Source organism: Cnephaeus nilssonii (genome assembly GCF_951640355.1).
Source record: "Cnephaeus nilssonii genome assembly, chromosome: 12".
Classification (NCBI taxonomy): domain Eukaryota; kingdom Metazoa; phylum Chordata; class Mammalia; order Chiroptera; family Vespertilionidae; genus Cnephaeus; species Cnephaeus nilssonii.
In genome coordinates, this window is record NC_137083.1 from 65566312 (window position 1) to 65638400 (window position 72089).

Below are 72089 nucleotides of genomic sequence, written 5' to 3' on the forward strand. Positions count from 1 at the left end.
ACAAACCAGCATCTTTCGGAGGAGGCCGGCGCGGGGGAGGAGGCAGAGCGCGGGGCGCTAGGGGTCGCGGGCGCGCGCAGCGGCTGGAGCCGCGGGGAGAGGCCGGGCCACCGCCCCCTTCCCGGCCCGGCACCGCCTCGCCCGCGGCGGTTCCAGGCACCACACTCTCCGCCCGGGCTGCACCGGCTGTCGCAGCAACAAGCTCCTGTGGCCGCCGGCACCGTCCACGGAGGAGCAGCGCCCGCCCTCCCCTCCCTTCCCCCTCCCCCGATTCCCTTCTCGGCGGGGACTCGCCGCCCGGCAGCCCGCGCCTCCTCCTGGTCAACTTTGAGCTGGAGGAGAAGCAACTTTGACAGTGGCTGCGGGTTTCGAGTCCCGATTCTCCCCGGCAGCTGTGGCCTCGCAAGTCGCCTGGGTTAGGGGGGGCGGGGGGGCGGGGGGGCAAGAGTTTCCTGGGCGCAGCTGTGCAGCGGCTGGCTGTTTTGCAACCTGTTTCCAGCGAGCGGGGAACGGGCTTGCAGCTACTAGTCGTCAGAAGGAGGTGAACTCTTCCCCTTAGCTCACCTCGCCGGCTCCTGCAGAAGCTGCATCGCCAGGATGTAAATAGGCAGAGCAACCGTTACCGAGAAGGCAATCGCCCCAAGGCAGGGCGGAGCGTGGGGCTTCGTCCGGGCTCCTCTCAGGCGCAACATTGAATCCACAGTCAGGTGTCGGTTGCAACTTTTCAAGGTCAGCCACCGGGAGCAGAGAGTCCCTCTCGGAGCCTTGGGGGTTCGCAGCGCTCGGGTTGGATTTGGCTGAGAAATGCACCGGACGCCAGACGAGGAAGGATCGTAGCGCCGGAGGGCGGTGACCCCCCCAATCCCATCCCCCCCAAGCTCCGGGTAATCTCCCGTTCCCCGCTCTCCGGGCGGCCGTCTGTGACATGTGTCTAACTCTCTGCAGCAACTTAGGCAGCAGGTGTCGGTCCTAAGCTGGAGCCGCGGCTGCCGGGCGCACCCTCACCGAGCCATGCCGGGCCGGAGCGCGCCTCTCGCCCGCACCTCGCGGTCGCTGCTCCTGCTCCAGCTCCTGCTCCTGCTCCTGCTCAAGGTTTCTGCCTCTACTGCTCGCGGGTCCGCCCCTGCGCCCAGGAACGAAACTTGTCTGGGGGAGAGCTGCTCACCTACATTGAGCCAGCGGCGCAGCAGGGACGCTTGGGGGCCGGGTCATCCCGCGGGAGCCCCTCCGCTAAGCCGCGCGCCCAGGGAGGGGGAGCGGGAAGCCGCGGTGCGCGTGGCGCCCCCGTGGGACCTGCCGGCGGCCCGGAGCGGTGACCCGGGTGCGGGCAGAGGGGCGGAGGCGTCGGCGGCGGAGCCCTCGGGACCTCCAGCCAGACCCCCTGGCGCCCGGAGGTGGAGAGGTGCCCGGGGTCCGGAGCCCCCTGGACCTCTGGGGAGAGGGAACCCCACCGGTCTCCAGCTCTTCCTTCAGACCTCAGAGGAAAAGGAGAAGGGTCCTGGAGGCGCTGGCATGTTCGGGCGCAGCCAGGAGCCCGGTGTGAGGACGGAACCCGGAGCCGGGGACCTTTATTACTGGCCAAGGAGAGCCGGGAGACACCAAGGGTCCCGCCACGACTCCCCCTCCAGGACGGTCAGCGGACCACCGGGGCGCGAAGGGCGGATGATCGCGCCCCCCGGGAGGGCGCTGGCTCAGAACGGGTCCTCGGGTGAAGGGCTCCGCGAACGCGAGGATCCCCGCCGGCGAAACAGCACCAACCGGCGCTTGCGCCTGAAGAACCCCTTCTACCCGCTGACCCAGGAGTCGTACGGAGCGTACGCGGTCATGTGTTTGTCGGTGGTGATCTTCGGGACCGGCATCATTGGCAACCTGGCGGTGATGTGCATCGTGTGTCACAACTACTACATGCGGAGCATCTCCAACGCCCTCTTGGCCAACCTGGCCTTCTGGGACTTCCTCATCATCTTCTTCTGCCTCCCACTCGTCATCTTTCACGAGCTGACCAAGAAGTGGCTGCTGGAAGATTTCTCCTGCAAGATTGTGCCCTACATCGAGGTAATGCCTTCCAGAGGGTCTCACACTATTGGCTTTACCCACTTCCGGGTTTTGTAGTATCAGGACGGCTGCTCCAGGTCCCTACCTGACTGTTGAACCCCTTCACTTTCCCCTTCATTTCTCTTGCCAATTATCTATCATCTATCTATCTATCTATCTATCTATCTATCTATCTATCTATCATCTATCTATCTATCATCATCATCTATCATCTGTCTATCAAGAGGGGTAGCTTTGTTCACTCACCTTCAAACGCATCTGCTCCCAGATTGTGCAGTAATTATGATCTCATAATGTGTAGAATTGTTTTGATTTTAAATTTAGTTCCCTGACTAGAGTGTCACATGTATTTCTGATTTGGCACCAAGCAGAGGTTCCAGAGTTAATAAAGGGCCAGCGCATGGTTGCCATGCTCAGAACCCAGCAAGGAAAAAACCTGTATCATTTGTCTTCTAGGTTTCCGGGCTCCAAGATGATGTTTCCCCTCAAGAGATCATTGCATTTTTTTTTTCTTAAATATCAAAATAGGAGCAATATTTTATTCAACAAAGGAAACCTGCCTTTCTTTGTTTGCCGGTTGGCCTCATGGTATATTAATAACCTCCCAAATTAGTTTAAGTGTCTTCGGCTGTCTGCCATGCTGTCCCATCTAAACTCTCGTGTCATGTCTTGTTTCTGTTTCCTCCTCAATTTCTCAACACTTTTATTTATTTTTGTATGAATGAGCTTAAGCAAAAATAACACTTTGGCCATCCTGGGACAGGATTTATTGAACATTCTCAAAGTATATATGTATGCCATTTGCCATTGGCTATTTTAAGGGGTTGACTCTAAAACTAGAAGATTTTTTAAGAAGAGGGGCACATATATAATAGGTTCTAAACTTTGGAAACGAAAATCTTTCTGCGTAAAATTTGACTGTTTCATCCTACAGCTAGTGTCCTGCACTGTTCTTGTGGCAGCTGGAACGTGCTCTTTAAATGGCCTCTCTTTAAACACCAGCTCTTGGAAGGAGCCCAAGTGCTTTGTTGCCAGTTGTGTCTTTAGCCAGCTGGCCCTTGATTTCCTCCATTCATACTGCTTGTTTCATTTATGGAAGCAGAAGAAGGGAAACTGTAAATATTCCAGAGCCCCTGATCCTGTCTGGCACCAGGGCCAGTGACACTATGTTCAACATTGTTCCAGGGCCTAAGGCTAGGGGATAAGTACACAGAAACAGTACCTACTTAGAAGGACCAAGACAAGAGTCAGTAAATAAGACCCTGTGTTATCCTGGCAGGGATCAGATGCAGGATCATGCCATGCTTGCTAAATCAGCTGTTCCTACTTTACCAGGATCCAGGATTTCTCTTGTTGCCAAGCTCCAAGGAGCTCTAAAATATCCAGTTTATTTGGTAGACCATCCGATGTTGAATTGCAGAGGAGGCAGTTGAATTTATGTTAGTGAATATGTGTCTACCAATTGCCTTTTCAAGGTCCATTTCAATTCAAAATTTCTTTTGTTTAAGAATGTAGAAGAAATAAAAATATGTAAAGAAGAGGCAATAGTAAACTGTAAAATGAACAGGGGAGTTACTCCAATAGGAAAGGCATATGTATTGGACGTGAAGAAACCTTTATCATTAGAGGAAAAAGTAATAAAGAAGACAGAAAAAAAGGAACTGGGGAAAGAAACATTTTTACCAAAGTTCTTGAAAAAAAAACTTTAAAAGAAAAGAATTCCATCGAATTCACACAAAAATTGGTTAAATTAATGAGACCTATAAATTGTGAGCAATAGTATTTATTATGTATGGCAGGGGTCCTCAAACTTTTTAAACAGGGGGCCAGTTCACTGTCCCTCAGACCGTTGGAGGGCTGGACTATAGTTTTAAAAAAAACTATGAACAAATTCCTATGCACACTGCACATATCTTATTTTGAAGTAAAAAAACAAAACAGCAAAAAACACCCACATGTGGCCCGCGGGCCATAGTTTGAGGACGCCTGATGTATGGGTTTTCATTTTCATTCTAATTCTAAGAAGTTTTAAAAAATATGTCCTATACTTTCATTTGTATTTCATCTTCCAATTTAATTCTCTGCTCCTTAAGAATACTTGTTTTTACCTCTTATTATATACACTAGTGGCCTGGTGCATGGATTCGTGCACATGGAAAGAAAATTAATTAGAAGAAATATTTTAATATCGCTATTTGCCCTTTCTCTGTAATAGAAATGTCCACAAAAACAACCAAATTCATGATCAACAATGACAGATCAAAACACACACGTGCAGTTGGCGCCACTAAGAGCTTTATATGTACTGCACATGTGCGAGTCAACGTTTATTTTTAAATTGCCAGTGCTGGTCATATGTACTGGCCAGTCGGTCGGTTGGTCAGATGGTCGGATGGATGTAGGGAAGTTCCGTCATTTCGACATATGTACATATGTGCTTTATGTTTTTTATTATTTATTTACCACAAGTAAAAGTCAGGAATTGTTATCTTTCTTTTAAATTATTTTACTGTTTCACTTCATTACTGCTGTGTATGTGCTCCATGTGAGTGACATAGGTGCTTATGTATGTGGGTTCCGACTTATGGCAAAAATCACGTTTTGTCACAGTGTAGGAACATATCTACGACGGAACCCGAGGACCTATTGTACTGGACTACTAACAGCTTCATAATTCCTGATTATGACAATAAGTACAGTCCAAAACCCAAAAATAAAGAATTTCTGCATCCAGGAGACACTGTTATTTTCACAGAAGTCACAGAGATACATTTAGTGCCTGTTCCATCTCAGGTTTCCCCCAAAACAGACCCTAATGTGGGAATTTGCTTGCAGGAAGTATGTTGGGGTACACACGCAAGTTCAGTGCCGAGTAGGGAATGGAGCATGCGGGACTGGGCAGAAGGAGAAGCTGAACTGTGATGCAGATGCCACAAAGACCACAGGGAGCCCCAGGTCTGAGGTGGCCCTGCAGAGACATCCTGAATGGAGGCACGAGGGCCCACACTCCATGTCCCCTAATGGACCAGTCATTGGATACAAGTGGCTCCCAGAAAGGGGGCACAACCTTGAGCTGGGTGGATCTCTTTGGTCAAGGGCAATTTCTAGAGAGGGATGCAGTTAAGAGCCATCAACCACCAGTAGTGCTAGTGGTTGGGTGAATCAGCACTTCATTAGGGCGGCAATCTGGGTGGGGAACCACAGCCTCCACCACAGTAGCTTTTGAATTATCATGTTAAATTACAATCAGATGGCATTTTAATCCAACTCCTTGATCTTAAAGATGAAACATGAGGCTCAGAGAAAAGAAATGACCATCCTAAGTATATACTAGTGTACCGAGTCAGTCGCAATCAGACTCTTTGTTTCAACACTTGATGTTGGTGTTTACTATTAAACTAACATCTTTGAGGCAAAAGTGTTCCTTGAGTACATTCATTTTTCTTTCTGTTCTTTGGCGTCTTTAAAAAATATTTCTATACCCAATAGATGATTATAAGATAATAGGCTGCAATTGGTATATGATGGCATTTATAGCTTCTTATATTACTAGAGGCCCGATGCACGAAATATGTGCAAGAGAAGGCCTTCCTTCCCCCAACTGCCGGCACTGGCTTCCCTCTGGCACCTGGGACCCAGGCTTCCCTCGCAGCCCCTACTTGGTCTGGAAGGTCGTCCAGAAGGACACCTGGTCTAATTAGCATATTATGCTTTTATTATTTTAGAAGTTTCATCTTGTTTCTCATAAATTGACAGTAAGATTCTATAGTTGGTAGCATTAAATTTTTTAAAATTACAATAACCCTAGACAACTGCACTTTTAAAACATAATTATTTTAGTGATCAAGTAAAGTTCTATAAGTTATATTTTATGTTCTTTAAATCACAAAGTGTTTTAGATTAGTGAAGAACATTACAACTTTAAACAAATGAGGGTTTAAAGAAATCAAACATTCGTTTAAACTTTCTCCAAAACCCGTCTCTTCCCAATCATTTTCCTCTTGACCACAAGACTTCTAAAAATTATTTGAGATTGTACCTCCTTTTATTATCTAGCATTTGCCTTTTCTTCACTTATATTTATTTGTTGGCTATTTTCCTTCCTTTCTTTTTTTTTTTTTTTTTTACCACACACCCTCTTATTGATTTACAATGTAGGATTTACCATTTTTTCTATTTTCAGTGTTATTTCTAATATTTCTCATTTTAAAATTTTATCCATAATTTATTTTTATTGAGGTATTATTGACATATAACATTATATTAGTTTCAGGTATACAACATAATGATTTGATATTTATATACATTGTAAAATAATCACTACAACAAGTCTAGTTAATACTTCTCATATTACATAGTTACCAATATTTTCTTGTGATGAGAACTTGTAATATTTACTTTCTTAGCAGCTTTCAAATATGTGATACAGTACTATTACCTATTATAACCATGCTGTGCATTACATTCATAATGCATTTATTTATTACTGGAAGTTTGAACCTTTGATCCCCTTCAATCATCTCTTCCACCCTGACCCCTACTCCTGCCTCTGGCATCCATCAATCAGTTTATGAACTTGTTTGTTTTAATTTTGTTTTTGTTTTGTTTTGTTTTGTTTTGATTCCATATATAAGTGTAGTCATGCAATATTTGTCTTTCTGTGTGAGTTATTTCACTTAGCATAATGCCCTTGAGACCCATCCATGCTGTTGCATATGGAAAGATTTTATTCTTTTTTATGCCTGAATAATATCCCATTATGTATGTGTGTGTGTGTGTATATATATATATATATATATGTATATATATATATATATATATATATATATATATCCTCCTATATAATAAAAGGCTAATATGCAAATAGACCGAATGGCGGAACAAATGAACAACCGGTCGCTATGACGTGTGCTGACCACCAGGGAGCATGTGAGGAACATGGCAGGCGTTGGCCATGGCAGGATGGTGGAGCAGGTGAAGGGGGGGGCCACCAGACCAAGGCAGGGCACTGGTCGCTGTCATTGGGGCGAGCCTCCGGTGGTTACTGAAAATTCTTTGCTCCTGCATGCTGCAGTCCCGTCCAGCGCTCGCACCTGCTGCCAGCGCCAGCTCCACTCGCACCCACAGCCACCGCTCGCACCCACTGCTGGTTCCCAGCACTAGTCCCAATCACTTGGTGCCATCAGCAGGTGTGAGGGCTTCTCCACTTCCCCCTGTTCCTGAGGGGCGATCGGGGCAGCAGCCGCTGCTCGTACCCACTGACGGTGCCAGCCCCAATCATTCCACACCATCAGCGGGTGCGAGCGGGGCCAGCGCTGTAAGTGCATGGGAGCGATAGCAGCAGGAGCGGGGCTGCCGGCAGACAGAGGACTGGGGGCTGTGGCAGGAGGGGCCAGGTGGGGGTGCACAGGATGGGCCAAGACCTGCCCCTGTGCCTACTGCAGCCTCACAGCCCACAGTTCCTTTCAACGTGCACGAATTCGTGCACTGGGCCCTATATATATGCCACGTCTTTTTTATTCATTTATCTGTCAATGGATACTTAGGTTGTTTCCATTATCTTGGTAATTGTATGCTGCAATAAACATGAGGGTGTATATCTTTTCAGTTTAGTACTTTTGTTTTCTTTAGATAATTTCCTAGAAGTGGAATTGCTAGATCATATGGTAGTTCTATTTTGAAATGTTTGAGGAACCTCCATACTGTTTTCCATAGTAACCACAATGCATTTTTATTGATCTTTATAAATCTCCTCTTTTGCATTATTTTCATTTTTTATCACAGTTCTTTTTTTTTTTTCTACAGTGTGAGGATTAGCGGAATCTTAAGGAGGTAGTGGAATTTGGGGGTGGGGGTGGGTTTGTATAGAAAAATAGGAGACATTTCTTCAGCAGAAATTATAGATTTTTGCAATTTGTATTCAACTGTTCTTTTTATTTCAATTTGTTGACATAGGCTTGAGGAGAGCACCCAATCTCCAGGATCTATCACTAGAAAGGAAATTTTATCATATTTAATATTGCTTTGAGTGGAAATATACTGGGAACACTTGTAGTTGATAACTTAGCTTCTTCCTTTTTCTTAATCCTCATTGGAGAGTATTTTTTTCCATTGATATATATATATATACTAGAGGCCCGGTGCACGAAATTCGTGCACGGGGGGGGGGTGTCCCTCAGCCCAGCCTGCACCCTCTCCAATCTGGGACCCCTCGAGGGCAGTCGGACATCCCTCTGACAATCCAGGACTGCTGGCTCCCAACTGCTCGCCTGCTGCCTGCCTGATTGCCCCTAACCGCTTCTGCCTGCCAGCCTGATCACCCCCTAACCACTCCGCTGCCAGCCTGATTGATACCTAACTGCTCCCCTGCCAGCCTGTTTGCCCCCAACTTCCCTCCTCTGCCAGCCTGGTCACCCCTAACTGCCCTCCCCTGCAGGGTTGATTGCCTCCAACTGCCCTCCCTTGCAGGCCTGGTGCCTCCCAACTGTCCTCCCCTGCTGGCCATCTTGTGGTGGCCATCTTGTGTCCACATGGGGGCAAGATCTTTACCACATGGGGGCAGCCATATTGTGTGTTGGAGTGATGGTCAATCTGCATATTACTCTTTTATTTTATATATATATATATATATTTTAAGAGAGTGGAAGGAGGTTGGAAGGGGAAGAGAGAATGAGAGAGAGAAACATGGATGTGAGAGAGACATATCGATTGGTTACCTCCAGAACACACCCAGGCTGGGGCCTTAGGGATTGAACCTACAACCCAGGTATGTGTCCTTGACCAGATATCGAACCGGAGACCCTTCAGAGCTCAGGCCAATGCTCTAACCACTGAGAATGCTGGTCAGGACTAACTGCTTCCTTTTTATTCCAGGATTATGATGCTTTGTGGCTTAGTGATAAGCCCCATAAGGACCAAGGGAAGATGGAGTGGTATGAAAGGGGGATAGGAGAGAAGGCATCCTAACATACACATTATTTTAAACTGGTTTATGGGATAGTCATCAGACAAAAACTATACTCAAATCAAGATTTGTATGTGGAGAGAGAGAAAGAGGGGAAGATAAAACTAGAGTTAGGGATAGAGATAGAGACAGATGAGATAGAGAGATAGACAGAGAGACACAGAGAGAGATGGAATAGAGGTCTGGATTACAGTAGAAGAATGGCAGAGGAGTTTCCTATCACACCATCTAACAAATGGTTAAAGCCAATATTCAGGCATTGAACGTGGCAAGTGAAATAGCTCTTTGCTCATTACTTGATTGAAGCCAACCAGAGTCAATGTATCCTCTGAAACAGATTCACTGCTAAGTATTTATTTCTTTGGACCTTAATGGGAGGTTTTGAATTATATAGAATCCTTAGTTTAAAGAAATCACACCTTCATGGTGTGTGGTAGGGCAGAAGACATCAAATAGTTCTAAGATAATTCCAGCTCTAACTGTATTTTTCACTTTTACTTGGATACAGATTCCTGCGTGAGGGTGGCAAATGAATAAAGGGAATGCATTTCACCAGGGTCTCTGGACTAGAAATGATTTGTGAAAGGTCTAGAATCTCTTGTGATGAAAAGAGCCAGTTTCTCCCAGTGGCTTTAGAAATACTGGCTTTAAAGTGAATGAAACAAATGGCCCTTTCATTGCTTTAAAGATTGTAAGCACCAACGGGTAAGAAAGGAAGGTACTGAGAGCAGAAGATGATAATACCACACAGGTAGGCAATTCTTCACAGGTTTCCCTTGAGTCCCTACATTCATGTAATAGCACATTGATCTTGGCAGATGGTAAATTTGCTTGAGTGTTGGATTAGCCATTAGGTATTCTAATGGACTTTTAAGTGGAAACATACAGTTTTATGAGCAATTTGAAAGTTACTAATATTCTCAGGGAAAATAGACTCAGTGTGTGAGAATGGTGCTTAAAAAATATTTAATGCTTCCCATTAATCCCTTTATAATTATGTTCTGCATTCCCATGAAAATGAAAATATTTAGCTGATAACTCCCACAGAAAGGAAAAAAATGCTATAGAGTATGCTCTTATTTATAATTCCATGCATGAACAGTGTATGGTGAAGTTTACTGAATTTGGGTTCCATGTAAGAAATAAAAACTTTATGATATTCAAATGTGAAATTCAAATAATTTTTTCAACTATTGATTGTAAGAAGAATGTCATACTTTTCTACAGCTTGTCAATGAGGTATAAACACGAACATGATTTTTCTTTATCTCCCTTCTAGAAATATTAGTTGGCATTCAGTTTTTAAGGATTATATATGGAACAGCAGCACCCAATAACTGACTAAAGAACAGTTTGAATAGTTCATTTTCTATCATCCCTTTCCATATATGTCATTCATTCATTTATTCAATATACATTCATTCATCAAATATTTGGCTTCTTTTTTCTATGATAGACACTATGTTAGGAGGGGACTGGAGTGTAAGGGGGAGGGGAAGAGCTGAAAAAGTGTCCAGAGATGAATAACATAGAGGAGTCACTGCTACTAATGTTATGGGAAAGTAAAATAATGTTTTCCCACGTGATGAAAACTATCACAAAGGTTTAAACAAGGTATTATGGAAGTTCAGGAATGGCCCTGGAATAGGTCAGTTCACAATTATACTTGGTTATGATCAAAGAAAAATTAAAGTGAAAACTGTGCTCCCTCTAATTCTTTTTGAATAATTTTTTTTACAGTTAGTCATCATAAATGCCATACTGTGGCGAAAAGTTACATCAATGAAAATATTTTAACTCCTGCATTCTTATTTTCTCAACCTCTCCTGGCATAGGAGACCTACAAGAATAATTGGCAAAATTATTTAATCGATATGACAGTCTTTTCTAAATTTTGTTTAGAAAACAGAATTATTCTAAATATTCTTAAATATTTAGTTATTATTTAGAATATAATTTCTGAGATAACCATCCTTATTAACCATAGGACATTAATTAAATCAAATTTTAAAATTTTATTTGACTAGCTTATGTAGCAATGTAATAATAGTACATTACACTGAGTCCCTTCCTTCTGAAAATCTTAATGGCATACCTATTATTTAGTTTGACCTTAGAGAACCTAGGAAGAAAGGCTGACTTAGGAGGCACTTTAGACCCTATCACTGAGTGGTGGGAAGGAGAACATGAAGAATGCTTTTCCAAGAACTGGATTAATCTCTCAAGCACACAGTCAGAGTGAGGACTTATCCTGAGTTTCTGAGGGCTGTCAAGTGTCTACAAAGCATCCTTCAAGAGAAAAAAGGAATCAAATATGTCTGCAGAAGCAAAATAGATCTGAGCTTAGATGTCTACCCAAGGTGGAGTAGGTATGGGTCTTCCTTGTCCTTGGCCCTTAGGCTGCCTGGTCCTTGATAGAATGTTTCCACCTTTAATAGCTCTTCCTGTGTGCTGCAACTAGACTCAACAGTGTCATATTGGACACACAGGGATCTGCGTTTGGGATGCGGACTGTGGGGAGACAGATGGACGGGCTGCTGTGCAGTGAGGTTTGTCTCTGTCGCTGCACTTCTTCTCCCATCCCCAGGGTTCCTCCTGTCCTTTTACTTCCCAAGAATTGACCTCCAACATCCCATAATTAACTCAACTTTATTGCCAAGACTAACTCTTAAGTATCCTAATTAGAATGGTATTCTTCGTGCCAGAAGAGATGATCTCATCTAAAATTTCAAGGTGGAGTGGAGGAAGGGATCTTGGCAACCTCAACTATGGGGTCTTCCCATTTGCAAAGTAGGTATAGATACTTCCCATTAAACCCAGAATATAATCGCAGTACCAGGCTTATTCTTGAGACAGAATATTTTTAGTTTGTGAATGTATAGTAGTTTTCAGTGTTACTTGTCAGCACATTTCAGTGGTTCATAGCATTAATGAGGCCAAGGTCATTGATTTGATCTCTGCCTGGAGTGATTCATTTTTATTATATCTGTGACTGTACTTAGGGCCACGCTTTTACTCCCTCCTCTTCTTTCTCTACTTTCTGCCTTTCCTCCTACTTTTACTATCTTCTCCTTGGGTCACATCACTCCCATATAGGAAGAACATCCTGTTAATCAATTCACAACAAGTTGTGAGATTTAGAGATATTTGTCTTTTGTAAGAGGTTTGAATGAGCATGAGTACTACTTCTGAATAGACTACCAAGAAAATTTACAGAGAAATTTTGTCTTCAAATATGGTTTATCGGTATCTTCAAATCTTAATTACACAAGCGCAAATGGAGGAGGCCAACTCTAATTTTGTTTTCAGTGTAGGTTTGCCATCATGCAAATCGATGTCATTAGACACAGGGAACACATTTGTTACTTATTCTTTAGAAACTCATCAGAATCCCAAGGTAAAAAAATGAAATTCTAGGTAACTTGACGATTGATGAGAAATATCACAATAATACCAAGCATTGAAAACTGGACTGTGGGTTGGGGTAAATATTATGTTTTGAAATGAATTTCTAGTTATTGAGAATGATTATGGAACATATAACTCCCGTAAGACCTGTTGTTTCCAATAGATGGCTTTTTCATCTTAGGACAAATGATATTAACCTTGCTTCATTTGCATTTTTATACTAATGAGCATTTAATTATACTTATAATTAAATTATAACATTTTAGATGAGTTATATTAAACATTTCTTTTTACTACAAAAGAAATATATTGTTACAAAACTCAGAAGTCACAATTGGTAGGAAACCTTATGTCAAGATGCGACTATAACGGTAAAGAAAGATTTACAGAATCAAGACAAGTTTGGGGGTGATATGTTGGCTTTTAAATAGTCTCAATTGCTTTTAAAATAAGTAAGAGCATTTTACCAGGCATAAGCAAGACAGAGGAAGGAGGAGAATGAGGCAGTAATGACAGTTAATGCCTTCAAAATATTTTTCCCCGTGACATTGAGATCATATATAGATGAACTAGATTGGGCACCAGTGAAATAAATGGACATTTAGGATATGTGGTGTATCAGATTGATCTGTGATGCTGGTAAAAGGAGAGTGTCTGTGAAGAGCTCTATTTCATTTCAGAGATGTGTGCTGCTGGTGGGGGTGAGGCACATCACTCCTCCGCACTCTGTGTGGTTCGGAAACACTAGTGGAAGTGTGTCACTGCCGTAGGACCCTGGTTTGCACGCACTCTGAAATGAAGACCTTTAGATAAAGGCCATCTCATTCAAAGCTGTCTGATAAACAGTGGCTCTGAAAAACACGCTGTCCCCACTGGTGCTCAAAGCAGTGTCTCTTCCTGGGGAAGTTGCCCTAAAGTGCTGAAAGGAACAGGATTATGGAAAATGCAGGAGGAAGCCAGAGGCATATAAGCTGCAGCCATTTAGAGTTTTCAAAGGAAAACGCTACCCTGTGCTCCTCCTGCTTTTTTTCCTGACTTGATTGTTAGGCCTGTAACCACGGACTCATAATAGATAATCATTCATGGCCCAAATGAATGGGTTTCCTTAACAATAATGCCCTTGTTTGGAGAGTTACTTGTAAACAAAGGATAGCACAGAAATAGATGCACTTAAACATCTTTTTGAGGTAAAATATGTTAGGCTAGAGTACAATTGTCATGACTTTGGTTAGAAATTTCCCTATTTTGTAAAAATCAGTGTATTCCGGTGGCTTTGTGTACTTAAAGCATGTAGATTTAATTTCATATGAAAGAAATTTTGCTTAGAAGTACATTGGTCTAGCCTTGCTGGTGTGATTCAGTTGTTGATCGTCGTCCTATGAACCAGGAGGTCACAATCAGGGCACATGCCTAGGGTGCAGGCTTGATCCCCAATAGGGGGCGTGCAGGAGGCAGCCTATCAATGATTCTCTCTCACCATGGATGTTTATCTCTCTCTCCCCCCCTCTTCTTCTCTGAAATCCATAAAAATATATATTTTTAAAAAAGAATTACATTGGTCTATTTTATCCCACTAGAGTTATCACTGATTTCTATGAGAAGGTTTAGTAAAAGATACTCTTGACATGATTAAGAGTTGGACCTTATGTGATCTGTGTTTCTGTTTCACAGCTTCCTCTCAATCATAATACTTTCTTCTTTTTTTTAATATTTTTAATCCTCACATGAAGACACGCTTTTATTGATTTTAGAGAGATAGGAAAGGAGAGAGAAAGAGAGAGAGAGAGAGAGAGAGAGAGAGAGAGAGAGAGAGAGAGAGAGAGAGAAACATTGATGTGAGAGAGAAACATCAATCTGTTGCCTCCAGCATGCACCCCGACTTGGGATTTCACCCACAACCTGGGTATGTGCCCTGACCAGGAATTGAACCCATGACCCTTCGGTACACTGGACAATACTCCAACCAACTGAACCACACCAGCCAGAGCCACAATGCTTTCTTATGTGTCTGCAGTAAGCTTCTGAGAAATGGAGCAATAGCTAACACAGGATCTTCACAGGTGAATGTCTTTCATAAAGTGTATGCTCTTTGTTCATATCTTTTTGAATGAGCAGGGATTTAATGTAGCACCAAGTGAATATGGTGGACCAGGTTATCTCACGAGGGGAGGTTTGTCTGGCATCAGGAACCTCACCGACTGGGGAGGCCATTTGACACAGGAGCTGCCGCTTTCCCACCAGAGAGCTGGACTTTCCCTGCCTGCACCTGTGGGTGCCTTGAAGCAATGCTGCAGCCCCCCAGCCTCCCTGTTCCGATGCTGCCCTGGCAGGGGTGGGGAGGACCGTTACTGCTGTGACTCTGGGATAGAACAACTCTGTTTGAAAGAAAGATTTTAGAGTTGTTTGTTTTGATTCTTCTTGTTTCTGTGTTTTGATGCCAATCCCCTGAAAATGCCCAGTATCTTCTTTCCCCCTGTAGTTAAACATTTCTACGTCCAGCTTTCCTCTGAGGTTGAGGCTCAAAATTAATAGCCTTGTCTATTCAAAGTGTTTACCGTTCTGCTTTTGTGGATGTTAATTATTCCTCCCATTGCAGTTTAATTAATAAGAGATTGCATCTTACTCATTTCATCTCTCAGGATGTTGCTTCAAAGAACTAACCGTCTAAGCTAGTGCTTAACAGCTTTACTCCCAAGAGCATATCTCATAGCGATATTGAATTTTAGCAATCAGATATGGTCATTAAATGCAGAAGATCCAGTATTCATGATACAGTTTTATAATTATATATAATTGCACCATTCATCTTGATAGAATTTCTAATGAGCTGTATGTAAACAAGTATATTTAAAAATTGTGATAGAAATATTTTCATGTTACCCCAACGTTTAGCAGTTTTAATTACATGGATACATTTCATATCTGAGTAAGCAGAAATTAGCCCATTATCCATTATCCAAGTGACTTTTATCAATTAATATCTGAGGTATGAAGTTTATTCTTTACAGATGTTTAAAGCTTTCTGTAAATGTTTTGGGAAAGTACTGAGCATGGACTTTGTACCTTTACGGTTCTCTCACCTCATACAATTGAGTGCATACGTGAATTTATGGGGAAAAAATATGTGAAGTAAAAACACTGCAGGCAGTGATGGCAGGAGGGAGCAGACAGACATCTAGGACTGGCATTGGGCTGAGGTTGCTGTGGCAACTGCTTTGTAAGCGCTGTCTGCATTTGGGGCAGCATTTTCCTTGGAGGCTCCTTTAATAACCTCTCTGTAGCTCTTGCGACCTTCCTGGACAGTTCACCCTCTTTCCGCTGGATCTTGATGACAGAGAATACTATCAAGAGAAGTCCGATTTGAAAACAGGGAGCGGGATGCAGGAGCTTCCTGAAATTAGTCTGGGAAAATTGGGGAAATTGGGAAAATTGAGGTTCCCTCAACCCATGAATCATCAAGAATATTACAGATCAGACATGTCTGAGGTTCCGACTCAGGGCTACAGCTTTTGGGACCATGGCTGCAGAACTGAGCATCTTCAAATGGGAACAGTGGAGAAGAGTTGCCGAACAAAACGTTGGAGCACATGTAAATCTTGCTTAAAATGTGTCCTGGCTTTTGTTATCATGGGAGATGAAATACACACAACCCGAGGAAGCCCTGTTTTGCTTTCGAAGCAGTGAACATCTTCTAAGTAAGAGTGGGTGTGTAGCACAGCTTCTGATATCTAGGAGTGGCCATCAAACACACCAGTCTTAATGTATGTCCACCCACATTCATTTGTTATTACCTCTCAAGAAATGCTTTGCAACTGACTTGTGGTTAGGTATGCAAATGCTAGCTAGCTCTTGTGATAATTGATCCAGATTTTAAATCTCTAGATTTAAAATTAGGGAGAGTAATTGGGGAGAAGATGCTATCCCGGGTGTGTTCTTTGTAAGTAATGACAGAAAACTACCAAGAAAATAGATGTTTTGAGCCTCTGAGAGATTGCCTCTCTTTAGAGTCGCTAGTATTTTTATGTCACCAAGCTATTCTTTTCATAGAAATGTTATTCCTAATTTAGAGAGTGCACAGCATCTTTGTAGCTTTGTATTTGTGGACTGACTTGCGCTATAGAGTGACAGGCAAACGTGCAGAAACATCTGCATTAGTGAAGACCGCGCAGAAAGCCATGCTGAGGATTTATGCATATTTGATAATTTGGAATTTTTGTTTTGTTTTATCTTTTTATAGGAAAGTGAACCAAAATATTTCAAAAGCTAAAATGTAAATGAAAAGTTTCAAAAGTCTCTAAAATAGAATATGTACTGCAATTTCTATATAATACTGTTTGATGTAGACTTTCAGAAAATGCCAAGTCCTTCTCAGATTTTCATTCAAATGTGACAATTACTGATGTTTAAAAAAAATAATCTGATCATAGACAGTCGCACAGTGTAGACCTCAATTTTGTTGTTGTTGTTAATCCTCACTCGAGGATATTTTTCCATTGATTTTTAGGGAGAGTGGGAGAGAGAGGGAAAGACAGAGAGGAACATCGATATGAGAGAAACACATGTGTTGGTTTGGCTGCCTCCTGCATGCACCCTGATTGGGGCCGGGGCCAGAGAGGAGCCTGAAACCAAGGTACCAGTATGGGCCCTTGACTGAAATGGAACCTGGGACCCTTTGGTCCGCAGGCCGATACTTGATCCACTGAGCCAAACCGGGTAGGGCTAGACTTCAATTTTAAAAATTATTTTGAGCTTTTGGCATCGATGCTAAAAGCTCAAAATAAATTTCCATCAAGGTAAACTTATTAATTTGAGGATTAATTTTTAAAACATGAATATAAAGATGACTTTATTAGTCACATTAGATTGATATTTCTTATATTGTTTATGGGATACTTTCTGAAGATTTTGTTAAATAGGAATTGTGGTTATAAACTCCATCAAGACCTCTTGATCTCCACTGACCTAGACCATTGTTAGTCATATTATTTCTTCATTTTTGCTTTTCACATACTTGAACCCCCTCATTATATCTCATTTTCAGACTGTCTTCACCAACAGGAGAATGGTCAGGGCATGGGTACAATGTCCTTATTTTCCATATTAGAAGTAGTAGACACTGACTAATGTGTAGAGTGTAAGAAGAGGAGAGACAACTTGATGTTGGAACTCTCAGGATCCAGAAGACTTGCTGGATGCTGGAGCTGCAGGAGGAGACCATGACTTCTGCCCAACATTGTGTATGAGATTGAAAGCCAGGGTCTCTCTCTGAGCAGGACTTCCACCACCCCGTTGTCACCAAAACTGAGGTCATCTGGAAGTCATGGATAATTTCGCTCCGTCTGGAACCAGAGAGATTGAGGAAACACCACAAAGATTTCCTGCTGAGCCCAGACTGCACGGGCAGATGCAGAACGTGTTTGGGAAAGAACTGAATTATTCTTTGAATCTGTGTCAGGGAAAATTTGATTTGTTGGTTCGCACGCCTGCCAACATAATCCTGCAGATCTTCTCTTTTCTTAATTGGAATGACATTGGGCAGCTATCAAAAACCTGCAAGTAATTCCCAAAGATGTGTAACAGTGAAGAATTCTGGGGGAAATCTAGAACTTTACAGAAGAAAAATGCTCTTGCTACAAAGATGATAGGTATAATCATTTATAAGACGCTGCTGGCTTTCACCAAAATGTAGCCCAACAGAAGATCACACAGAGAAGACAGGTGGCATTTTTCTAAACTTTACTGAAGTTACCAAAAAAAAAAAAAAAAAAAAAAGGATTTAAATGGAACTTTCATGTAACAGTTACTACCATTAAAACCTTGCCTATAGCTGAGACTACAGGCAAGCAATTATCTGGTGGCGGTTTCCGTTAGTAATTTGTTTAAGAAAAACCCTCTTGACTCTGAATATTGTTCTGAAAATAAACTTATTTTCTCTCAAAAAAAAATAAAATCCACAAGGCAAGTTACCATGTTCTGGGGCGAGTGACAGCTTGAATGCAGTACGTAAACAACTCATGGTTTGAGTGCTAAAATTGTTATAACAAATGGCTTTCCTTTTGTCAACATGATCCCTTTGAGTTCTGAAAAATTAGATATTTACATCATATATATGTAGTCCCTGCCAAGGCATGACCTATAGCTGTGCTTCTTACACATTTCCACTAGCAGAGGGCAAAGGAAATGCATATACCCAGGTGCCTGGGGTTTAACCCAAACCATGCCATCTATGTAGGGAGTTTTCTTTTAGTCTCCTGTTTTCTCTTAATCCTTATGAATATTTTACCTTGTATTTATTGTCCTTGATTAAATATATAAATAATGACCACATTTATTTATTTATTTTTAAATAATCCTTTATTGTTGAAAGTGTTGCATATGTCCCCCATTAACCCCCTCCAGCCTGCTCCCATTCCCCGTTCCAGGCCCTCACCGTCCCAGTGTCTGTGGCCATGGTTATGCATGTATGCAGACAAGGTTATTGGCTGATTACTTCCCGCCCACCCACCCTCCTTCACCTTCCCTCCAAGATTCCTCACTCTGTTCCATGCTTCTATGTCTGTGGACCCACTCTGTTCATCAGTTTATTTTGTTACTTAGATTCCACTTATGAGTGAGATCATGTGATACTTGTCTTTCTCTGACTGACTTATTTCACTTAGCATGACACTCTCCAGGATTAATGACCACATTTATTAAACATTAAATCACTTCCATTTCCCCCAAAATGGTTGAGTAAATTTGATGCTGCCAGATGGTCACTGTAAGAACCAGCTTCCCCCTTCTTGGTTGACTATGGCCTCCTTGAGTGAGAAAACTGCTTCTTATTCCTTTCTATATCCCCAATATCTGGCAGAGTACTGGGTATAGAGTCACTATTAATAAATGTGTGCTTGTGTTTAATGTATGCCTATGTCCCTTAGTAGAGTACTAGAGGCACGGTGCACAAAATTCATGCATGAGGGGGTGTCCCTCAATTCAGCCTGCACCCTCTCCAATCTGGAACCCCTCCAGGGATGTCCAACTGCCTGTCCCTGGGATCGGGCCTAAACGGGCAGTCGGACATCCCTCTCACAATCCAGGACTGCTGGCTCCCAACTGCTCGCCTGCCTGCCTGCCTGCCTGCCTGCCTGATTGTTCCTAACCACTTCTGCTTGCCAGCCTGATCACCCCCTAACCACTTCCCTGCCAGCCTGATCGATGCTTAACTTCTCCCCTGCCAGCCTGATCGATGCTTAACTTCTCCCCTGCCAGCCTGGTCACCCCTAACTGCCCTCCCCTGCAGGCCTGGTCACCCCCAATTACCCTCCCTTGCCAGCCTGGTCACCCCTAACTGCCCTCCTCTGTCGGCCTGGTCGCCCCCAACTGTCCTCTCCTGTAGGCCTGGTTGCCCCCAACTGCCCTCCCTTGTAGGCCTGGTCCCTCCCAACTGCCCTCCCCTGCAGGCCATCTGTGGTGGCCATCTTGTGTCCACATGGGGATGGCCAGCTTGTGTGTTGGAGTGATGGTCAATTTGCATATTACTTCTTTATTATATAGGATCTGTATGATGTTCAATAAATATTTTATATAGAATATTGAATGAGTATGTTTGCACTAGGAACATGTATTTTTATTCTTGTAAAAGCCTCTGTGTGAAAAAAATATGTACATGTTTTTGGTTCTTAACTTTCAACTTGACTTATTGAGATGTCTAGACCATATGGGTGTAAGAGCAGTTCTTCTTTGAATACAGTGCTCTATGTGGTCAGCATCAGTGTTTTCGGATCTGAAGTTTTCCTGTGGCTGAGTATTTAGACATTCTATCTGGTTTCTTTTTGCTTTTTTTTTCATGGTTATTTTTTATATCTCCTATTTTCTTTGATGTCCCCTCATTATCTCATATTTCTTTCAATTTGATGAGCATATTTATTTCATGATAATTGCACTTCTGTCTGATTCTGTAACTTTTTTCCTTTGGCACATGAGCTCAGAGTGGTGGATTGGTGCATATTGTGATTTTATTATTTGTTTATTTATTTTAAAATATGTATTTATTGATGGTAGAGAGAGAAGGGAGAGGGAGAGAGAGAGAGAAAAAATCCATCAGTTGCCTCCCATACGCACCCCAACCAGGGACTAAACCACAACCTGGGTGTGTGCCCTGACCGGAATTGAACCAGTGACCTTTCAGTGCAGGACTAGTTCAACCAACTGATACACACCAGCCAGAGCCATATTGGGATTTTTAATTGTGAATTCACGTTCCCTGGAACTTTAGCTGTGTGATTTCTTTGAGGCTGGTTTTAAAGTGACTTCATGTTCACTTTTCCAGTGCCTGGGACAGTTTTAAACTGCATTGTGGGTTTCTCTGAGCCACGTAGCTGGTGTGATTTCTGGCTCTAGTCCAGTGTGAATTCAGGCTTCTGGTTGGAATTTGCCCATCCCCTTCAACTCCCCAATTCACCTAGAACCAAATCCTAAAATCCAGACAGGTTCCCCCACTATCTGGCTTGATTGTTGTTGTTTTTTCTCTTTATAACCATGAAATGTCACTATTCGGGGCTTTCTAAATTCACAAGGAATCTTTGACCTAATCCCCACTCCCAGTGGCCACAGTTTTGTTTACTATCTATGTACTTACGCACCTGGACCCATCCTTCTGGTTTAAATGACTTGGAAATCTCATCAGGATTAGCAGATGCCGCTAGGGCAAATGTGCAGCATGGGGTGGGGGTTGGGGTTGGAGCCCGTGGGTGAAGGGGAATGGGGGGGGGGGGAGTTTACTGACCTGTTTGAAGTTTGTTTTCTCTTTGATTATGACCTCTGGAGAATTTCCCTTTTTTGTTTCCCATAGATATATGCAAACAATAATATTAAAATACTTCCATTTATATTTAGGAGAAATTGGAAGAGATCTCTACTCATATCTAGTTTGTTGGAAACAATAGCTCTTGAACATCTGCTGTGTGTAAGGCATGCTAATGACCCTCACACTGGACAACATGGCCATCTTCTTCACTAATGACAATGGGATACACTCAGTGATCCTTACTCCTTCTCTAGCCCGACTGGTGGCAGGCATTTTCATGGTGACTGAAATTCTTGGGGTTTCTGTGTTCTTATCTATAATTAGGGGCCCAGTGCACTAATTTGTGCACCTTGAAAGGAGCTGTGGATCTTAAAGCTGCAGTGGGCACAGGGATGGGTCTCAGCCCCTCTTGCCGTGGCTCCTGGTCCCCTGTCTGCCAGCAGCCCTGCTTCTGCCGCTGCTGCTCCCACTCACTGACGGTGCCAGCCCTCCTCGCACCCGCTGAAGGCGCAGAGTGATTGGGGCCAGCGCCAGCAGCGGGTGCAAGCAGCAGCTGCTGCCCTGATTGCCCCTCAGGAGCAGGGGGAGGTGGAGAAGCCCTCAGGGGCGATCGGGGCCAGCAGCCGCCACTCAGACCTGCTAACGACGCCGAGCGATGGGGCCTGGCGCTGGGCGTCAGTGGGGCTAGCACCGGCAGCAGATGCGAGCACCGGGCAGGACCACGGTGTGCAGGAGCAAAGAATTTTCAGTAACCACCAGAGGCTCGACCAGATGACAGTGACTGGTGCCCCACCTTGGTCTGGCGCCCCTGCTCACCTGCTCCACCATCCCGCCGTAGCTGATGCCCACCATGTTCCACACTCTACCACCTGCTGCCAACGCCCACTATATCCCCCTGGTGGTCAGCGCACGTCATAGCGACCGGTTGTTCGGTTGTTCCCCCGTTTGGTCTATTTGCATATTAGCCTTTTATTATAAAGGATAAAATGGTGTTGGACTAAATGACCTTTACAGATCCTTCCAGCTCTAAAACTTTTTGACTCTATGCCTCTGAACCACTACATCAGTGATGGCGAACCTATCGTGTAGCCATTTCTGATGACACGCGGCCGCTGAGGCAGCCGCATGCCGAGGATGAAACATTTGCTGCTCCTGAGGATGAAACATTTGCGAAATAATGTTTTTTTTCCTCAAAGTGACACACTACCCGAGTTATGCTCAGTTTTTTGGCGAAGTTTGACACACCAAGCTCAAAAGGTTGCCCATCACTGCATTACATTTCCCCCCCTCATTTTCAATTTTCCTTCTTACAGTGATATGACCCGTATTCTGTGTTCCTCCCACAGGTTGCCTCGCTGGGAGTCACGACCTTCACCTTATGCGCCCTGTGCATAGACCGCTTCCGGGCTGCCACCAACGTGCAGATGTACTATGAGATGATAGAAAACTGCTCCTCCACAACCGCCAAGCTGGCTGTCATATGGGTGGGCGCTCTCCTGTTGGCGCTTCCCGAAGTCGTCCTTCGCCAGCTGAGCCAGGAGGACTCGGGCTTCAGTGGCCGCGCCCCCGCGGAGCGCTGCGTCATCAAGATCTCCCCGGACCTGCCCGACACCATCTACGTCTTGGCCCTCACCTACGACGGCGCCAGGCTCTGGTGGTATTTCGGCTGTTACTTCTGTTTGCCCACGCTGTTCACCATCACCTGCTCCTTGGTGACGGCGCGGAAAATCCGCCAAGCGGAGAAAGCCTGCACCCGCGGGAACAAGCGGCAGATCCAGCTGGAGAGCCAGATGAACTGCACGGTGGTGGCCCTGACCATCCTGTACGGGTTCTGCATCATTCCCGAGAACATCTACAACATCGTGACCGCCTACATGGCCACCGGGGTCTCCCGGCAGACCGTGGACCTTCTGCACATCATCAGCCAGTTCCTGCTGTTCTTCAAGTCCTGCGTCACCCCGGTCGTCCTCTTCTGCCTGTGCAAGCCCTTCAGCAGGGCCTTCCTGGAGTGCTGCTGCTGCTGCTGCGACGAGTGCGCGCACAAGTCCTCGGCCGCCGCCAGCGACGACAACGACAACGAGTACACCACCGAGCTGGAGCTGTCCCCGTTCAGCACCATCCGCCGCGAAATGTCCACCTTCGCTTCCGTCGGAACCCATTGCTGAAGGACGTTGGGTTTGCTTCGATTTTTTTATTTTTTATTTTTTTCATACCCTGGGAAAGTTTTTACTTCCTATTTTTTTCCTGACTGGGAAAGACATGCAGACAAAAGAGAGAACTATTAACTGCCGTAGAACTGATTTTGCAAATTAATATTTGTGCTTTGGGAAAAAAAAAAAAGGTTTATATTTAGTTATTTAAGAAGTCTGAGGAGGCCAATAGTTTTAGATAATGTTTATCTGGTACGGTGCTAATATTTTCTTTTGGGGGAAAAAAAAAAGTTCTCGCACCCTAACGCATTGCTAATTTTCTTTCTTTTCAAAATATAATCACTGTATGTTGATGATAGCCATGTGATTTTGTAGGTTATATTATGTTTGAGTTGTAATTGAAAGTATATTGTATATATACTATATCATGAGATGATTTGTAGATAAGAAACATTCACAAAGTAGCACCAAATAAATGACACTTTATTCTTTAATACCATTGTCGATCTACTTTTAACCAACTTTCAATAAATCTTTTAATTGCCTTAAATGCACAATCACTGGTTCTACGCACAATTTAAAAATGGCCTTAGTGTTTTATAATTTTATTTTCCTTTAAGGCAGGTCATCACTGTGTTATAAAGTCTTCTTAATACCGTAGTACTGTTTTATATGCATGGCTCAGAAAACTATATCCTATGTTAAAAGAAATTGTATTTTAATATTTAGATACAGATGTAAAATTACTTCCAAATATTTACAAAATACAAATAAGCAGACAGCAGAGTAGGAAGAAACTATCTTTTTGTTTTTGTTTTTAATTTATCTTTCAACTAGCATGTAGACCTGTAGGGTTTACTATAAGGAATAATGAGCTGAATTAAGGACTAAAATACAATGCACTTGTCACCCACTTCTCTCTGAACACTGACCTCTGCAGCGCTGTGACTGTTATGTGAAGCACTCTGAATGCTAATTTCTCTCCTTTTAAACAATGAACTTGATTAAATCTGTGTGATTTCATGTCTATAAGTAGACTGAAAGAACAGTAGTGGAGTAATAAAATATTTATATATCTTGATTAGAACACTTGAATATTCAAATGCTACCTTTGAATTGGCATTCCGTAAACTTCCAACAAAAAGCAAACCCTCTCCATCTGAAGAATTTGAATTCCTTAAGGAGTTCAAGTTGCAGCAGCTGTGTAGCATGCCTGGCAGGTGGGACACATGTCTGAATCCGATGGCAGAGACAGTGACCTGGTGACACAGCGTGGCAGTGTGGAACAGTGTCTGTGTGCTCAGAAAAGGCGGAGCGGGGAATCCTATGTTCTGGCTGGAAACCACCCTCTGTGCTTTCTGCTGGTCAGTTTCGGCACTGTTTGGCATAGCTGAGTAGCACCGTCTTTCTTTTAGGTTATAACGTGGTGTTTTTTTAAATCATTACATTTTAGTGCTAGAAAAATAAAGATACTTAATCCAGACTTTTCATCTTTCACATGAAACCCAGATTCTGACAGTGCCCAGAATACCTCCTTTTCCTCAGTCAGTACTGTTCAAAGGGATTCTCCCCGCTTTCTGTGTGTATTCGGAGGGATTTGAAGGAGAATAAGAACAAGGCATCGTTGCTTTACAGATCCCTGTAACAGGTCTTTGGAAAACTTCTCAAGGACGTTTGAGCTAGGTGTTGGCCACTGCACAGATCAGCAATTGTGATGCCCCAGTGTCTCTCACAATATTTACTCAACTTCATAAATACAGAAACATTGGCTGAGCACATGGTATAGAAACGGTTCTCTGCTATTACCTGCTATAGATGAAAGTATACAGAGCCTAGGGTCAGACTTTACAAAACCAGGCGAGGGTGGGATGGGAAGGAAGGCATACGACAAATAAATCAACAACCCTGATATCAGGTGGGACCCGTTAGGAAGGTGTGAAGTTCTAGGATGGTTCAGAGCTCAGGGTGGAGGACATCATGAAGGGCTTTAGGAGGTAACTGGGCGGATCGGCTTCAGCAGGAGTTGATCAAAGGTAGTATGAGAAGTGGACACTTCAGGATGAGAGAGTTAATTAAAGGAATAGAGAAAGGAATCATGAGGTGTGGTTGAAGAATAAGTCCAGTTTGGTGCCTATATGCTATATGTGCGTAGAAACCTCATGGAAAATACTGATGAAAATAGGCATTGAGACCATCTCATAAAAACATGTAAGATGCTTCTGTTCAAGAACATTTTTTCTCCAACCCTGCCCCCTCATTTTAAAAATAGATGGACTTTTTTCAGCCTTCAAGCACTCTCCAAGGTAACACGTGACGGTTTCTTCCTAATGTTTTGAATTCATCTTACACTTGAACGTATTCTTCAATTACTTTGTGTTGGTCTTGGCTTCCTATGTTCTTTTTCTAGGCAGCATATTCCAGTATGTCTGATTACAGCTAACCTCTTTCATAAAGAAAGAAGGAACAGCATATTAAAAGTTTCTACAATTTCACAGTCATGTTTTATGAATGTCCCTTCTCTCTTGCTGGTAAGCAGAACGTCTTTTAGTGAATGCAATTGGAGAACATTTACTGAGCTCCACTTTTGCTCTGCTGCTTACACTGTCAGTCTCTGAATTTGAAATCATTCAGCATAGGGCCTGTTTAATAGATGGGAATTACATTGTTTTAGAGCCCCAAGTGATCTCAAAGTCTGCCCATATTACCCAAATCTTTATATGTACAGACCTGATCCTCTGAGAAGTTTACTGACTTACACAAAGTCACATAATTTGATTTTGGTTGAATATTGATTTAGAATAAGAATTCTAAGAATAGCCCTGGCCAGGTGGCTCAGTTGGTTGGAGTGTTGCCCTCTGCACCAAAGGGTTGCAGGTTCAATTCCTGGTAGGGGTGTATACGGGAGGCAACAGATCCATGTTTCTCTCTTGCATTGATGTTTCTCTCTCTCTCTCTCTTTCTCTCTCTCTCTAAATAAATAAATAAATAAATAAATAAATAAATAAATAAATGAAATATATTATTCTCAGGCAAGGATTAAAAAAATTCTAAGAATATAATATCTCCTTTCAGGGATTATAAATAATAATTCTTACTACTTGACCAGTACACTCACAGCAATCTTTAAAATGCTATATTTATTTGGATAACGCATACTAGGTGTTCATTGTATGTTTGCTCAATGGAAAAATAAGCAAATATTTAAACTGAAAGAAGATGCAGAAATATTGTTTACTAGAGTACAGATGGAAAACCAGGACTTTGAGTTAAGAAGCCACGACAAAAGAAAAAGTAAGAAAGTATAGGTTTCTCGTAACAGTGTTCAGACCATAAAATTAGTAGTCTAGCATTCATCATATGATGTACATATCTATGGCCATATATGTAGTATGTTTTTTCAACAAAATATAACATCTGGGTGCTACAATTAAATCTTCAAACTTCTCTCTCTTAAAGTTATTAAGTCCAGGTAGCCCAAAAGCCACTTTAGTACGTGGCTCATTTTCTTCTTCCCCTCATTCACTCCATTCATGCAGTTAACCCTATATGCCAGCACTGTGCTAAATCTCAGGGACCTAACAGTGTAGGAATTAGATATAATTCAGTCCTTTTTCGAGTTAACAGTTTACAACTGTTAGACGTTATTCCCTCCATTGACTATTTAGCAAAAACGTGAGTAGTGCCGAGAAAGAAAAGTGCTCTGAGAGCAGGTGATAGGGGAACCTGACCTAGTGGTAAAATCAGAAAAAGTTTCCTTGAAGAAGAGCTAGGAAAGGGTTAGAGGTGGCAAGGGGAAGAGTCAAACAGAGGGAAGTGCTGTATTAAGGCTCTGTGTGAAGACAGAAGAGCAAGTTCAGCGAACAGGGAAGGCTGGCGTGCAAAAAGCCAAGGCAAGCATAGAGTAGTTAAGTAGCATGGAACCAGAGTTGGAATGAAAAAAAATTTCTGTTCATCTTCAATAGATTTCTGTTATATGTAGGTAGAATAAATTCAAGTTATCAATGTTATACTGACCTTCTGTGCTTCATGGGAGACCACTCATCATTGTTATTAGAAAACTGACTTCTTATGTAATTAAATCTAACAGTCTCAATTTTTAGTCTTGATTTTTCATTATAATTCACCGAATGTGCTTCCACACTTGTACCTCAAATATTGCAACCTGAAATGCAACGATTGAAGAAATTGTATTGATATTAGTAGAAGAGAATTATTTACTGTCATAGTTATGAGAACTTCTGATCCCTAGAACTCTGGTGCTAAATCAACTTTCCATTGCATTTTATAAATTTGTAGAGGATTAGAAGTCTTTTGGCTCAAGTTCTCAGAATTTGAAGATTGATTAAAAAAATAGTATGGCTTAATCAATCTTGACATGATCATTCTCTTGTACTAGTCATACTTTAATCAATCACATGGCTGTTAAATGATTTTTACATTTCCTATTAGTCCATTGTTGTCAATTATAAAAACTAGATTTGATATTTTTCTTGTATTTTTAAGACATATAAGTAATTCACATGCAATACATTCTTTGAAATCCATAAAAATCTTCTGAGTTGAACGAATGCTTTACTATGAACAGGCATGTGATTGATTTGTTTTACATATTTTATATATGCTGAATTTAAATATAATCATAGACATTTAAAATTGTTCTATTTAATCATAGTTTATTTTCCCGTTTAAGAGAAACAGTCTCCTGTAATTTTATTACTCATATTTGTATCAATATTATATTTAGAAATTTAGGTTGACTGGGATTTCTTATCCCTAATCAAATATTTTGAACTTGATAAAATCTGAAAACTTGTCTCAGACAGAATTTGAAAATTTAAGGGATAGTGTCTTTGAGAGAGCAAGAGAGGACATCTGGAATGTCCAGAAGAGATTGCAATGGTTGTGAGGGAAGTTTTCAAAAGAGTTTATAAAAGGACAATCATATTTTTCTTATACCCTCACGTGACTTTTCATCCTGAATATTTTATTGGTTCTAATTCCATTTATAAAAAAAAAAAAAAAGTGGGCTCGGATCACCAATGCTTTCAATGCAATGGAACTGTGGCCTAACATGAAGCATTTTGGTAATGGGGACGTTATGTTGGAATGCACAATATGTGCTATAGTCCTTCTAAAAAATGCATCCATGCTCTTGTTTAAAAACATGAAGAAGGTGAAGAGATTAGCCAAAGAACATCCATGCATAACCCATAGACACACATATAACAGTGTGGTGAAGCCAGAGGGAAAGGGCAGCAGGGGCTGGGTGGAGGGTGGCAAAGGGGCAGGGGGAATGGAGAAATCTGTAATAGTCAACAATAAAAATAAAGTTAAAAAATAAATAGAAACATGTTTAAACATGTACACATTTAAAAACTCTCTATAGCTTGCTTCCTATCACATTAGTATTTCAAGTGAAAAACATAAAGAATTTGAGAAAAGTTTGTAAAGATGAATATGTCCTTTTGTGAATTGTCAGTTTGTGGGCAGGAGGGACAAATCACATTTAAGTTCCTGAAAGTCATGTGGATCAACTTTTCTTTGATTTTGAAACTATGCTTTTGTACCGTAGAATTAGGCTAATGTGGGCAGCATTTAGTTCCATTAAGTTTTTATCTTGCTTTCACTGGCTGCTCCTGGAAAGAAGACTTTTTGTTAGTGAGCTAGTTTGTTTCTCTGTGTGATTAGCCCTAGTGACTTGGTGTTCGGGCAGCATTCTATCCTGATATATTCTGATTTGAATTCAAATTGATTTAACAAACCCCACATTAACAGGTTTGCATTATTCTACGGGCATAATACAGTGATTGTTGGAGAAGTGTGGCTTCAAAGTCCACCCAGGGTGTCAGATAGTAAATGGGTCTTTTGTTGGCTTTGGGGGTTGGATTATTTGTCTTTGTCTTGCTGATTTTGAGATTGTTGGACAGAAATTTAACTTTTTCTTTTTTACATTTGGCAAGAGATTAAAAAATCGCAATAATGTTTCTTGAAAAGGCTTCATTGATTTCCATAGAACTTTGTTTCTGAATTAACTTTTATCTCCTGAAAACCTTGGGGCAGGACAAGCCAGGCATTTACATGGTATTTGCAACAATTAGAAAGTTCACTGCTTGGGACTGATCTTTGGTCACCCCGTTTAAAAAGATGGAATGCTGTAATGCCAACTGATGGTGTGATTGTTTAGACCTTACTCATAAAGGGTTTTAGCTGAAGAGTCTTTGTCTAGCGCAGGCCTGTGAGACCCAGCTGCACCAGTCCCTGCAATGAACGCCTTTGTGTAAAGGGTCAGCCCCACTCTGGTATTTGATCAGCCCCTATTTGTATCTCAACCTATTTCTACATCAGCAAAGTGTGCATATAGTGCTGGGCTTTGTAACTGGGTGAGAAGATGCATGGGTGTTCAGAGGTCGCCCCTATACTGTCACCTTTGGATGATTAAGTCTAATGGAAAGAAGCATGATGTGAATAATTAAAAACACAATGATCAGTGCTAAGGTAAGTTAGGACAGTGACTTTGTTTCCAATGTTGCAGTTCCCTGTTGTCAGGTGAATGCTCTGATTTGGCTGTTTTGATTGATCAGATTAACTAAAATGAACTTCATTTCCTACAGACCCAGGGGCTATGTCATCAGGCTTTAGCCACTGAAAAAAGAGAGAAAATATTTTTATGGTTAGAGCCTGTTGAAGCCAGCTACACACACACACACACACACACACACACACACACACACACACACACAATGTTACATACAATGATATGGAAGTGGTCAGTGAAACTGGTAATGTTCTTGAAATGCATTCAAACCTTCAGCGTCTTCCTGTTTTGAATCATAATCTCAGAAAGTCACATCAATCCTTACATCATCAGGGACTAGGAACAATGTCTCTCAACAGAAGCACACGTGGCCTTTAGGACAAGACAGTTCTTTGTTGTTCTTTGCTGTGGGTGACTTTTCCTGATGTTGCAGCATGTTTACTGTGCCTGCCCCCAGGACGTAGATACCAGTACCACCTCCTAGTGCTGGTGATAAGAGAAAACTCCTTCCTTTTCATCCCCACCTCCCATATTTCCAAAGGCCCCTGGGACGCAGTGGAGTGGTGCCAGATCAAGCCTATTGAGAGCCACAGTAAGAAATTACAGACACTGAAATAGTTGGAAAAATACATACTAGTAGGCATAGCCACTATTCAGAGCTTACCATATTTTATAAAAATTAGAATATTAAAAGAATATTCAGCTAGAAAATTATAGCATACATGTAGATAACTCCTGAGTTTTAAAATATTATTACAAGAGGGCTTTTAATTTTTTAATTAGTTATTTGTAACTTTATATACACTTTTCCATAGAAACTGTTAGGCTATAACTCCAAGATTTATTTAACAAGTTGTAGACTTTGTTGAATGGAAAGGCCAAAGGCTTGGTGAGGTGTGAGGATGTTGTCAGGTGAGAGACCCTCCTGAATTGAATTTGCCAATGTCCAAAATCTGTTTTGGCCTTGAACTCTTTCAGTATAACCCAGGGACAATGCGACTTTGGTTGACAAACTCATTGAATTAGATGTAATAAGAATATCAATTACTTTGTATATTTTGGGGCATATAAGTATATGTTCATATATTCTGTCTACTATGGTGTGTCTTGATATCAAAGAACCTGAGGATTTGCATTAGTAACTACATGGTGGCTTGGTGGGTGAAGGGAAATGACAGGTCTAGAGGGCTAGTTGTTTAGGCCCTGGAGACGCCTGGGCAAATGCCCTTTCATGATGGAATTTGTGTTAATTTCACTGATTAAAACGAATGAGTTTGTGTTAATTTCACTGATTAAAACGAATGCTATTGCTAACCAAGTTTACTGTTCCCATATATCTAGGGAATGATCTGTTGCATCCTACTGGGGGTTGATATTAATTTTTTCTTCAGAGAGAACTAGTCTTCCTTATATTTCAGAATTACTCTGGATGAACCTCAGAGTCGTCTCATATTCTGAGATACTCATTATATAGGTACTAGAGGCCTGGTGCACAGATTTGTGGGGTCCCTCGGCCTGGCTTGCACCCTCTTGCAATCCAGGACCCCTTGGGGGGTGTTGGAGGCCCGGTGCACAGATTTGGCCTGATCCCTGCAAGTCAGGCTGAGGAACTCCACCGGTGCACGAATTCGTGCACCATGCCTCTAGTATGCATAGAAGATCTTTGGTTAATTTCTTCCCACCCTTCCCCCTCCCCCCTTCCCTCTGAGATTCATCAGACTGTTTCATGTTTCCATGCCTGTGCATTGAGCGTCTGCCCCTGGTGGTCAGTGCACATCATAGCTACCAGTTGAATAGTTAAATGGTCACTTAGGCTTTTATATATATAGATTATAGCATTAACTATAGCAAATATTTATAGCATTTACTGTATACCAGAAATAGAAATAAGTATACAAGTTCAAACAGAGGTCTTAATATATAAACATTTAAAGAACTATTGATGGACCTCAGTGAACTAAGATTATATAATAAACAGATTGCTGCAATATTTTTCATGAGTTTATGCTCCTAGATTGTTCTCTCAAGGTAATAAAAACATCGTACTCTCATGAACAGTCATAATTGCATCTTAGCCTCGTTTTTCTTCCACTGAGTCATTCTTCGACAGTAGGCATTGCGTAAGCAGTCTTCAAGCACTAAACATCATTCACCTCACTTCAGATAGGCCTTGTGACAAATGACAGCCTCCTCAGACATTAAAAATATATTAATCAAGAGAAATTGTAAGACGTGGAAGAAAAATTAATCCATACCCCTCTTATAAAGAAAAGAAAAAAACACCACATTTTGAAGTTACCTTTGAACTGAACAAACCACAGTCTTAACCCTTTGCACTCACTTGCTTTTTTCTTGATTCCTTTATTCTAATGCTAAACTTGTCGAGTCACACTCAACATCCGAGTGCAAAAGGTTAAGAGTATCTGCCAGTTTCACATCTTTTCTGAGGTGAGTGAACCACAATACATATTCTAGACTGCCCACCCACATGTTTCTCTCCATTGAAGGACAGCCATGGATCCTGTAACTACTTCCCCCAGCTCTAAAGGTAAGCTCATTGATTCTTATTCCAGCTTCCCCCCCTAGAATAATTCCTTTGGTGTCTTATCTGATGCCTTAGTCAATCAGCTCATGGTATTTCTCTTGCCACTGTGACATGTTCTGTGTGAAACTCAGTGTATCAGTATTCCATGGCTATTATAACAAACTAGAGGCCCAGTGCATGATTTAATCATGCACCTGGTGCACCAGCTGGCTGTCTGTCCGCGGGTGCCCCAGGCCTTCCGAAAGCCTCCAGCGCGGCGGAGGCTTTCGAAAGGCCTTGTGCCGGCGCAGACAGACAGACAGCTCCCCCGCTTTGGCTTTTGATCGCGGGGGACCTGGCCGGCTGTCTGTCTGTCCGCCGGTGCCCCAGGCCTTCCGAAAGCCTCCAGCTCCGCGGAGGCTTTCGAAAGGCCTTGCGCCAGCGCAGACAGACAGACAGCTCCCCCGCTTTGGCTTTTGATCACGGGGGAGCCGGCTGTCTGTCTGTCCGCTGGTGCCCCAGGCCTTCCGAAAGCCTCCGGGGCAGCCATGACACAGACGCTGAGCTCGCGGCGCCACTGGCACCGGGAGCTCAGCGTCCTGCTGGCCCAATCAGCTACCCCAGCCACCCTGAGTCCCGCCCCCTGCGCCTCCTGCTGGCCCAATCGTGGGCGTAGCGGAGTGATGGTAATTTACATATTACCATTTTATTATGTAGGATTGCCACCAATCTAGTGGCTTAATCAATATGAATTTATTATCTTACAGTTCTGAGGACAGAACTCTGACACTGCTATACCATGGATTTGCCCTTCTTAAGAATGGCAAGATTTTTAAAATCTTATTTATCTCTTAATAGCTCAATGGATTACAGCAATGGACGCTTTCTCCAACTACTTTAAGTGACAAAATAAATGTATTGATAGGAAAGGGGTAACTCACATCTGAAAATATAGGAATCATGGTAGCTGTGAGATCCAGACTAGGGACTAATGTAAGCACCATGGAGATGAATCTGACCAATCCCTTATTTGTGCTAGCACCACTCTGCTCAAGATTCAGATATTCATTAGAGTTTGATTGGCCATAGTTGGGTAATACGTCCACCCTGTGACTTACGGTAGAACACTATGATTGACAGCTCTGTAAAGATTGTCATAATGAGATTTGGAAGGTGGTGGGTAATTCCATCACGAGAGTGGGGATATTATTAACAGGAGGAGGCAGAAAAGATTCTGGTCAGCTAAAACAACAGGCATCTGCTATCCTACATTCTAGGGTTGTTGGGGAAATGAAATGCAGTAAGAAATATGAGATGGTTGGGACATAGTATTCTAAATGCAGTAGTTACTATTAAAACTTCCACTTAAGTAAAACCAAGAGTCACTGCTTCAAACATCAAACATGCAATTTGAGAAAAATCCGTAATATTCATCAGATTTTCTGTTTGGGAGAAAGATTTACCCCCGGGGAGGTGATGCACACACGCCTGCACATTCAGAGTTATGAGGCAGGTAGCCATCCAGATAGGCACTCAACCTGCAGAAACACCAATGATCGGCTCTTCTTCCTTCCCAAGTCTATGCCTAGACTAGGACAAGCGCCCTGTTGAGGAAGCTGGCAGTGACTATAGCTTCAGAGCCAGTGTTCCTTTGGAGAAGGACAGTATTTGGTTCACTGGATGATGCTCAAAGGCACATAAGAGTCCAGTGGGGAGACTTAATCTCAAACACCAGCAGGTGCTAGAAAAATGGTTCATGGTCATGGAGACAATAAGAGTGATGGTTGGCAGCAATTTGGAGAGGACATGCTTGATGTAAGAGGGCACCTGCTGCTCTGTTCCAGCCAATGTCGTGAGGAGGGGGAATGCAGGCCCAGTGTTGTCAGATTGCTTGATTTTCAATGAACTAGAAATTCAGATTTTTAGGTGAAGTTAGTAGGGAATGGATTTTAAAACTTTGAAAAATACTTTACCATCTAACATTATGCAGGCCAAAAAAATTCAATTTCCCAGTTAAATTTGTCCATTGGCTGGTCTATTTGCCATTCCTGTTCCAAAAAAGGCCATCAGCCCATAACGCTTTATTCGTAGTTGCTGCATTTTTCTACTTTATTTCCATACTCATGCTGCCACTCATTGCTATTTATTTCAGCATGGATTTAGTTACAGATGAGAAGTGTTGGGGACAAATGAGAGAAGCATTGGGGATGATTTTTCTCAGACAATGACTCCCACGGCTGTACTCAGGATTTAGACTATCAAGAAACTGTGTCCAGAAATGCAGGCTGGGCAGGGTGGCTGCATGCACATGGTGCTTGGAAAAAAGAGGAAAACAGATCTTCTCCCACCCTCCCAAATCTCTTCACATGCTTATTCCATAAAATACTTGTGGAGTCAGGAGTTGGGGTAAAAGACACATTATTATGTCCAGGTTTATCATTAGTGACCTTCCCTTTCTTCCTTCTTTATTGGGCATCTCTATGCAAAGCTATCCTGGGGAACTTCTGCCCTCCGAATGCAGTCTCTACTGGATTTTTATACGGTGATTACCACCAAAGACTCCCATGGCACTGTGGTTAGGTTTTTACAAGCTGCATGCTTTGTCCTCTGTGCAATTTACTTTCAGCAGCTGGGCATTCCCAAAGGACACTGGGATATCTGGAAGGCTCAAAGAAATGTAGATATTTTTCAGCAGGGCTTTATCTTATGCAGTAATGCTCCGCAACACCTAATACTGGGCATGGAATAAATGCTTCTTGATTGATTTATAACAGTGACCTTGCAAATGGCAGAAATATAGGATGCATTGAAAATTCCTCAAAATATCTACCAGTAAACATCTTTTTAAAAATTATTAAGATACTTAAAATTTATATCATTCATCACTCATTTGGATTTTCTTCTGAAGATAACATGTAATTATTACCAAGAACAGGATGCATTATTCAGTTAATTACCATTATTGTAAACTATAAAATAATATGTAAAATTAAAAGTAGAGAGCAAAGCAACCCGTTGTAGACAATGGCTGCTTAAAGCATGAGAAGGACCCCAGAACTTGTCTGATGAGAAATTATCAGTGAACATTTTGTCTTCTCTTAAAATTTGATCAAGATTTTTGGTCTCAGCATAGTTTCCGGTGGATCTCAAAGCTTCAGAAAATTCACCAAGATTCAGGTTATATCTCCAGTTATTTCCAAGAGAACAGTCTGAAACCCGTGGAGCAGGTAAGAATGAAAAAGTAATAATATATTTAGCATCCTCTAGTTTCCAACCAGTGTATGATTGAAAACTGAGGTTTATGGCCTCTCTCGCTCTTATTATCCAGATACGCGGAAGCTGAAGGGTGAAGTGTGCTTCTGACTTTAAATGGTTTTCTGGAGTGTTTTTAATTTAATAGAGTATCTAACGAACATGTTGAGAAATTTGAGTAGGAAGTGTATTGCAACCACATACCACTTACCACAATCCAATGGGAGCTGACTGCGTTAAGCGATTTAATTGTAATTATAAACATCATCAAGTCTATTACATCTCATTATTAATTATGGATTATGCTTTGTTTCTTCAGTTCTAAAACTACCCATTGGAGGTTCCGTAATGACCCTAGAGAATTAGTGACCATTTTCTGCTGTCATGCTTCTATCCTCTTCCCATACAAACATGCAATTCGCACCTTGGGTTTATTCAGCCTTAAGATATATCAAGTGGAAAATGGACCCAAATCCTCAGGTTTTATAATATTGTGAAAATATGTACTCAAAGAGTTAAATAACTTTATGAATGTGTATTATTTTTAAGGAAACATCTCAGTATTTCAGAGCTGCACTACCGGGCTTTACTGGGGCTGAATGTATAAGCTATAGAACTCATTTCAGTTAATAACAGAGCTGTGCTTTATACCTGGAGGCTTATTCATGGGGATGGAGGTCTTACTGCAACATCTTGACAGAACTGGCCAGTATTTTTCAATTAACTTCACAAATGCAAGCTAACATGAAATAAGACAGGTGTCAGAGATGAGCAATGAGACTATATCAGGGCAACATGTTGCTGGACAGAACATGCCCCACCTGGTGACATGACTATAGGCACAGGCTCTACTGTTGATGAAGACCCCCGGACTACAGAGTGTACACATGGCAGAATAAATTATTCTACAATGAAATTTATATTTCTTTAATGATAAAATTAAATTGTCACTTATTAATTTGTATATATAAATCAATGAACTAAAATAATTAATTGCAATTATTACTAAACTAGAGGCCCGGTGCACAAAATTCATGCACGGGGGGTGTGTTCCTCAGCCCAGCCTGCACCCTCTCCAATCTGGGACGCTCGAGGGATGTCCGACTCACAATCCAGGACTGCTGGCTCCCAACTGCTCGCCTGCCTGCCTTCATGATTGCCCCTAACCGCTTCTGCCTGCCAGCCTGATCACCCGCTAACTGCTCCCCTGACAGCCTGATTGATGCTTAACTGCTCCCCTGCCAGCCTGTTTGCCCCTCACTGCCCTCCCCTGCAGGCCTGGGTCCCCCCCAACTGCCCTTCCCTGCAGGCCCGGTCCCTCCCAACTGCCCTCCCCTGCTGGCCTGATTGCCCACAACTGCCCTCTCTTGCAGGCCTGGTCCCTCCCAACTGCCCTCCCCTGCTGGCCATCTTGTGGTGGCCATCTTGTGTCCACATGGGGGCAGCCATCTTTGACCACATGGGGGCAGCCATCTTTGTGTATTGGAGTGATGGTCAATTTGCATATTACTCTTTTATTAGATAGGACTAGGAGCCTGGTCCACGAATTCGTGCACCTTGAAAGGAACTGTGGGCTGCGAGGCTGCAGTGGGCCCAGGGGAGGGGCTCAGCCCATCCCCATGCCCCCGCCTGGCCCCTCCCACTACAGCCCCCCAGTCCCCTCTCTGTTGGCAGCCCCTCTCCTGCCGCCACTACTCCCATGCGTTGATGGTGCTGGCCCTGCTCACACCCGCTGAAGACGTGGAGTGATTGGGGCCAGCGCCAGCAGTGGGTGCGAGCTGCAGCTGCTGCCCCAATCGCCTCTCAGGAGTGGGGGAAAGTGGAGAAGCCCTCAGGGGTAATCAGGGCCAGCAGCTGCTGCTCGCACCCGCTGGCGGCGCCGAGCTATTCGGGACTGGCGCTAGGTGGCAGCAGCTGGCAGCAGGTGTGAGCAGTGGCTCCGGCGCTGGCAGCGGGTGCGAGTGCCAGGTGGGACTGCGGCACGCGAAAGCAAAATATTTTCAGTAACCACCAGAGGCTCGCCCAGGTGACAGCAACTGGTGCCCTGCCTTGGCTGGCGCCCTTGCTCACCTGCTCCACCACCCCACTGCAGCTGACACCCACCATGTTCCACGCATGCCCCCTGGTGGTCAGAGCATGTCATAGCAACCAGTTGTCCGGTTGTTCTGCTGTTCGGTCTATTTGCATACTAAGGTTTTATATAGAGAGAATTCTTCTCAGAGGAAATAAGAGAAATGATAAATGCATTTTTACTCTATCTACAAGTTTACAGAAACATTTCATTTAATCATAGGCACTGAAGGATGTAGACATAGAAGATGAATTATGAAATTGTTAATTTTATAGATTAAAAACCAACAAATATTGGCAATTTCATATAGGTCACCCTAAAAGTTGAGAAAGCCAAACAGTTGAATGAATATGTGATTTGAACAAGCTCAGAGAGTTTGTAGTGGCAGAGCCAGCTTTAGTCAATGTCTGTCTGTGTACAAGCCTCTTGGTTCCTCTGCTGTCAGTGCTCATCCTGCTCAGCGTCTCCATGACCTCTCCAGCTGGTGGCAGTTACACTGCAGTCAAAACAACTGGAACCCAGCAGCACTGCCACATTTTGCTGGGACACTGGGACACATTACGGGCTATTCCTCTACTGAATCATCCCGTCTGCATCCGTCTATGTTCCTGCCTTTGAACCAAGGTCTTGTCCTTGGTTTTGCCCTAAGAGAGCAATGAAGCGGTCAAGAAAACTTAGGCCAGTTTCCTTAGAAACCAGCTAATCAGTGCATTCAGGGATATAGACAGAGACAAACTAGCCAAGTACATTGAAACACAAAGTTCTTACATAGATCTTCCATAAGTCAATAAAATTGATTTTAATTAGTGTTCTAGATATGTTCCCCAAGACATTGCACTATAGTGGGATACATATATCTTTTCCCCCATACACATGTAATCTGAGGCATGAAACAAAAATATGCTTGTGTCTTATTGAAATTTATTTCCTTATATAACTATGTGCTTGAATTCATTTGCCATAATTGGCTTAGCTATTTGCTTCTTTGTCCCAGTAATTCAAAATACAGGGGTTGGCAAAAGTATGTTTACAGTTGTGAACACGCGAGAGTTAATTCTTATATTCTTATTTATTTATTAATTATTGTATTATTTATTACCATTATTATTAACCTACTTTTCCCTATCCCTGTATATTGCATTAAAAGAAATTAATCTGAGATTTAAATTAAATAGTAACATTTTTTGTTTTTCTTCTAGGAGATTAAGGTATATACGTATGTATTTCTTCCTTTCTGCCTTTCCCCCCCCAACAGTCTCCTGTATATGTGGCTATTTCAGAGTTATTTTATTTTGAACTAACAAACACAGACCAAATATGGCATGGGCTAGTGTTTTCCTGATAGAGGGATGTTAGATCATGCCAGTTATGATTTCATTTTCTGAAAAAAAAATGTTTCAGATCCAGTTCTGTTTTGCAGTGGCTACAGTTATGTCTTTCTTTCATTTATCACACTAAGATTTTTATCTCTTTGTGTTTGTATGGAACAAAAGAAATATGTTTACATAAAAATTCTATTTAAAATATAATAACAGGGGTAATAGGCTTTTGAATATACAAAGATATCATATTTAGTTTAGTTTCTTCATTTTTTATATCTAGTCCTACAGAACCAGTATTGTAGAAATTATTTTTTTATAAAAGAAAAATAAACCCAGAGCATAAATAGGGTATGTATTTTATTTCATGATTAGGGAGAGTATCAGACAAGTTGTCCAGATGTAATACTGATTTAATTAATATAGTCCCAAATATATGCTATAATGATAGCTGATAATATGGAATTATGTGGATGTGACTTAAACTGGAAATAATATTTAGAGCAAGATTTGGCACACTCAGGCCCAAGGGCCAAAATCAGCCTGCTGCTTATTTTAATGTTTTACACAAGTAGTCTTTAAAAAAAATCTTTATTGCCCCCCTCCACCTGGTTCCTGCCCCACCCCAGGCCTTCACCACCCTATTGCCTGTGTTCACAGGTAATGCATATAAGCATATACGATCTTTGCTTAATCTCTTCCCACCCCTCATCCCCCAATCCCTCTGAGATTTGTCAGTCGGTTCCATGCCTCTGGTTCTATTTTATTAATCAGTTAATATTGTTCATTAGATTCCTTGTTCATTTATTTTGTTTTTTAGGTTCAATTGTTGATAGATATGTATTTATTGGCATTTTATTGTTCATATTTTTTTATCTCTTCTTCTTCTTCTTCTTCCTCTTCTTCTTCCTCTTCCTCTTCCTCTTCTTCCTCTTCTTAAAGAATACCCTTCAACATTTCATGTAATACTGGTTTGGTGGTGATTAACTCCTTTAGATTATTTTTCTCTGTGAAGCTCTTTATCTGACCTTCAGTTCTAAATGATAGCTTTGCTGGATAGTATAATCTTGGTTCTAGGTCCTTGCTATTAATCACTTTGAATATTTATTGCCACTCTCTTCTGGCCTGCAAAGTTTCTGTTGACAGTATTATGGGTGCTCCCTTGTAGGTAACTAACTGCTTTTTTATTGCTGCTTTTAAGATTCTCTCTGTCTTTAATCCTTGGCATTTTAATTATGATGTGTCTTGATGTGGGCCTCTTTGGGTTCATCTTGTTGGGCCACTGACATTTGGGGGTTGTTTATTACTGTACCACAACCTAGCCCATCCTGACTAAGACAAGCTCCAACTTCCCCAAAGACTCAGAATTAACTAAAGAAATACCTTAATTATTTTGTGTCAAAACTGGTAGACAATTATGTTGGCAGGGAGTTTTATGACTGAATCTTACATCTTTATCATCTAAGTATAAAACTAACTAACTTTTAATACTTTTTTTATTAAGCATAGCACTCAGTTCAATCATTCACTGAAAATTGTGTGTCCAATAAAGTTAGTTACAAAGCAATTTGCTTTCTTCTTTACTTCTCCAGTTGTAGGACTTCCATTCAGTCAGATTTCAGGGCAGTTCTGAATAATGGTTTTTCTGTATTTGAGTTGTAATTTTGATGTGGTTGTGGGAAGCGGCGAGTAACAGCGTTTACCTAAGCCACCATCCTAGTTCTCCCCCTATGTATGGCTTATGGAAGCTTTCTTGCTATAATGACCCACTTGAGAAGCTGCAAAAGAGATCATATGTCCTGCAAAACTGAAAATGCTTACTATCTTTTTCACTTATCTTTCAGAAAATGACAAGAGTATTTAGAAAGAAATCCTATGAAATGTATATAGGCAGAAGATGAAGGTACATTCTATTTACATCTAAATTAGAAGATAGGGAAAAAAATCTTAGGCTAAATTGGGCATATTTTTAAAGGACTCAAAGAAAGTTTGGTAAGTAGAGAAAAGTGGGTATATGACTGATGGAGTCGATTGAGTGATGCTCTTAGCATGTACATATTCTCAAATAGTTCTGAGTCTTTCACATTAAATTTATTTTTGTAAAAATGGCAAATGAAAACACTTTAAACAAAATTCAAGTCATTGCTACATATGAACTAAAGATTAATTCTGGAAACTTCACAGTCTGTGTAATTTCCAATGATATAAGTTGAGATTCCTCACAAAAAAGTCATCTGAATTCTGTTGTCACTGGGGTCCTCAAAAGTTAATAAATATTTCTATGCTTGCTTTACGTTTCTCACTTCAGGGATTAGAGTTACAACTTGAAATATAGCCAAAACTAATTGGATCCCTGTTCCACTGTTCAGTTTTCAGCACTTCAGTATCAACTTAGGTTCCGCATTAATCTTATATATCCCTTCCCCAGCATCCCATTTGGAAAGGACTGAATCATATAAAACTAAAAATAGCTAGAGTTTGATTAATATCTTGCAGGTGCCTAAAGGGGCAGCATGTAGAGACCTGCTATAAAATGGTGTCCAGAATTCATAAGTCTTCGTCTTGCTATAAAAGCAGATCAATGGCCATCACTAGTGAGCAATTGAGCATGGGCTTGACGGTTTTCTATTAACACTGGGTATTATAGATGATGCCCTCTCACATCCAAATATTCGTGTGATTCACAGTTGGCATCTTGCTGAAGATTAATGGCTCAATTTGAAATGATGGGTTTGTGATAGATTTCACTTATGATTGTTTTTTTTATTATTTCACTTAACATTCTTCTCTTGCTAGACGCTTACCAATTGGAGTCATCAAACTCAGTCAATGCAATATTTTAAATTTGTACACATTCACTAGCCATAGCTTTTTAAAACTTCTATGTATAACTGAGTTAAATAAATAAAATTGGTATTTTTTTTAATTTTCTGGCCAATGGAAATTGTTCTTTTCTAGGTGTAAATCGCTGGATGACTAGTTTAGATGTCAAGTTTGGGTATGTGTATAATTTAAAAATTCACATAACATACTAGCCACAGGCTATTCATAAATTACCATTCTTAACTATTTAAAGAAAGATTTAAGAAAACAAAGCCATCATTGGAAAAAGATAAAACATTTTCAAAATTGTGATTAAGTGTTCAATAAAAATGTTTTATTGAGGTTTAAACTCAAACCCAACAGCTTAGTAAAACGTGCAGATTTTAGCTCTGGATTCCTCTTGTATTGCTCTTCCTATTATGATACTTGTTGACTGAATCCACACATGAGGTTCTGGCCTCCGATCTCCTTGACTTCCTGTCCATCCATCAATCAATAGTGTCCTTCACACAACCTCAGCCACTTACTCCCACACTTTACTTGGATATTGAGTATTGAGTTCTCTCTCTATCTCTCTCCTTCTCTTCCTTCCTCCCACTCTTGATGATTACTTATTACCCTCAGCTGTTTCCTCACGTATCCAACTCTGCTTCTGCCACCCCCACTTTCCACTGAATACCTTGATTCCCATTTCATGAGTTAACAGGAACAAAAAGAAACAACATTCCTAAACTACATGACGCCCTCTACTCACCCACATCACCACAGGCTATACCCTCTGTCTTCCCTTCATCACTATGGATTCATTGTCCATGCTCCTAATGAACAGCTGTTTTTGTTGCAGTAGCTCCCACCTCTACTCAGTTGATTTGGCTTTCTGTCCTCTCTCTCCCATCAGCTTACCTCTCTGCTATATCATTCCTATCAATGTAAAAAAAGTGTTATTTCTTCTTGCTAAGAACAAACAACCTTCTATTGACCCCACTTCCTCTCCATCCCTGGTCTCTTTAAAGCAAAACTTTTCAAAACTTTTGTCTATAATCTGTGACTAATTCCTTTCCTGCTCATCTCTGTCTTAAATCCAGTGATTTAAGACAGTGATTTGTCCCTTCAATGCCTTTAAAATTCCTTTTATTAAGGCCACCAATAACAATCATGTTGGATCTAGATTTCCATTATATCTCAAATCTCATCACTTTATATTACTTCTATTGCTACCACCCTGGTCAAAGTCACCTGAATCATAACCCATGTGAATCACAGCATGTTGGGCTTCTGGACAGGTATCTCTTAGGCCCAAACCCTCATTAAGCCCTCTCCCCACACACCTATTTTCAGCACAACAATGTGATCTGTTACAAAGTAGGCATTTCAGTCTACTCATTCTTTAAAATGTTCCAGTGCTTCCCATCACCTTCAAAGTAAAAGTCAGTGTCCTTATAGCCTGTGGGATTGAGTTCCCTTCCTTTGTCCTTACTAATCTCCACTGTGCTCATTGCATACCAGTCACCTGGACCTCCTTGGTGTGCTTTTAACATGCCAGAGTACTTCTACCTCAGGGGTTGGCCCTTGTTTTCTGTCTCTGCCTGGGATGCTATTTCCCCAATTTAAAAATGGGCAAAGGACCTGAATAGATGCTTTTCCAAAGAGGACATACAGAAGGCCAAGAGAAATATGAAAAAAAAATGCTCAACTTCATTAATCATCAGAGTTGCAAATTAAAATTACAATGAAGTATCACCTCACACCTGTCAGAATGGCTACCATCAACAAATCAACAAATGACAAGTGCTGGTGAGGATGCAGAGAAAAGGGAACCCTAGTTCACTGCTGGTAGAAATGCAGATTGGTGCAACCATTATGGAAAACAGTATGGAGTTTCCTCAAAAAATTAAAAATGGAATTGCCATTTGACTTCGTGATCCCACTTCTAGGAATATATCCTAAGAATCCCGAAACACCAGTTAGAAAGAATATATGCACCCTTATGTACATAGAAGCATTATTTATAATAGCTAAGATCTGGAAACAGCCCAAATGCCCATCAGTAGATGAATGGATAAAAAGCTGTGGTACATTTACACAGTGCAATACTATGGACTTTTAAAAAGAAGAATCTCTTGCCCTTTGAGACAGTATGGAGGGACCTGGAGAGCATTATGCTAAGCAAAATAAGCCAGTCAGAGAAAGATAAATATCAGTTGATCTCACTTATAAGTGGAATCTAATGAACAAAATAAACTGACAAACAAAATACGTTCAGAGACATGGATGCCTGGAACAGACTGACAAATCTCAGAGGGAAGCGAGAAGAGATTAGCCAAAGAATGTATATGCACATCTGTACAGTCGGTGAATACAGACAATAGTGTGGTGAAGGCCTGGGGTGTGGTGGGGATTGGGTGGATGGGGATAAAGGGGTGGAAATATGGGACATCTGTAATACTGCCAACAATACAAAGTTAATTAAAATGTTTTTTAAATTATAACTTTCATGAGATATAATTCTCATACTATGAAACTTATTCTTTTAAGTATACAATTTAGTATATTTAATGTAATCACAGAGTTGTGCAAAAATCACCGTAATTTGAGAATATTTTTTTACATCCCCCAGAAAGAAACTCCAGTACCCACTGGCAGTCGATCCCCAGTCCCTACTTTCCTTCTGACAACCATTGATCTACTTGGCGCTTCTGTGGATTTTTCTACTCTGGACATTTCATGTAAATGGAACCTTGCCTCTGTGACTGGTTTTTCTCACTTTGTATAATGTTTTCTAGGTTCGCTTATGTTGTGGCAAGTATCAGTACTTTATTCCTTTGTGTTGCTCAATAATGTTGCATTGTGTGAATGTACCATATTGTGATTATCCATTCATTAATTGATATGCATTTGTGTTGTTAACATTTTTCGCTGTTATGAATAATGCTGCAATGAACATTCTTGTACAGGTTTTTGCAGGTACATATATTTTCATTTCTCTTGTGTATATACCTAGGAGTGAAATTTCTGGATCATACTGTAACACTATGTTTAACATTTTAAAAACTGCCAAATTATTTTCCAAAGTGGCTACACAGTTTTTAATTCCACCAACAATATATGAAGGTTCCATTTTCTCTACAGTCTTGCTGACACTTGTTATTATCTGCCTTTTTTACGTATACAGTGGTGTCTAATTGTGCTTTTCATTAGCATTTCCCTGATGACTAATAATATTGAACTTCTTTTCATGTGCTGATTGGCCATTAAGAAGGGCATACTCTGATATAATTTCTGTTTTCAAGGAAGGCCTTTTTGAGGACAACCTATTTTAGTAAATATAAATAGAGGTGGGATTTAGCTGGGATAAACAGGAAGAAAAAAAAACTCTCCATGCTGAGAGAACAGCTATGACAAACATCTCGAGGTTCAAAAGCACTTGATTTGGGAGGAATTGGGAGAAGGTCGGGGTGGCTGGGCAGGAGTGAGGAAGGCCAGTGACAGGCTCCGGGAAGTCAGCAAGCGCAGAAGCATACAAACCTTTCAAAGACATAACACGGCAAATTCATTGCATGCCCAGGGTATAGGGAAGACTGATGTTTTAAGCAGAGAAGTTAAATAATCTGATTTATGTCAATAACAGCTGATGATACATAGTACATCACATTCTAGGCACCATTCTAAGTGCTTCATATATATTTACTACAGCCATAACCTCATCAGGTAGTATATCATTTTCCTATTGCTGCTGCAACAAATTACTGTGAACTTAGTGATTGAAAACAACGCTATTTATTATTTTACAATTCTGGAGGTCAGGAATCAGCTCCACTAGGCTGAAATTAGGGTGTCAACATGCCTGTGTTCCTTCAACAAGTTCTAGGGGGTAATTCATTTCCTTGCTTTTTTTTTTTTTTTTTTTGCTTTTGCTCTTTTTGTCTTGTTTTTTGTTTTGTTTTGTTTCATGAGCCTGTCCCTTGGTTCTGTATCCCTGTTCACATCTTCTCTGACACTCCTGCCTCCTTATCTTAATGGCTCTTGTGATGGCATAATCTAGGCTCATCTTTCCATCTCAGGCTCCTTAGTGTAATCACATCTGTAAAGTCCCTTTGTCTCGTAGGAAGCATAGTCACAGCAATAAGGGATTAAGATGGGACATCTTTTCTGGAGGACATTAGTCTGCTACTAAAGGATGGACGATTATTTCCTGCGCAGGAGCTGTTCACCGTCACAAGGATGGTGATGGCCCAGAGGTCTGAGTCCAGAGAGCACATCTTTACCCCCCAGGCTACCCTGCATCTCACAGTTGCTCTGTTTTTACGAATGTATAATTCCTTCTTTTCCGATGGCATTGACCTATTGAACTCTGCATCAGAATACGGTTACTGTAAAGGATAAGTGATTCTCCTGTGTGCTTGCGGGCGAAGCTCAATACGTCTGGTTCCTTTTAAAGTGGTGGTTTATTATTTCCTACATTTTTATAAATGCTCTCCTAGATGTTAACATTGGTATCTTTCTTTTACCTTTCCAAAAAGCTGGCTATTGCATGGGGAGGGAAAGAATCTCAATGGTAAATTTGTACCTGTTAGTACAGGAAAATTAGACATTTGTGTAAATTGTTCTTATTATACAAACTAAATATTCTGTTATGTTGATCAGTTTTCACAAATAAGTATAGTGAGGAAGCACCCAGAATACTTGTCACTTAGGCCACTTTAACTCTCTGAGGCTAAATGTCAATTAATAATTTCTGCCTTACAGTGTTCGGTTGTCCAGAAGATTTAATGGAGGGAAAAGTATATGAAATCATAAAAATAAGAGGTACACATAGTCCCTATATGGAGAGAAATCCTAACTACAACTGAACTGTTAAACCCTGAATATGGTAAACAATAACAGGTCTAAACTTTGCAGTTTCTTAAACCTAGTCAGTTATAAGTACAATAAAAATGCAGTCCACAATGTACTTTGAAGTTTAAGCTGAGTTCATATGCCTTCAATTAATTGCTATTGGTGGAATAATTATTTTTGTCTTTTGAGAAAAAATTTGCTTCAATTCTACCGCATCTGTAATTTAGCCTTTCTCATACAATTATGCTCAAAATAAGTACCGCTTTTTATGGTTTTGGGGAAGCAAATACTGGAACAAACAAATATGTCCCCCAGTAATACCTGGTGTCTTACAGTGTGTGGGAACAAGGCTTTGCTTTTTGAATTGTTGATTAGAACTCTCATAAAATGCACATAAATTAAAATGTATTCTGAAAATAAGAATGCTCTGTGAAAGGAACACATACCTTTACTCTTAAAAATGTGGATAATATTGTTAAAGAAGTCTTTGTCTGTAAGGGAAAGTTTTATCCTTACTAATAGCAAAGCTCTTTACATGTATAAATCCACATGGAACTCTTGAAAGTATGTAATAGAGTTTAAAAACTGGGTGAGATCTTGGAGGAAAAGAGGATGCCAGAAAATGATAGAAGCTCGTCTTAATTGTTGTAATTTTACTTCTTTAATTACAGTGTCCTTGTAAGCACGGGAGGCCATACTACGATGACATGCCAGGCCGGGCCATTTTGGGGTCCATTTCTAAGGAACAGTGTGCATGTGTGTGTTGTGTGTATGTTGTGTATGTTGTGTGTGTGTGTGGAAGGGGGATGTTGAGGGATTTCCTACAAATGTGGTTCCTTCTTCTTCATCCTTCTTCTGCCTTCATCTTGCGCCTGAGTGGAGCACAATCCAGGGGTTATGGATGTTGTGGCACAAGTGGGGACCGAGTCTGGAGAACGGGGTTTCACAATCAGCTCCACCTTAAAGATGACCTGGACCACCACAGCCTTTTGGGGAAGAACACTGAATGACAACTGGAAGAGCTGGACTTGGTGGTTCCGAATTGCTCTTCCCGCACGGGGTGGTGTAATTTACCAGGAGTTCATTACTAATTACGCAGTGCACACTGTCCAGGGCTGACCTGGTCCAGGGGTGGCCAGCACAGGGTCCTTCCTACTTGGCACGCGCACAGGTGGGAAGCCTCTGCTCATTCGCTGAAGTCTCGCCGCTCCCCAGCTGAGCCCCCTCTCTTGGTTTTGTTTTCTTGGATAGAGGTCTTTTCAGATACTCGCTGTTTCACTTCGAAACCAAATTTAAGCTCTGCCCCTGAACTCTCCTGGTCTCCGAAGAAAACAGTCCCCTTCCCGCCCCCTTCGTTTTTTATTTCTCCGAGATGGAGAAAGAGGAATAAGTTCTTAAATCCCTACACCTCTACATGTACTTCTGTCTGTGTGGGTCCCAGGGGCTTAGAAACCCCCAGTGCTTTCTGTTTCACTGGTTCCCACTTTTGGCTTCTCTTGTTCACTCTTCCCTTCTTTTACTTTCTCCCTGCCTTTAAAAAAAATAATAAATATATATATATATATATATATATATATATATATATATATATATATATATATATAATTATTGATTTCAGAGAGAAGGGGTAAGAGAGAGAGAGAGAGAGAGAGAGAGACATCAATGATGGTAAACCGGGCATGTGTCCTGTGACCTCTTGGTTCATAGGTCGAAGCTCAACCACTGAGCCACACCGGCTGGGCTCTTCCTGCTTTTAAATGAGCACATGTAGGTTATTTCTCTCTTCTGTCTCTTGCTATTCATCTCTATCCATGTGTATCAGCCAAAATAACAAAGTCAAACATTTTATCCTTTACAAATAGCACATTTGATTGGCTTCTTCTCCAGGGAAGACATATTAGTATGCTGACTACTCGCAAATTTAAGGGCATAAAGAGGGCCAGCCTCACCTATATCTACACCGCAATGACCAAATACATATTTCATGGCTTTTTGTTGTTGCCATGATTCCAGATTGGGAGTCAGAGGATGAGTGGTCGGTCAAGCTTTTTTTTTTTTTTTTAATTTCCTAAATGAGTACTAATTAAACTTCTCAGGTGAAATAGCAAGAGTAATAGCTTTTCATGCAGAGTAGCAGGAAAAAATGGAAGTCATTGAAGATATCATGTGCTGTAAAACTTAGGAACTTTCAAAGGACTAGAGCGTATCTGTTCCTACTATGTTAACCTAGTCTCAGATCTATTCCAATGATAATTCATAATTCACAAATATAAAATCTGAACTAAAAAAAAAATTATCTTGGCTACTTAAGAGATATATTACAGACAGAGCTTTGCTAACCAGTGTGGCCCTTGAACCAGCAATGTGGGCTTGGTTCAGGAGTTTGTTAGACAAATCAAAGGCTTCACTCCAGGCCTAGTAAATCAGATTCTGCATTTTAAAAACACCCAGGCAATTCTGGGCATTCAAGTTTGAGAAACATTGCTCTAGAAATAGTTAATACAAAAAAAGTCTGGGGAAAAGTTCATACAGGGATGACATTATAAACACGTACATTTTATTGGTAGATTTAAAAACTCACAAGAAAAAATAGATTCATATTTGTACATAAAAATTGCTCAGATTTATAAAAAGCACAGTATTTTCAGTACACAATCCTAATCGTCTTTAGGTATAATTGAAATTCAGAGGGATAATAAGTATGGGATAATAATTTCAAATGAACACTAAATGTCCTCCTGCTTGGGAAAGGTAAGTAACACTGTATGCTAAAACGTCTCAGTTTAAAAGAAACGTGCCTTTATCCTCACTTCATTTGTTTCTCTCTATTGTGACCACCACTTCATTAAGGGAGTTTTTACAAAGGCTTAATCACACCTTCTTTGTGTCTCCCACCTAATTAAAATTATACTGCTCTATTCAGTAGAGGCCTAATTGTTTCAAAATAGAGTTCTGAAGCAAAGCCTCAGGTGGATCGTTAAATGAGGTGTTAATTGGATGGCAGATGCATTAACTTGGGAGTAAGACAATCAACAAGATGGTAGTTATAGATTCAGCTAGGAGGCCAAAGGGTCATTTTAAGAAATTGCCACTCCATTTCTAAAGGTGTGCTATTTATACAGTTTTGCAGTCATGGGATCTGAAAGTCAGGTGAGTGCTGGGAGAATTTGCATTACGGTTAAATGCTAACTGCCATAAGAACTAGACAAACAACTCATTCCTTTTATATGGCATTTTTCGGTTTACTTCTGCTCCCCCCGTCACTCTCCCCCACCAGCTCAGATGGGAGTGTTTGCTGCCTTCTCTCTCATCTTAAGCACCTCTCCCCCAACCTACATGTAAATCTGTGTACCCATCAATAGTCATCATCGCTTCCTTATCACACAATGGATGGTTCCTTTTGCCTGTTTCCTAACCTCACTTCACCACTGACTACCTGTCGGGAGACATCTACCACTTAGTCCCCCCTACTTAGGATACCAGAGAAGGGGGGATGTTAGATGTGGCAAAGGGAAATGAGTCAGAAATATAGGACAAGATGAGTCCAGAATGGTGTGCTGGACATCACAGTAACCTCTCCAAGCCAGCCCCCTATATCTATCTCTAACCAATTAGTTCATGTGGTTACTCTATCTTGTGAAAGCGATCACTCCTGCAGACAAAATGTGTTTCCAAATATGGCTGCTAACACCCTAGTGAAAATCACCTGCAGGGCTGTTAAAAATGCAGGTCCCTGGGTCTCACTTTAGTCTTTGGGAATCAGAACCTTTGGGGATGGCCTTCAGAAACAAAACTTTACACAAGACCCCCACATGATTAATTTGTACAGTAAACCATTAGTTGTGTCTTGGTATGGTCAGGACACCCAACTTATTCAATCTATCAAAGACGGTTAGAACAATTCCCTCCCAGTCATTCCACCTTGGCTCTACAAAAACAAGCAAGCAAACCAACAAAATCCCCACCTATTTATCAGTGTATTAAAAAAGTAGAATGTTCAGTATGGGAAAGATAGGTGAAAACTGTGTAAGTGTTTTTGTTGTTAACTCTCTATTAATGTTCAAAGTAGGGTATCTTTAAGGACTGTTCAGCAATTAAATAAAAATAATAAAACCACTTAGCAGCCATACTCTATGAGGATGGTGATCTAGCTAAAAGATAGGTTAATGTATGTGCCACCTTTTCACAATGTTGCATTCACACAAACAGCTATAGGATAGAGATGGTGATGATTCTAAAGAGAAAAGCTTTTTATATTCACATGCCATGATATATGCCTAACATGGGCTCCACAAAACCCATAAATGTCAACAAGGCGACTATAGAACATGAATAGCTGAGAGAAAATGAGAATAATGATTAATGGGAAATTCATCTAAGTAAGCAATTGTAGATTCAATTACTGTAACCTTTGGGGGCTAATTAGCAAGGCCCATAGGGTGAGGCTGATACAGTGAATAACCAGGATATTGAAAATATAATAAGTTTTTCTAATTAAAATGCAAGTATTTAAAATAGGCTTACATCTTTGGTTGGTCAGAAACATTTTTTGACTAACTAAACTCGATTATTGAAACACTTGGAAAGAATATATATAATGTATTAAAACTCATAATTAATAAATACTAAAACTTATTTGCATGACCATATTAATTAACATATTCTAGACAATAAAAAATTATAGAAAACTGTCTTTTGTGTTTATCCTCTTGGCACTCTTAAGAGTTTTCAGCAAACGACAGGAAGAATATATATAATGTATTAAAACTCATAATTTCTTATGGAACTTTCTGTGTGTGAACATAAAAACATTATTTTAACAAGATCAATAAAGTGTTACTATTTTCTATAAAAAGAAAGGTGCTATTACATGGTCAATTAGAAAAAAAAACTTTTATTACTGCTATTATGAAGATTAAAAGAACCTGCCATTGATGATTAACTGCCAGTAAAATGCCTTTTGCAAATCAACTTCAAAATTTTAGCTGTCACATTGAATTGTATTATTTTGAGCCTTGGAAAGAAAAATCATGGTGGTTTTCTAGAGGTTTTTTTGACATAATTAGAAAATCATTTATATCAATCTGTATATTATTCTTATAAGTTAGAATTGGTTGTCTTTAGGAACAAACTTTATTATTAGTCATTTCCTTTATGAAAAAAATTATACAAGTATATGTTTTAGCCAAATTTATTTAAGTGTATTCAAAGCAAACACGAGTTTGAGACAGTTATATTTATTATCTATGACCAAGAGCCTCATGGAAATCTGATACACAGTTCTGTTTATGTCAAATATATTATTAGGCAAATGACTTATGTAGATTAATCAGTATTTATACTATATCTCCCTATGAGGCAAATGTTTTCAAATGTATATTTTAACCCCCTATATCTATATGTTAGATTGGTTGATTATCTACTCTGGAATATAATAAAATGAGTTTTCTAATCCTTAGCTAATTTGAGGTTGATTTGGTCATTATGCAAAAAATGTTGAGGTAGAAATTCTGCCTTTGTACAGTTTCAAGTCAGTAGCTTTGATATAATTCCTAAATTGTGCTCTATAACTTGGTCCCAAATTTTCTATTTCTTGACTAGAGGTTTTCTTTTAAAGATAGATGGGGATGAAAAAATGAATTTATGGATGACTAAGCAGTAGATGTCAAGCAAAGGTTTGCTGTCAGGATATTTAGTAAAGCTTAAGGTGGCCATAACTTTTCACCAGCTAATTATTCCCTGAGATAATTTTTATATGCTTATGTGGAATCTCATCTCATATCTTCAGCAGAATCATTTTGCAAGGGTTATTGAGGATGCGAAACAATTAGAACGTGTACACACTGCTGCTGGGAATGTCAAATGGTACCGCCACTTTGGAAAAGAACTTGGCAGTTTCTTGTAAGTCAAACATATACTACTAGCAATTCTACTCCTGGGAATTTACTTAACATACAAGAAAACATTTCCAAAAGAGGGTGTAGGAATGTTAGTAGCAGCTTTTTTTTATAACAACCCAAACCTGAAAACAACCCATATGTCCATCACCAAGAAAACCAAGGTATAACTACATAATAGAATTCTACCCAACAATGCAAAACAAGCAAATGGACAAACAGTTATAACCATATAATGGAATACTACTCAGCAATAAAACAAAATGCTCTACAACATGGATGGATATCCCAAACACATGTCCAAAACCATCTCCATTTCTTCCATATGCGCTGGAATATTTATAAAATTAAGTTACCGTAATTTTCTTTACAAACCCAGAGATGTCACTAACATGTCTGCTTTTAAAATTGGGCGACCAGAGTTGATATGCAAGGTTTGAGGCTATAGATGTGCATAGTGTGTGGGGAAGGTCCACCGCTTACGTCTATAGGTGCTTATGGCATACAAGGGGTTAAGTTGAATGACAGAAGCCAAAAATAAAATAGTATATGTTATAACATTGCATTTATTTAAAGACTAGAGGCCCGGTGCATGAAGTTCATGCACTCAGGGTGTTCCCTCAGCCCGGCCTGCGCCATTCTCACAGTCTGGGAGCCTCTGGTCTAAGCCAGCAGCCAGACATCCTTAGCGTTGCCTCAGAGGTGAGAGAGGCTCCCGCCACCACCGCTGTGCTTGCCATTGGTGAGCCAGCTCAGGGCTTTGGCTGAGCAGCACTCCCCTTGTAGGAGTGCCCTGACCACCAGGGGGCAGCTCCTGTGTTGAGCATCTGCCCCCTGGTGGTCAGTGCACTTCATAGTGACCGGTCATTCCACTGTTCAGTCGATTTGCATATTAGCCTTTTATTATATAGGATTATTATATAGGATTACAACAGGCAACACTAATCTATGGTGTTAGAAATTAGAGTAGTAATTGCCTTTGGTGGTGGGGTAGTGATATAGAAATGATAAGTAACAAATACAAAGAAACTTTATGGGGTGATAGAAATATTCCTTAACTTGATTGGGCAAATAATTGCCCAGATGTACACATTTTACAATATTCATTGAACTGTACACTAATATCTGTGCATTTCACTGTATGTAAATTATAATGCAATATAAATACCTACATACAAACATAGATACATAAATGGATGGCTGGCTGGATGAATGAATGAATGAATGAATGAAACTTATGATCTCTGGATTCAGAAAATATAGATTTAAATCTTGACTTTATAACTTCTGGGCTGTGTGACCTTGAAAAGTTATTTTATTTTTCTTAAAATTAATTTGGTAATAATTAGGTGTTGTGAGGATGAAGTAAATTAATACATCTTAAGAGCATAGAACAGTGCTAAGAAAATAGTAATGCTTCAAAATAGATTGGTATTATGATATTATTTTCCCTGTGACATGAAGACATCAGTTGATTGTAACTCAACATCAATGTTTCATTTCATATACTATACTGTTTCTTTCTAGTTTAGCAAGATAATTTATAAGCCAATAATCATGGTGTGCCTTCTTGTTTTACAAACGATTATCATATATAATAAGCCTAATATGCTAAGTGTCTGGTCGTCCGGGTGCCCGTTCAACCAATCAAAATGTAATATGCTAATGAGATGCTAAGGCCGCTCAACCACTTGCTATGAGGTGCACTGACCACTAGGGGGCAGATGCTCCAAACAGTAGGTTAGCTTGCTGCTGGGGTCCAGCCAATAGGGATTGAGTGAGACAGGCTGGGCATGCCCTGAAGCCTTCCTACGGTCCCTCCCCAGCTGGCCAACCTCCTGCGCCCTCCCTGGCCCTGATCATGCTCTGATGGGGTCCCTCAGCCTGGCCTGCGCCCTCTTGTAATCTGGGCTGAGGGACCCCTGCCCCCTAAGTGCACAAATTCCATGCACCGGGCCTCTAGTTTGTTATAAAAATGAAGGTACTAAATGATCACTTCTAACGTTTAAAGTTTGATTGAGACCATTGAAAAGTTTGACCCCACATATTTATATATTTTTATACTGAATTCCAAAATTATTAGTTTAAACACAAAGCCCTATGAATAAAAGTCTTAGACACTTTCACATAATGGACAGAGAAAAAACCACTAGTCTTCATAATTGAAATAGCAGAATTAGAAGCAGTGAATACAACTTCCAGTTCATTTAATCCACTGAGTAAAGCTTGCTTTAAACACACCAGAAAAAATAAAATAAAAACTTTAATAATTGGAATAATTATTTTCTAGGATTTATCTGTTAGCTGAAAAGGTCTTGAATTTCTTATTAGAAGATAAATTTCCAAAGGTATTATGGATGCTTAAGCATGTCTGACCTTAATATGTTCTACTTAGCATTTCATATGTGAGCCATAAGGAAGTCCTGTCATCTCTCAGGACAGCTGTAGGCACAATGAATGACTGAGGTCATTCATTATTGCCCATGATTTCTTACTTTTAAGGCCACTAGAAAGTCATTCCTTACATTGTTAGGCCCTTAGGAGAGCAATTAGAAAAGCAATAGACTTACCTAGTAGCAATTTACATTTATTGAGTCATAGGAAAGTATTCCTCTTTCTTTATTAAATGCAGTCCCTTCAGATTCCTTGTTTAAGACTTTATTTACATAAGCATATCTAGCTTTCTCCTATTCTGCTCAGAGATAGGTTATCCATCTTCCCTTTAAGAAAAGCTTCAGATTTTTTGATGTCTGAAATTCTTGAGTGCATTTATATCAAATCTGTTAATGATATGGCACTCTGGCTGTAATCCCTATTGGGATTAGTTAATACCATTCCCTTAGCTGATCATATAGATTGGGGTCATAAAAAGTATAGAGATTTATTTACTATTACTTAAACACAACTTAAGGGAAGGGGGTATAATTAGCATTTACACTAATACATGTATGTTTTTGTTGTTGTAGTTTTTTAGATTTAAAAAAAGAATAGCTTATTGATTTTTAGAGAGAGGAAGGGAAAGAGGGAGAGAAACATGGGTGTGAGAGCTCAACATCGATCCACTGCCTCCTACATGGGCATGTGCCCTTGACCAGGAATCTAACCAGCAACCTTTTGGTGCATGGGACAACACCCAACCAACTGAGCCACAATGGCCAGGGCACGCTAAACACTAGGCATGCTTTATTGGATTGATTTCATTTTCTACACAGCTACTACTTTAAATAATAACATTAACGTCATTTTTCTTAAGTATAAAGACTAGTTGAACTTCCATAGCTCCTACCCCTAGAAAATCTTTCCCTGATCTTATAGAAGTTAGTCGATGTAGACCCACAAACTTTTAGCATGTCGTTTACTAATTTAGTCCTAGAGGCTATGATTTCATTACAAATTAAATGGCAGTTCTTGAAGTCTTAACACCTGTCCATTAAGTCTGAGACTGGAATGAACAATTCATTTTGCACACATTTCAAAAGTCTCTAAAAACAGGGCTATAGTATGACAGGCTATGGGAACACAACCTCAGTTGCCACCACACTTCTTTAAATATATGTATCCAAACAATCCAGACACCAACAAAATTAAATTAGTCCCCATTATCTTCCTTCACTGGCTGTCAGAAATGTCAGGATTTTCTTGTAAATATTTCTGACGCCTACTGGCAGATTCCTTATTGGGTGCAAAGTGAGCTATGGGAGGGGATAAGTCATCGTTTTTGCCTTTTAACTGCTGGCAAGTTGTTCAAAAGTCTTTTGCTGAGGCAAAAATTCATAAATGGGCATTGAGGAAGATATCACTAAGCCCTGGGAAAATGGAGGAAAACATCCCATTTTAAAAGCCTTTGAGGAGGCTTTTAAAATGTCAGTTTGAGAACTGCAGGGAAATTTATTGCATTATTTCTATACGATAATTTAAGAACAAAATGAGTCTTAATGTTATTATGCCTCTGCAGGGAGCCTCTTATAATGATGACCTTCCAGTTAAAAAAAAAGAAATGAGAGCAAAATTTACCATAGATGGCATCGTATAACTAAAACTGTAATATGTATATTGGAAGATAGTTGAAGAAATTGAAGTTTAAAATTTTCAATTTCATAGTTGAATATTCCCTCTTATTTTCCTGTGTTCATTAATTTTTTCAGAAGTACGAGAGAAACAGTTCTTTCCAATTCTATTTTAGCCTGACCACAAAAATGTTCAAGTCTAGATAATGATGACAATAACTACATCCTATCAATTTAATTATAGTAGTTGGCTAGAAATTATGATCAGAAAGTTTTACCCCTGTTTTCGTAACAACCTCGAAAGGTTAAAACATTTTCCTGACACATGTCTTCTATGTACCAATTGACATAATTTACATAACATACATAATGGTCTCATTGTTTGCTCCATTTGGGGGGAATTCTATTTTAACGTAGACGCAAGAAGAAATGTTTTCTCCCAGGCTCCATGGAACACTTCCTATAGCTGCTTCCCTTGCCTTGTAGCTAAGGCAGGACTTATGAAGCAGGAAAGAAAGGGCAGCATGTGATACCCGGGTGAGGCATGAATTCAGGGTCAATGGAACTGAGCCAGCACCAGAGGCTAGCTGTACGAGTACAGCTCTGGGGGTCAGGACCCAAGCATGTTCAGTTCTTGCTTCCATTTCTATGGGGTGAAGCAAAATAATGGCTAATACTCGAGTCAACTAGCATACCACCATCCTTAAGATCTGTTAATAGCTTGTTGGTTCCACTTCCAGACCTGCCAAAAGAAAACAGCTCCCCAAGTCCCCAGCCACCAGGCTGGAGCTGGGATGGGAGCTTGGAGAAGAGGACAAGGATACATGTTAGACACTAAGCCCTGGGAGGCTGGCAGCAGGTAAAACGGTCTGATTATCATGTTAATTATAATCATGATCAGGCCTGCGAGAGTGATAATTACTCTGTTTTGTCTGGTAATCATATGCAGTTTGTGATATCCATGTTTTCAGGGGCAGGTATTAGAGGGAAATCTCATGGCTATCTCCTGCATCAGGTCCCTTGTTTTGTAGCAGGTCATGGATGACTCCTAAGCCTTCCATTGAGAGGTGTGCAGAGTCTTACCTGTAAGAGGCTGGAAAAGAGAAAGGGACCAGGAAGAAGGCAGGAGATAGGACACACAGCATTCAAGATCTTTAGTCCAAGGTTTGGACTTCACTGCTAGAATGGGAGTCCTTGCTTTCTCAGGACTTAAGATCAAACTGTTTTGAGCATCTCTTAGGAGAATTTTTTCTTAATGTTACAGCTATTGGCTACATTATCGGCGATTTCTGCTTGAATTTGGAATTTGTGGTTCAGACCAACAAAAAGATTTGTTAAATAAGATTTCTTTTTCTTGTGGACTCTGTGTTGCAGCTTGTAGCACAGGATGGAGAGCAGGAGTTCCCCCAGAGGAGAAGAGAGACGCCGTCTTCTACAAGCATGGACCTCGGAATTTTGCCAAAGACAACGAGGAGTGTAGAATTATGGGCACATTTCAATTACAATGAATAAATGCTAATTTAAAAATCCATATTCCATATTCTTATGTCTTCAGCTACTTTCCAGTTGGCTGAGCGTGACTGAGCATGACACAGAGAGTGAAGTGCAAGACCACAGAATGCAGATATGCTCATGAAATTAAAATACAGTTTTAGGTTTTCTACCTGTCCTTAAGGCATAATTCACTACCCAAGTAAACAATATATATATGTATGTGTGTGTGTATGTGTGTGTGTGCGACACTTAAACTAAGGATAATATAGGAATTTACTAGTTGTTTTTTCACTCTCCAGATGTTAATAGTTGGTACAATTGAATGATAGAGTTTATCTCATTGACATTCTGTCTTGTAGAGAGAAAAGGAGACAGATTTGGCTCTAGTAAAAAGTGCCACAAGAGTCCGGCCAGCATGGCTCAGCGGTTGAGTGTTGACCTATGACCAGGATGTCATGGTTTGATTCACAGTCAGGACATATGCCTGGGTTGCTAGTTTGATCCCCAGTGTGGGGGCATGCAGAAGGCAGCCAATCAATGATTCTCTCTCATCATTGATGTTTCTAGCTCTTTCTCTCCCTTCCTGTCTGAAATCAATGAAAATATATTTTTTTAAAAGTGCTACAAGATATATGACTTAGATGCAGAAACAAAGCACACTGAAAGGAAGTCTGTGCAGTGGATGATACTCAGGCCCCTAGGGCGCAGCTTACACTGCATGCCCCCAGGGCAGAGGCTTTCATGTTCGTACATGCCAAACTCATCTTGAATGTGTGACAACAAAAAGAACGTGATAACAATATGAATTATTTATAAATATTTGAAAAATACACCAACATGATATACTGTCAGATTTTTTTTGAAACTGCCTCTTTGAAGAAACATATGCTGACATACTCAACAAATCCGTTCCAATAACTATTTTGAAATTCAAAGAGAAAACATCTAATGTAAGCCTATTTTCATCAGGATTTGAGTGCATACAACTTCCTGGTTTCTTGAGATTGACATCAGTAGGACTCGGCCTCCTCTTTAAAACTTCATTTTTAAGATTCATAGTTATGGTTCTTCTGATCATTCTCTAGAGATATTTCTGTGAGAATAAATTGTGACCTGTTCATCATTTATTCCAGGTGACTCTCAATAAAGCAATATTTTCCGATTAGTCTGCTGGATCTCAAATATAATTTAGCTTCAAGCCTAGCTATATAATAATAGTAACAACAATAACAATAATGGCTATTATAACATTTGAGTCTTGGTACATGCCAGGGATCGTGTGTTTTTAAAAAAATTTAATCTCATTTTTTTTATCCTCAAAATAATCTTAGGATAGAATTTGTTTCCCCTAATTTTTTTTTTAGCTTCATATTCTTTATTCACAGAGAGTAAATAACTTGCTCAAGATCTTATAGCTAGCAAATGACAGAGCCTTTCACACCCCAACACTGAATCAACTCTACTCACTACCTAAGCAACTGAATCCATTGAGAAGGGTACACAAGATCACCAAATGCAAATGTACCTTTGGCATTGCCCGACAATCTTACAACATTTCCCTGTTCTATATACTCAGCCAACACCTCGCTGTCAAACCTTTTGCCCTGTCTTCTCACTCTAAGCTGATGAAATTGCCTCTTACTTCAAAGAGAAATTGAAGTAATCAGAGAGAACTCCCTGGAATCTTTTTTAACTTTCACGACTCACCACATCAGCACACATTCTTTTTTCTACTCTCTTCTTACAGTAAAAAGGCCCCTTCCTCCTACGGCAGCTCACCCTCAGTCTTCTCCTTCACCTCCCAGGACCTTCACCACATATCCTTTTTTATTTCTTGTATATTAAATGCAAAACAGGAATACACATTATACTTAGCTCTAAAAGTCATCATCAGATCAAATTAGGATATACACTGAGTGGCTAGATTATTATGACCACCCCATCAGTACTTCGTTGGGCCACCTTTTGCCTTCAATACTGAGGCGATTCTTCTTGGCATTGACTCCACAAGATATTAAAAGGCGATGTGAGGAATCTGACACCATGCCTGATGAATAGCACTGTCCAGTTCTGTGAGATTTGATGTAGAACCAGCTGCCTGATGGCTCTTTTAACTTCGTCCCACAGATGTTCAATTGGATTGAGATCTGGTGATTGTGGGAGCCACCTAAGCAAGGTAGTCTCCCTCATGTTCTTGAAATCACTCCTGCACAATACGAGCACTGTGGCATGGCGCATTGTGTTGTTGGAAGAAGCCATCTCCATTGGGATACGCCATCAACATGATAGGATGAACTTGATCAGCAAGGATACTTAGGTATGTTGTGCTATTCAGACGTTGTTCCACACGAATTAAAGGGCCCAAATCATGCCAGGAAAACATGCCCCAAACCATAACACTGCCCCCACCAGCTTGAAGGGTTGTACTAATGCATTGGGTGCATGCTTTCATGCTGTTTCTGCAAAAGTCTCACTCTGCCATCTGCATGATGCAACTGGAAACGTGATTCATCGGACCACATGACTTTTTTTCAATACTCGACTGTCCAATCCTTGTGTTCCTGTGTAAATTGAAGTTGTTTTATCTTGTTAACTGCAGACAGCAAAGGTGTTCAAACTGGCCTTCGGCTTCCATATCCCATACGATGCAGTGTACGGCTAATTTGCCTACAAACGTCAGGTGGTCATAATAATCTGGCCACTCAGTGTATATGAAAAAGTGCCTGACACATATCTAACATTGGCTAAAGGATAAAGAAGATGAGAAAGATGACCCTACTCTCTAGCCATCCTTTTCTTCATTGAAAACTATGAACCTACATCATTCCCAGCTTCTCTTGGACAGAACATTGGCAAAGGTATTAACAGCAGAAAAAAAACAAGTACAACAGAATGTGTGTGCATGCTTTGGGAAGAGTTGAGGTCCTAACGCAGGAGGATGCTTAGTGACCTGAGAAACAAGCTTCCTATTCTTTCATTGCAAAAAGTAATATCACATCAAATGTCTGCGTGGGTCTTCTGTGAGCTATTGTTATGATTCCAAGGAATTATAAAAAGATTTCAGGTTGTTTTTCCTCTAGATTTGCTTCTCTATTCTCTCAAGGTTTTCTGGCCCAGGAATTCACGTGCTAGTTTCGGCATTTCAAGAGAACACTGTGAAATTTTTATTAGGGGCATCTCTCTGGAGTTTATAATTTTAATGAAGTACAAAGTCACTTCAGTGTGGAGACAATTACCTGGAAATTTCTCCTCTCCCAGCTATTTTAAATAATTTATTTACAATAAGTAGTAATGAACCAAATGCATTTTTATAAAAGGCTTTAACCTTTTAAGTGACATGATTTGCAAGTTTCTTGTTTGCTCATCTCCTAAATGTCAGGCCAAATCATGTGTTCATTCTATATCCACAATTCTCTTTCTCCATTTGGTTTCTTTTTCTTAAAAAACGGGGGGTATCTTTTGATGTGTTTAGAATGTTGGCACTATTCACCACTAGGAGATTCAATACAATTTTTTTTTTTTGTTATCACTTAAGTGAAACCTCAGATCATGAAGAGGGCCTGATTGACGTTAAAAAGCAATGTGTTTAGTGGGAGAATAAACATGAAATCATCTAGTTCAATATTTTGATTAATATTAATAATTTGTAAGCTGAGGATGTAGATTGATTGTCTTCTCCACAAGTGACCCAGATGCTTGGAGACAGCATGTACTGTAATTTCCAGGCCTCTTGGCTCCCTCCTATCTGCCTCCCATCCAAACAGTGTGAGTTCTAGAAGTGTGGGCTATATAAAATATATTCCCTCAGCCAAGCAAATATTCTGTAACTCCAATATTCTAGAAACATATTTAGGAATCTTTTCTAATTAACTCATAGTCAAGCAGAGATTTATCTTTTGATCTTAAAAGTCATTTAAAATACATTCATTTGGTTTCTGCCTCTTACAGTTTATGGCTCTGTAAAATGAAGATGGTACCTTTTTTGTTCTCTTTCCAGGATTTCTGAATGTCCAAGGAGATGACCTATGTAAACATGTTCTTTAGAATGTAAAATATTAGAGGCCCAATGCATAAAATTCGTGCAAGGGTAGGCCTTCCTTCCCCCGGCTGCCGGCACTGGCTTCCCTCCGCCTGCCAGCACCCAGGACCTGGGCTTCCCTCTGGCTGCCAGTACTTGGGACCCGGGCTTCCCTCCAGCTGTCCCCCACCCACACCTGTTTGGCCTGGCACTGCACGTGTCTGCCGCCACCCTCCCCTTCCCCCTTGATTGATCGCTCCGCCGGCTGATGGCCTGGGCCTCCCTCTGCGGGGCAATCATGGGGCGATGGCAGGACCTCCCAACCAACTGCATTGCACCCGCCTTGGCTGGCCTGGTGCCAGTGCATGTCATAGCATGGTCGTCCGGATGGGGGCAGTTTCATCCGTTTGGTCGATTTGCATATTACTCTTTTATTATTATAGATTATACAATTTCATGGTAATATTGGGAGATTTGACAAAAAATATATATACAGCAGCAAGTAGAGATGTATGTAGTGAAGGCTATTTGGTCAGTTTTCTAGAACCTTCTGGGGTCAGCACCTGGGTGAATTTGCTGTGATATAGGGTTTAGTTCTCAGCGTTGCATAGATAAAAACCCCATTTGACAAATACATGGTGTACAGTTTGTGTTCGATTCCTAAGAAGAACTGTTCAGAAAACATGAGAAGTAAAATTGTTAAAATCCTCTCTAAGCATTAAGATGCTTATTGTACTGTCCACTGTCTTGATAGAGATGAAAAGGGGAAGGGTTTTAGGCCAGAAAGTTCCTTCCTATTCAGAAGACACTTTCAGATTATAGCCTCTATGTGCAGTTTTGTCAAACAAATCCTTATTTGAGATGACTAGTCTTTCTAGATGTTTGAAAGTATACAACATATGTTAAAAGAGTTAAAATGAAACCCTTTAAGTATTAAGTATTTTATTTTTGTTAATTTATAGGAATGGTGGTATTTGAGGAATGGAATTGTTAAATTTGATATCTTGGAGAGTATGCTGATGGTTTACAAGGGAAGGGGGAGGGAAGGAAGTACAGAAAAAAGGGTTCTGTGCCCATGAGTCTTTAGAGAAATTAAAATTATCTAACTATCCTATCTAATAAAAGAGTAATATGCAAATTAACCATCACTCTGCTACACTCACAAGCCATGCCATAAGCCATGCCCACAAACCAATCAGGATTGAGTATGCAAATTAACCCAACCAAGATGGCTACGGCCACAGAGAGTGCAGGAGGGAGGCTTAGGTATCCCCGGCGATGGAGGAAGCCAAGCTTTCCGCACACCCTGGCCGGCCCAGGCCTCCACTTAAGGCTACAAAGTTTCAATTATAGGAGATAAATAAATCCCAACAAAAATGGTGGCAGCCATGGAGCTGCAGAGAGCAGGAGGCTAGGATTGCCCCCTGTGATGGAGGAAGCCAAGCTCCTGAAGCCCTGGCCTGCCTTGGCCTCTGCTACAAAGTTTCAATTATAGAAGATAAATAAATCCCAACAGAAATGGCTGCCACCATGGAGCGAGCAGAAGGCTTGGCTCCGCTCCAGGATACAAAGTTTCAATTGTAGAAGATAAATAAATCCCAGATACCAGGGCCTCTGCTTGGGTCGCTGGGGGGCAAGGCCAGCCTGAAAACCACCACAGGCCCCTCGACCAGGCTGCCCCATGCCCCAAGGGAACCCCTATCCTGATCCGGGACACCCTTCAGGGCAAACCAGTTGGCCCCCACCCATGCACCAGGCCTCTATCCTTTCTAATAAAAGAGTAATATTCAGATTGGCCATTACTCCAACACACAATATGGTTGCCCCTATGTGGTCAAAGATCCTGCCCCCATGTGGACACAAGATGGCCACCACAAGATGGCCAGCAGGGGAGGGCAGTTGGGAGGGACCAGGCCTGCAAGGGAGGGCAGTTGGGGGCGATCAAGCCTGCAGGGGAGGGCAGTTGGGGGTGACCGGGCCTGCAGGGGAGGGCAGTTAGGGGGAAACAGGCTGGCAGGGTAGTAGTTAGGCATCAATCAGGCTGGCAGGGAGTGGTTAAGGGGTGATCAGGCTGGCAGGCAGAAGCGGTTAGGGGTAATCAGGAAGGCAGGCAGGTGAGCAGTTGGGAGCCAGCAATCCTGGATTGTGAGAGGGATGTCCGACTGCCCGTTTAGGCCTGATCCTGATTTAGGCAGTCTGACATCCCTCGAGGGGTCCCAGATTGGAGAGGGTACAGGCTGGGCTGAGGGACACCCCCTGTTCCCCATGCATGAATTTCATGCACCGGGCCTCTAGTCCCTTTATAAAAGCCCTCTTGTTAGTTTTTAGGAAGGACTGTTGTCTGGGAATGTCTTTGTTAATCCACCTCTTGGAGCCAGGTGTTCTTTATTTAGTCACTGATGTGGTGGAGGAGGGAGAAGAGGAAGAGTGAAGGGAAGGGCTCTTCGCTAATATCTCCATACCTAGAAGAAAGTTTTAGGTTATAACTATAGGTCTATATGCATTTTTGTAAAGTTCCTGTGTTTATTGTGGACAAGGTTCTTTATTTTGCAACACTGGAGCTTTTTAGATGTCCTGAGGTGACAATGTCTAATAAAAAGTAGAGCTAGTGAATTAACCAATTTGTAAATATATTTTTGTTATAATTGTTAGAAAAGAGGCATCTTGGACATGGAGTTGTTGAACCATCTGAGAAATGGACATCAGGACTTGTTCATGCGAGGGGTGTGTGTGGATGTGTTCATATTCACTTTGTGGTGATAACCACTGATGTTTGTGCATCTCTTTAGACTGTGCTATAGGAATATGTTGTTAATTACTTCAGTCAAAACTTGCCACCTTGCTAATATTTTAAAGTATGAATCATAATTCTCTTAGAAGCATTATACTTTGTGTACTCTTGCTTTGGGTCTCATTTTTAATGGAACATAAAGGGAACGCAGTATTTTAATTGTAACTTTGTGAATATCTTTTATCTAGAGGTCTGTTGCTATTTTTGTCCTTTATGAAATTTTTGTCACCAAGTAAGGCAGGATTACATTTTCTTCCAGATTGAGTTGATGTAGGGTATTCTTGGTTATCAAAATACTCATAGCTTTGGGACTTTGAAATGGTAAATATTCATGATGTGTGAGAAAGCATGATACATAACTGTACCATCTTAATTACATAAAAATGAAAGCTTAGTTGTGTAGATACACAGGACTTAGAAGAACACATTAGACTGTAAACTGCTAGTGATTATGGATGGCTTTGTTCTTTGCTTATGTTTTTCAGTTTCCTATATATGCACATGTTAACTATAAAAAAATAAATGCTACTTTAAAAGCCAAAAAACAAAAAAACAAAACAAAAAACAAAAATAAAAAAAACCCCGTTTGATTGAACTCAGGTGCAAGTGAATTGACAAACACTAAATTCAAAATCTACTAATCTATAAGCCAGCAAGAGCATTCCTAATTATTAAAAATATTAATAATTTACAAATTGAGGATGTAGATCCTCATTTTTTATGGTGTCAGGCAGGATATATAGGCAAGAGAACTTTGTAAAGAGGAAATTAGTTTTTTCATTTACAAAATACATTAGAGCATGATGTGTGTGTGTGTGTGTGTGTGTGTGTGTGTGTGTTTTATCTTCTTGCTATTTGTTTTTATTATTCTCTTTCTTACTATATATAAGCATACAAAAAAATTTTAAACCATTTGAGATTAGGTTACATATAGGGGTGGGCAAAAGTAGGTTTACAGTTGTTTGTATGGAAGAAGACATACAGGTTATGATTATTACAGGTTAATAGCTTCATTAACTCAAAAGAATGTCACTCACAACTATAAACTTACTTTTGCCCACCCCTATACATCATACCCTTTTATCCCTTAGTATTTCAGTGTATATTTCCTAAGAACAAGGATATTATCCTACCTAATAATAGACAAATATGCAAATTGACCACACCTCCGACACACCCACAAGCCACGCCCACCATCCCATCAGAGTGAGCATGCAAATTAACCCAAACCAAGATGGCTACAGCCACAGAGAGCAAGGTTTCCTAGGTAACAGAGCAAGCCAAGCTTTCCATAGCCGTTGCAGGCCTAAGCCTCCACTCAAGCTACAAAGTTTCAATTATAGAAAGTAAACAAATTCAAACAAATGGCGGCAGAATGGAGCTTGAGAGAGCAGGCCAGGGTTGCCGCCGGCAACAGGGGAAGCAAAGCTTTCCGCACACCCTGGCCGGGCCCACCCGCTTAAGGCAACAAAGTTTCAATTATAACCCCAACACAAATGGCTGGCAGGCCTCGGAGGGAGCCCCAGGCTTGGTTCTGCTCCAGGCTACAAAGTTTCAATTGTAGAAGGAAAATAAATTCCAGATACCAGGTCCTCCGCTTGGGTTGCCAGGGGGCATGGCCGGCCTGCAAACCACCACAGGCCCCTTGCTCAGGCTTCCCCACGCCCCAAGGGAACCCCCACCTGATCTGGGACACCCTTCAGGGCAAACCAGCTGGCCCCCACCCCTGTACCAGGCCTCTATCCTATCTAATAAAAGAGTAATATACAGATTGATCATCACTGCAACACACAATATAGCTGCCCCCATGTGGTCAAAGATCCTGCCCCCATGTGGACACAAGATGGCCACCACAAGATGGCCAGCAGGAGAGGGCAGTTGGGAGGCACCCAGCCTGCAAGGGAGGGCAGTTGAGAAGGACCAGGCCTGCAAGGGAGGGCAGTTGGAGGTGATCAACCCTGCAGGAGAGGGCAGTTAGGGGTGACCAGGCTGGCAGAGGAGGGAAGTTGGGGGCAAACAGGCTGGCAGCAGAGTGGTTAGGGGGTGAACAGGCAGGCAGGCAGGCAGAGGTGGTTAGGGGCAATCAGGAAGGCAGTCAGGCAAGCAGTTGGGAGCCAGCAATCCTGGATTGTGAGAGGGATGTCCGACTGCCCGTACAGGCCGGGCTGAGGGACAACTCCCCTCCGTGCACGAATTTCGTGCACCGGGCCTCTAGTCTTACATAATCTTTAATGCAGTTATCAAATTCAAGAAATTTAACTTTGATACGATACTTTACTATTCACATTCCATTTTTTTCAATTATCCCAATAATAAACTTTTTAATGTTTTTATCCCTTTCAGTAAAGAATCGCATTTAGTTTTCATGTTTCTCTAGTTTCTGTTACTTCGAACATCTTCTATAACAATAAAAGCATAATGTGCTAATTAGACCAGACGTTTTTCCAGATGTCCTTCCGGATGACCTTCTGGATAAAGCCATGGCTGAGAGGGAAGCCTGAGTCCCGAGTGTGAGAGGGAAACCGGTGCTGGCAGCCAGGGTAAGGGCGGCCTACTCTTGCACAAATTCCATTCATTGGGCCTCTAGTTTTATATAAATACTAGAGGCCCAGTGCATGATTGAATCATGCATGTGTAGGGTCCCCTACATGCTTTCGCTTTCGATCGTGGGGGAGCTGGGTGCCTGTCCGCTGGTGCACCAGGCCTTTCGGAAGCCTCCGGCACAGCGAAGGCTTCTGAAAGGCCCGGTGCCTGAGCGGACAGGCACCCAGCTCCCACGCTTTCGCTTTCGCTTTCGATTGCGGGGGAGCTGGGTGCCTGTCCGGCTCGGTGGAGGCTTCTGAAAGGCCTGGTGCCAGAGCAGACAGGCACCCAGCTCCCCCGCTTTTGATGGTCCGAGGCGGGACGTGAGCTCGCTGCCCCAGAGGCCCCTTCTGTTCCGCAGCACAGCCATGGCACAGACGCTGAGCTCGCGCTGCTGCTGGCGACGCGAGCTCAGCGTCCCGCCGGCCCAATCGGCTACCCAGGCCACCCAGAGTCCCGCCCCCTGCGCCTCCCGCTGGCCCAATCATGGGCGTAGCAGAGTGATGGTAATTTAGATATTACCATTTTATTAGGTAGGACAAGCCAGTTTTTTTTGCTCCTTTCTCTGCTATCTCTCTTCCTCCCTCCCTCCCTCCCTCCCTCCCTCCCTCCCTCCCTCCCTCCCTCCCTCCCTCTTTCTTTCTTTCTTTCTTTCTTTCTTTCTTTCTTTCTTTCTTTCTTTCTTTCTTTCTTTCTTTCTTTCTTTCTTTCTTTCAGAGAATGTTCCTCATTGTAGGTTTGTTCAATGTCTCCTCATGATTATGCATGCCTGGCATGAATCTACATGCCACTACTGACAATCGTGTCCTTCTAAGGATATCATATATGAAGGTCCTCCTCATTGGTGATATTAATTTTGATCAACTGGACAAGGTGTTACCTTGTTTCTCCACTAAATAGATACTTTTTCCCCTTGAGACTCATGAGCAATTTGTGGGGAGATATTTTAAGACCATACTTTGCTCCTCATTAAATGCCCAACCCACCTATTTTTCATATATTGATGATTCTCACATGAACCTTTATCAGGTTGCAGTGATTATAAATTGAAAGGCTGCTTAAAGAGTATAATGATTCACATAAGACATATTTTAGCCAATCCATGAAAAACCCAATGAATCCTCCTCACCCCCAACAGTAAGTAAAACTATTTGATGAGTCTTTTCCATCCAAAGCATCGGATAAACATCGCTGACTTCTGTTTCTTTCACTTTTCTATGCTCCAGGCTAGCCATCCTCTTTCTGTTCAGTCTTTTTCCAGACAGGGTGAAATGCATGTTTTTTCTTATTTTGTTGGTATCTACAAACAAATTTCAGACCTGTCTTTCTGTAATTATAGCCAGATCCAATTGACCAGAGTTTTACTTGTTTCCAAACACTTAAGTCACATGTTTAAAGACAGTTTTTTTTAGAAAATTCTCAGGATACTTAGTTGCACCTGAATTTTGCTACTTTAAAGTTCAAAGAAAATAATTAATTTTACATCTAAAACTAAAAAGAGAACTTTCACTTCTCAAAGTTTTAAAGATGTTTTAAAATTGTGCCCAAATGATTGTGGACCTGTAAAAATAAAAGCAGACATACATGCTTTAGTCTCTAAGTTTGCTGTATTGAACTACCAGGCTCTTAACGAGCTGTCACTTTTACCACATGAAAAATAAATGGAAGAAAAAGGAGATTATCAAAATGTTGGACATTTTCAGAATATGATTTGTAACTTTTGAATGGTGCCCACCATGTGGTAATGCTTCTGATTGTTCTGTGATGGACAGTGCTAATTACTATTTGGCCTCTGAGTTCAGTAGTACCTATAAAACATGATGTTGATATTCTGATTTATGTTAGAACTGTAAGATGGCAAATGTTTATTGATCATTGACATTCCAGTAACATCATGTCCTATGTGAGAATAATAAGGACCATGTGCCAGATATATTGAGTTAAAAAAGAATTTGATAAAATCAAAGAGATACTTATATATTCATGTTCATAACAGCATGATTCACAGTAGCAAGCAACCCAAATATCCATTAATAGATGAATGAGGGCATGTATGGGAGGCAACTGATCTGTGTTTCTCTCTCACATCAATGTTTTTCTCTCTCTCCTTTCCTCTCTTTCTAAAATGAATACAAACATATCTTTAGGTGAGGATTTAAAAAAAAATAAGAAAAGAAAACCATGATGCACCTAGGGAGAAAATAGATATGTTAAAATAAGTTGCTCCAAGCATGAGTTATAATGCCATTGGCATTGAAGTCAATGTTAATGAATCAATAATATAGTGCAACCAGAAAAAGGAAAATAAGATGTGCTGGTCTGGATGTTAGGCCACCCTGGGAAGTGCTAAAGTTACATCTATAGTGAGTACTAAAATTATGGAAAAGTGGTTAAATTTGTGGATGCATGAGATGACAACTAATTTTTTAGAACATGAATTAGACAGCATTTTTATAAGTCTGCAAGCCTAAGACATTTACAGTCACATTGCCCGGAGTCAGGAAAATGTTAAACCCGTCCGGGATAGCATTTTATTATAAAGAAATACTGTATATAATTAATTTTTTATAAGGGAGATATGTTAAATGTGGTGTCTTTAAACAGAAACACACAAAAAACAAGGTTATATTCTATAGGATGATGAAAAATGTTGTGACTAGAGGCTCATAAGAACTTAACCCTCAATTTTCTCTAGAAGCTAATTTAGTGTTTGTGAGAAGTTTATAAAACACTAGAGGCCCAGTGCACGAAATTCGTGCACGGGGTGTGTGTGTCCCTCAGCCCAGCCTGCACCCTCTCCAATCTGGGATCCCTCTCACAATCCAGGACTGCTGGCTCCCAACTGCTCGCCTACCTGCCTTCCTGATTGCCCCTAACCGCTTCTGCCTGCCAGCCTGATTGATGCCTAACTGCTCCCCTGCCAACCTGATTGCCCCTAACTGCCCTCCCCTGCAGGCCTGGTCAACCCTAACTGCCCTCCCCTGTAGACCTGGTCCCCCCCAACTGCCCTCCCCTGCAGGCCTGGTCTCCCCCCCAACTGCTCTCCCCTGCAGGCCTGGGTCCCCCCCAACTGCCCTTCCCTGCAGGCCCGGTCTCCCCCAACTTCCCTCCTCTGCTGGCCTGGTCACCCCTAACTGCCCTCCCCTGCAGGCTTGATCGCCCCCAACTGCCTTCCCTTGCAGGCCTAGTCCCTCCCAACTGCCCTCCCCTGCTGGCCATCTTGTTGTGGCCATCTTGTGTCCACATGGGGGCATCCATCTTTGACCACATAGGGGCAGCCATCTTGTGTGTTGAAGTGATGGTCAATTTGCATATTACTCTTTTATTATATAGGATAATTGCCACAAATTAAAATGTAAAAATATTCATATTTTGTGGTTATTTTAAATGGTGCTCCAAGGACAGTTGCTGGAATTGAACAAGGGCTGAGTGATTAAGCCATACTCTTAAAAAGGGGGTCCATGAGTGGTAAAGGCCTGGGGCGGGGAAAAGAGGTGGGCTAAAAGGGGTCAATGGGGGAAAAGGGGATACATGCAACACTTTCCACAATAAAGATTTAAAATGTTAAAAAAGACGGTTCATGAGTTATTATCTGCCTTCTGTAATGGCAGTTGTGTGTTTCCATTTTACATATGAAAGTTCTGAATAAAATTTTGTTTGAAGAAAAGAATGTTTTGTTTTGTTTTTTAATTTTTTTCTTTATTGATTGAGGTATTACATATGTGTCCTTATTGCCCCATTGCCCCCCCCCCCACCCCACCCCCACTCATGCCCGCAATCCCCTGGTGTCTGTATCCATTGGTTAGGCTTATATGCATGCATATAAGTCCTTAGGTTGATCTCTCCCCCTTACCCCCACCCTCCCCTATCTTCCCTCTGAGGTTTGACGGTCTGATCGATGCTTCTCTGTCTCTGGATATCTTTTTATTTATCAGTTTATGTTGTTCATTATATTCTAAAAATGAGTGAGATCAGTATGGAGTTTCCTCAAAAAACTAAAAATGGAACTCCCATTTGACCCAGTGATCCCACTTCTAGGAATATATCCCAAGAAACTAGAAACACCAATCAGAAAGGATTTATGAAGAAAAGAATCTAAAGTGTTGTTTCTTTTTAATTAAAAATTTGACCCACTGAAATTGAATATATCTTAAATATAAGAATTATTTTAATTCTGACACTGAATTTTAGAATTTTCTTAAAATCCATTTGAGATAACTTGTTTTCCAATTGTCACCTAAAAATATATTATTTTAAGTGATGAATGATTGCTACCTTTCAAATTTCTTGCATGAAAAAGTCAATTGCATCAAACATGTTTGGCATGTGCAATTCTCAGAACAATCAACCACTTTCTAATTATCCTGATAGTGATGAGTCTCAACTAGAAGTGCTTTGATACCAGCATTTGAGGATATTAGAGCAGCTGTCAGGTTGAAATGTGTTTACATTCTGCCAAGGATTCTAAAAGCCAAACCATACAAGCTAAGCCATTAAAATGCCTAAATTCTGAAAGCAAGCATATTCTACAAAATAATAAGAAATACTAATTTATATTACTCACTAAAAACTAA

General features: G+C 41.0%; 1 protein-coding gene across 1 annotated transcript; it reads left to right on the forward strand.

The window, feature by feature from the left end:
- Positions 1-529: 529 nt before the first annotated feature.
- GPR37 (G protein-coupled receptor 37) lies at positions 530-23841 on the forward strand. The gene is made up of 2 exons (XM_079785503.1): positions 530-2055; positions 22562-23841. Exons 1-2 carry the CDS (start codon positions 1012-1014, stop codon positions 23378-23380), a joined length of 1863 nt encoding a protein of 620 aa, XP_079641629.1. The 5' UTR covers positions 530-1011; the 3' UTR covers positions 23381-23841.
- Positions 23842-72089: the final 48248 nt, after the last annotated feature.

Bases quoted from the DNA above. Each gene is read 5' to 3' on its own strand.
- GPR37 (XM_079785503.1), top strand. From the start codon at position 1,012: ATGCCGGGCCGGAGCGCGCCTCTCGCCCGCACCTCGCGGTCGCTGCTC. The intron at 2,056-22,561 runs GTAATGCCTTCC...TTCCTCCCACAG, and splicing joins AGATTGTGCCCTACATCGAG to GTTGCCTCGCTGGGAGTCAC.